The 60,960-nt window shown below is 37.4% G+C and overlaps 2 protein-coding genes and 1 pseudogene across 2 annotated transcripts in view; all 3 read right to left on the reverse strand.

Moving 5' to 3' along the window:
- The window catches only part of LOC113071351 (immunoglobulin superfamily member 8-like), an 11,336-nt gene extending 841 nt beyond the window's left edge, over positions 1-10,495 (reverse strand). The window contains exons 1-6 of the mRNA XM_026244717.1: positions 10,122-10,495; positions 7,054-7,434; positions 6,052-6,504; positions 3,700-4,110; positions 2,106-2,507; positions 1-1,136 (exon numbers count right to left, since the gene is read on the reverse strand). The exon at positions 1-1,136 is cut by the window's left edge and continues 841 nt beyond it. Coding sequence (XP_026100502.1) covers positions 1,003-1,136; positions 2,106-2,507; positions 3,700-4,110; positions 6,052-6,504; positions 7,054-7,434; positions 10,122-10,161 — 1,821 coding nt within the window. The 5' untranslated portion in view covers positions 10,162-10,495 and the 3' untranslated portion in view covers positions 1-1,002. The remainder of the gene's footprint in view (positions 1,137-2,105; positions 2,508-3,699; positions 4,111-6,051; positions 6,505-7,053; positions 7,435-10,121) is intronic.
- A 13,600-nt stretch (positions 10,496-24,095) lies between these two features.
- LOC113071352 (transcription factor Sp7-like) lies at positions 24,096-27,612 on the reverse strand. The gene is made up of 2 exons (XM_026244718.1): positions 27,459-27,612; positions 24,096-25,623 (listed from the first exon to the last, which is right to left on the reverse strand). The coding sequence occupies exons 1-2, from the start codon at positions 27,477-27,479 to the stop codon at positions 24,322-24,324; spliced, it is 1,323 nt and encodes a 440-aa protein (XP_026100503.1). The 5' UTR covers positions 27,480-27,612; the 3' UTR covers positions 24,096-24,321.
- Positions 27,613-40,839: 13,227 nt separating this feature from the next.
- On the reverse strand, positions 40,840-60,699 carry LOC113071353 (helicase with zinc finger domain 2-like; annotated as a pseudogene).
- Between the last annotated feature and the right edge of the window lie 261 nt (positions 60,700-60,960).

The raw sequence follows: 60,960 nt of genomic DNA on the forward strand, positions 1-60,960 counted from the left end.
ATGTTAGGAGGGACATAAAGGCACCTGTTTAGTGGAAGGACCCAGAAAAACCCACAAAACAGTTCAATTGCAAAATAAAATCAGCTTTTAACATCGGGATGATTTTCAATTTCTATTCATATTTATTTCATGTAATTCAGATGAATCTCACAAATCCAGCAAGAAATGTCGGGGCCGTATTAGACCCTAAAATATAAAGAAGGGGCAAGGGGGGTCTTGTGATGACTTTATGCATTTCCCACAATATTCAAAAAAATTTTTTACCTACAATATTCATTACTGTAATAAAAAAAAATCGAATTTTCAATAAAAAAAAATTTCAGTTACAAAAATCCACTTTTTTTAAATTATTTTATGTACATTTAGTACAATGATTTGCTGTACTGAATTCAAGATAATATATACACATCACAATGTCCAGACAGAATTCATTATGGAAATGGAAATTTGGTTTGTAAATTTGCTTAATTTTCATGAAAGTGTTATGAAATAAAAATAAAATAAAAATGTTTTCCTTTAGGTTTTAGGGTAAAATCTTAGCCAGACATTTCAGAGTGAATTTCTCCATTTGCATGAATGAACATAAGAATGAAGTAACTTTATGAACACGTCACTGAAAAACAAGCGTGCACTAGAGACGGATTCGCTCCCATTTCACTGGAACTGAAGGATATTCAATGCATTTCATTCTATTACAAAAAGTGAAAAAAATATGGCATGCCATAAAAGTGCTGTAAAAGTGTTTTATATGACAAAGTATTCAGTTGAATTATGAGCACGCTTCATATCAGTGAGTGATTTCAGTGCTGGACATCTGTGCGATTATTATTAGTGGTTCTCCTAAACATACCTCCTATTCATCTCAAGCAAATGCACAGAGAAATTAATATTCAACAGTGGAGTGAATAGAAACCGTGCAATTCACAACGTCACAGCTTGAAGAGGATCTAGATGCGTTTGTGTATATGCAACTGTTTTTCCATGAGAGTCTCTCTCATCTTCCTACTTGCGTATTCGTGAGCGCTGTCTGGCCAGTCTGCTCATGAAGCAGCACGTCACAGTGGCGATGATCAGGATTCCCACGAACAGCGCCGAAGACACGCCGATCACGAGAGGTAAGAGCAGCAGATCAGTGACTGTGGAGAAAATCAAATCAAATCAATCAAAGCTGGTCAATAACGAGTCTCTCAGCTGCACACCGGGTTACACGAGCATGCTCGGCTAAATGTATGTTCTGTAGTGAACGCAAGAATTTCTGACGCAAAGCAAGAAAGCAAGCAAATTTTTCCAAAATGGGGTTCACAAAAAATTAAGGAAAAAAGAATATATGAAATGCATTTTAGTGCTTTCAAATGTATTGTGCACATATGAAAAAATAAATAAAAATATATAAAATAATTTAATAAATATATTATATTCTAAAATGTATGTGTGTGTAATATATATTATATATATATATATATATATATATATATATATATATATATATATATATATATATATATATATGAATAATGTTAAAAAAGTAAACAAATGGGTTAAAAAAGAATATATAAAACATATTTAGTGCTCTCAAATTTAATGTGTGCACATAGAAACAAATATAAAGTAAATATTTATATTGAAAAAAACTGAAAAATATTAACATTTTATTCTAAAATGTATTAATTTAAATTAAAAAAATATATATTTAAAATTTATTAAATTTATTTAAAATGTATAACTAATATACATATATATTGATTGATTTGAGATATATTCAATACATTTTTTATTGTAATATGAATATGTGTATTATATGGGGAGAGGCTAATTTACATAACTAGGTGCAAACCTTAGGTTAGAAGCTATTATTATTATTATTATTATTTTTTTTTAATTAAATAAAATTATAGATATATTTCCATATAACATTTTAACAAATTGCAAATTTACATAAAACAAATATATGAATTTAAAGGTTAAAAGAACAATATAAACAGTAAGATAATAAAGATGCCTTTATATTTTAGAAAGAGGGACGTTATGTTTGGGAGTCCTTGGCATCTAAATCTTTAAAACCTCTTCCTGTACAGACTCAGCTTCCTGTGGTCTGATGATCTCACCTCGTGCGTACAGGTACAGGTGAACGCTCACAGACTGGGCTTCAGCGCCGGTGCTGTACCATCCTCCTCGTGGATCCTGCGCCCAAACCTGCGCTCGACACTGATAGTGTCCCTGATCCTCCTCAGCGGCCGAGAAGATCCTCATCCTGAAGCAGCCGGCGGACACACGGTCCACGCTCAGCTCGCTGCCGTTGCTGTAGATGCGCGTCAGACCGTCGTAGCTCAGAGTCGCTAGGAGCAGGACTCCGCGGTCCTCAGAGAGAGACGGCGTCTGGAGCCACTGCACCTCGACGCGTGACGCTCCGCTGGAGTCCACAGAGACGTTACAGAGCAGCGTGACGGTGCTGCCGCGCTTCAGGAGCGGACGCCGCGGCAGATCAATGCTAGCAGACACACGCACCTCTGTACGGACACATACACATCAAAAAACTTGGTTAGTGGATAATTTAGCAGCAAGAGCTTCCAGAAGAGATCACATGTGTTAAAACATTAAAATGTCATCGGTTTAGCTACGCGTTACGATCTAAATATTCTTAAGAATTAAAAATGTGTTTGGAAGTGTGTAGGCCTTCTATGCATTATTATGCGATTACATTATGAAGATATATATTCGGTCGTCTTTAAAATTGCAATAATATTTCTTAGAGCCAAATTTTCCTAAGGTAATATATCGCATAACAAAAAGTTGGTAACTTGACAGGTTTAAGTTTGATTCTTGAATGGAGGATGACATACAGCCGCAGCAGAGAGAAGAATAAAACGTAAATATTTATCTGTACCTCACATTAAAGTATGGAACGGCTTTAGTACACTTGGACTTTGACTTTATGAGCTCGTGGGGCTTAACAATAACACAATATTACACGCTATCGGTCTCGTCTAACCGATATCGGAACCGATACCGATATTGAGTATCGGATTAATTCATCCCTACTTATGATTTGAAAAAGAAAAAAGGACTGGGTGTTTTTTTTTATAATTATAGTGGCATGCAAAAGTTTTGGGAACCCTTGCAGAATCTGTGAAAATGTGAATAATTTAAACCAAATAAGAGAGATCGTACTAAATGCATGCTATTTTTAATTTAGTTCTGTCCTGAGTAAGATATTGTACATTCACTGATGCTCCAGAAGCAAACAAGATGCATTAAGAGTAGGATTGCATTAACACGAAGATAGCAAAATGTTTCTTATTTTGTTTCCATCAGAAGATACTTGTATGTTTCCCAGAACACAAAGTCCAATTTACCTTGATCTTCAAATTCCAAAAGTTTTTTTTTTTTTTGCTTTGTAGTCTAAGTGTAAACATCTTTTATGTACAATATCTTACTCAGGACAGTACTGAACAAAAAATAACATGCATTTAATATGATCTCTCTTATTTTGTTAAAATTATTCACATTTTCTGCAAGGGGTTCACAAACTTTTGCATGCCACTGTATAGGGTGGTGGTGTACACTCATTGCCAACACACATTTATGTTCAAACACCATGCAAAGGTGAATTTTGTTTCTGATCTCCCCTTTAATATATCAGCCAGCACTATTTCTATGCACTCATAAACGTAAAGCGTGCATAGACAGTTCCTGACGCACCTTCAGTCTTCAGGCTGACAGTGACCCAGTCTGATCTCTGTGTGATCGTGGCTGGACTGTCCGGCGCTGGAGTCTTCCTCCCGGCGTTGACGCTCACAGCGCAGCGGTAGAGTCCGGCGTCAGACGGGTGAACGGAGAACAGGTGTAGAGAGAAGCTCCCGTCGCCCTCCTTCTCCATGCTGCCTCCTCCAGCCCTGCTGAGATCATCACCCCACACCACCACACCGTCAGGATCCACACGCACCACCTCCAGCTCTCCGCCCCCCGCCGGCCCGCGCCGCATCCACTGCACCAGCAGCGCCGAGCGCTTCCACGAGCCCACGCCGGACACCTGACAGCGGAGATGGAGCGGAGCGCCGGGACGCAGAGAGACATCACCCTCCGGGATGGAGCGAATGCTCAGTGTGTCCGCTGGGAGACACAGCAACAACAGACTGCTTATTACATTCATAATGACTAGAGCAGCACTCTCACACTCTCTGAGCTTTATATAGAGACTATCCCACACTTCTTAATGCTACTGCTCAGGTCAATAGGTCAGTAAACATTGATGATGCACTAGAATTTAGTTTGAGTACAAGTACACAAAACATGCTTGATAAAATTTTTTGGCCAAAATGTTGTGATTATATACCAATAAAATAACAACAACAACAATAATACTAGTATTTGTATTTTAAAGTAAAATATTATATGGCAAATAGGTGGAAAATTTCCAGCAAATTTCAGAAACAATTTGGAAAACTTTTTGCAAAGTTTCTGGAAATATACGCAATATTTTCCATCCCTTTGCAATCTTAAATAATAATAAATATATTCATATATTTCATACTAGTACATTTTATTAGTATTACAATAGAAATACTTTTTTTGTTTGTATTTAGTAATTGTTTATATTTATTAATATAAAACTATAGGGTTTTTTTTTTGGCCAAAATGTTTTATTATATACCAATATGCCAATAAAATAACAACAACAATATTAATAGTAATATTTGTATTTTACAGTAAAATATTATAATACTATTATATTGCAAATCGGTGGAAAATTTCCAGCAAATTTCAAAAACAATCCTAAAATTTTGCAAACTTTCTGAACTTTTTGGAAATGTACTGGATATTTTCCATCCTTTTGCAATCCTAAATAATAATAAATATATTAATATATTTCATTGATGCTGCACCATCATTTAGTTTGAGTACAAACACACAAAACATGTTTGATAAAAATTCAGTTTTTTTTTATTTTTGGCCAAGATTTTGTGATTATATACCAATATGCCAATAAAATAATAACAATAATAATTATAGTAATTTTTGTATTTTACAGTAAAACATTAACTTAATATTATATTGAAAATAGATGGAAAACTTCCAGCAAATTTCAGAAACATTCCAAAAATTTTGCAAACTTTCAGGACTTTTTGGAAAGTTTCTGGAAATATACACAATATTTTCCATCCCTTTGCAATCCTAAATAATAATAAATATATTAATATATTTCATATTAATACATTTTATTAGTATTTTATTTTACAATAGAAATATTATTTGTATTGACTAATTGTTTATATTTATTAATAAAACTATAGCATATATAAATGATATAATCACTGATATCATTATTAATACATATATTTGTATATTAATGATTAATATAACAATTTTGATTAAACTTAAAAAATTTTTTTATAAAATATTAATATCACTAAAACTAATCGAATAGTAATGTTTCACTAAAATAAAAAATAACAAAGTATTAAGGTAAAAAATATTCAACTTTTTCAAATGTAAAATTAAAAATTAAAAAACGTAGAATTACGCACAATTATATCATTTGATAATCGCACTAAGCCACATCGTGAATATTATTAGGAGACAAAAGCACTTGGTAAAACATCAAAATCATGCCTAAAGCACAAATGCAACAAAAATTCATAATATAATAATAGTTTAATTATTAAAAAATAAAAAATAAAGAGAAAAAAAATTCTTAATGTACTGTGATTAATCAACTGGGGAACTGTGGTGATATTTATTATTAATAAACATTTTTTTGCTGTCTTGCCTTTAAGGAACACTCCACTTTTTTTTTTAAAACAGGCCTATTTCCATAATATTTTTCTATTCCTTCGGAAAAAAAAAGAGGCGCTCTAAAACTTTATTTTATCTACTCGTTTTCTTTTTATTTACTTTACGAGATAAAGTTATAATATTACTTATTTATAAAATACAAGTCTGCTAAATGACTAAATGTAACTGTATTGCTCTTTTGTTGGTTTTGATGGCTTCTTTTGTCCTCATTTGGATAAAAAGCGCAGAATAAAATGCCTAAATGTTAATGTTTCTAACCGAGCGGTTGAACGGTGAGATTCCCGAGCTCCATGGTCCTCTGTGCGATGCGTTCCCATTTGCCATCCGGATCTCTGATCCACTGCGCAGCTTCACAGAAATACGACCCAGAATCCTCGGGTGCCAGAGCGCTCATCTTCAGCACGTACTGATCCCGGCCTCCATCTCCTCTCCGCTTCTCCACAGCGATCTCTCCGTCTCCGTATCTCTTCCCGTAGGAGCCGCTGCGGCCCGGCGTCACACGGAGCTCGCGGTCGACAGCAATGATCTCTCTCAGGTTGTGTCCCTGAGACTCCGCCCCCCTGCTGGTGCGCACGCCGAAAGTGACGGACACGTGAGTGTGCTGATCCGATTGGACGGACGCGGCGCACGTCAGCTGAAGCTCCGTGCCTTCGATAACAGGTTGGCCGCTCAGAATGCGAGAATGTGTTATAAGCAGCGTGTCGGGAATCACTGCGGAAATAAAAAACAAATTCATGAGAATCATTTATAAAGAAAATTACCTGAAAATGTTTTATAAGCATTTAATTTTTTTCAAGTCCACAGAAATTAAATTTTTAATAAAAATTTACATTTGATTACTATAATTTATGTAGTATTTCTTACTTGAATAAAAACATACTTAACCTGAAAAACTTAGTTTCATAGCTTTCTTTAGTCTATTGCATTTATTTGTGCTGTTTTTTATGGCTTTTTACTTGTGTTTTTTATGAAAATAAAACTTTGGATTGAAAAAAAGTATTTTTCTTTTTGTATATGCTGCCAATTATAGCTCTTAGAAAATATCTAAAATTATCGGTTCACATCACTAACAAAAATCGGAAAACGTGCAAAAAAATTGCAATTGGTGCATCTCTAGACATGACGGTTTTTAATAACAGAATTATTATTTTTTGGGTGAACTATGCCTTTAAGACCTGCAGAAACCCCAATACTCATTTCCCTCATGCACAATTAATAACGTTCAATGTTTTTGTCGTTTGTTTCTGATTCACCACCTACCTTTGACCACCACTGATGAGCTGTAGTTCCCTAGGAAGCGGGTGTCAGTGCTGGGCGTGTAACACTCGTAGCGGCCCTGATCGTCTGAATGCAGCCTCTGGATGATCAGTCTGGCTTTGTCTCCTGAATCCCTCTCGACTCGAACCTCGCCGACCTCCACGCGACCTTGGAACGGTGCGTATGGAAAGCCTGCATCCCGTGTGGACACCACACCGATCTGTCGACCCCCAGCATCATCCCGGTACAGATACCACTCAAAATCCTGCGTCCGCGGGCCTTCGTATCCCGAAACGGTGCAGGGAAGGGACAGCGAGAAACCTGCGACCCGATACAGCGGCCCGGCGGGAAGAGTGACCTCACGGCAAACACAGAACTGGAACTCTTAACACACAAACAGTACAAATGTTAATCAGTCTGAAAGTTAACCAACGGGATCAATATACATGCAAAGTGGTTTTCCAAATGAGGTTGATCAATTAGCTCACACTGCACAATATTTCCAACTCAAATCATCTCATTTAAAAGGGAATATTGCACGAGAAATTCACACCTACTGAAGCACATGTGATGCTTGTGGTGTTTTCAAGCATCTCAATATATGAGGACAAAAAATTATCCACACACACACACACACACACACAATGATTGTTCATAACGTACATGTACGGGTGTTTCTTCACCTATGCCGCTTTTAGAAACTAAACTGCATATCTTCAACTTAGTATGTGGTGCATTCAAAATATAATCTTACAAAAATATTTTAACATTTTCTGCATACTTACACCAAATTACAGCTTGATTGGAAACAGTACACAATAAAAATACTGATATTTCTCTTCATATCTCCTCTCGGGAACTTGTTTTAGAAAATTAAATCATTAATAAGCCAGAATGGTTGGTTGTTATAAAAATGATGAGATTTGCAATTTTTATAATTAATATAAAGATGTATTTTCTACAATTCAATCTGAACTGATATATATTTAGTGGTATGTGGCGTGTCATGTTGGTTGTGGTTTTATTTCTGGTATATGTGTAAAGCACTTCAAATTTGGTTGTTTTATTGGTACTTTATACATAAAGTTTTTTATACTGAAGGAATCAACACATGCAAAGTAGCTGTCTGAATGAGATCAATAATTAGCACACTGTACAATATTCCCACTTAAATGAGGGCACCGTCACGTCCCGCCCCATATTCCCAGGACAGGGCTTAAGTATTGTTTATTCATGCCCACTCTTTGTTTGAGCATGCTGTAATGCGTCTCTGAATGAAAGGGTCAGAGTAATGAACACTAATCCCATTCTGCCAGTCTACGCCCATGTGTTACAACCTGTGAGCTCACAGCTGAACCTATCGTTTTCATAAGGTGTGTCATTTCGCAGACCTTTCTGAGGGTTATTTGCATACATCCTCGTTCTGCTTTAGGAACCAGAAATAAACCAGACAGTCAAAACCATATTAAGCTATTGCATTACATCTGATACATGGACATCTAAGACCTTGAAATGATTGACATGATCTAACTTTGCTGGGTTTTTTGGATCAAGTTAAAGCTCTTTGGGTTTGTCATACACTAGGAATCGAGTAGTAAACTTCTGAATCCAATGCAAATCCTTCCTACAGTTATTGAGCAGACTCAGACTGGTGTTTGTGAACGCAGATATGTAAATAACATCTGATAAACTAAACCATTGTAAAGCGGTTGAGTGTTTACATGTTGACATGACTTCACTTCTCCTGCCACAAACCAAACCACAACATTTATCATAACCTGAAAAACAAGACAGGTGTTGACAGGTTTCCAAACACAAATATTTACCAGTCTAAACTGTTTAGACCCAAAATACCATAGTACTCAATGTAGCCCCAAATCCAATTGCTATTGAAAGGAGATCAGATTTACAAATAACGACTGTATTTTGGTGGAAACTACGGTCATTTCTGTACGTGTTCTCTGGCTGGCAGGACAGTCTAGTCTCCGTGACTCATGGGAAGCGACCACACACACATCATGACCAGAGAACAGAAGCTGTAAGCGGATCAGATGCGTAATTAAAGCGCAACCGGAGCAGCAGGCCAGTGGAAATCCAGCACGGATTATGCGTACATTATGATGTCAGTATAACACTGTGTGGAAATGAAAAGATTGCTGTACTGTATAACGGTACTGTGCTTTCCTGTTGCTCAAACACTAGCAAAGCCAAAGGTCATGGGTTTGATTCCTAGGAAAAGCAAAGCGAGAACTGGTCAAACGTTAATGTGTATCTTAAATGCGATATAAGTGGCTTTGGATAGAAGCATCTACCAAGTGCATAACATAATACATGATTGTATAAAGCTCCTGTGACAATGCCAACATGAAACATCAAAATAAGGAGCATAACATAGTTTTAATCTTTCAAATATTGGTTGTAAAAATAAACTAGACTCAGGATTGATGAATTGTACACACAAAGTACATTGATATATATACGGCACCAAACGGGCAAAGCACAATGTATTTACATGATACACCAAGGTACTTCCTTAAAATATAATCTAGTAGAGTATGGCGCTTGCAACAATAAGGTTGCGGGTTCGATTCCCAATTAATGCATGAACCGATTAAAATAAATATTGTATGAAATACATGTCACTTTGGATAAAAGCCTCCGCTAAACGTGTATATATATATATATATATATATATATATATATATATATATATATATATATATATATAAACACACATATATACATACATTCATAAACACACACACACACACACACACAAACATGGTATTTTATTACATATTTAAAAACATTGCAATATAACTTTGAATGACTATCATATCGCTATCCAATTGTATTTACATACTACTTCAAGAAATACTACTATAAATACGTACTACAGCTTAATATTAACCTAAAACTTTAATATAAGCGGTATAGCTTTAGAATTTTGTATTATTGTACCATCTCCAAAAAAACATGCTAGCATAATATTAGTTAGCTGGGTGTTATCGGAGGTTTGACGGGGATTATACGGAGCCGATGGACAATAAACATGAGACTGTTGAACTCACCCCACAGTAAAGCGATGAACGCGATCCACCGCGACGCCATTCCGCGCTGATCTCCGCGACACACTGGCGTTTACACCGTTTTACTATAGTAAAAACACATGCTAGCGCGCGCTGTCCTCGGGACGGTGCTGAAATCTAACATTCATGTACTCACGACGGACTAGACAAACAAACACGCGAGAGCTGCTGCTTTTTTCCCGCGTATAATGTCCCAAAGAGCGCGTGTCATAAACCAGCACTGCAATTGCGCAAACGGTTCGGTGTTCCGTTCGTTATCGATAATTTACGCCTCCTTTTCCCCTGGCGAGTACACAGATCAGGCGGTCGACAGACGGACGCTCAGCGGTCAATAGTATGTTCCTGCACAACCGGAGGCTGCAGATTCAGGACCGCAGTTCTAGGACCCTAGTTTTTCCTGACAACGCCACCTACCGTACTGACCAATATAGCGATGGCTGCAGTTTCAGGAACGCAGTTCTAGTTTCCAGTTGGTTTAGTTTGCAGTCACGTTACTTTGTATATAGCATCAATATATTAATCTCAGTAGCATGTTTTTAAATGTTATTTTTGATTCAAAATGCAGCAGAGTTAAATTACTAAGTGTGCTTTGAGTCACAATTTTAAATTTAAACATGAATTTACACAAAATATAAATGAAGTATCAATTTTGTAAAATTGATGTATATCAATGTTAAAATAATTGTAAAAAATGAAAAACCTTAAAAGTCTTGAAAAAAGTCTCTTGAATTATACAGTATATTGATTCACTTCCTTAAGGTGAATTAGCTCATTATCAGGTAAGTTAAAGTTGGAATCAGTGTATGGAGTCACTAAATTACTGCCAATATTTTAAAAGTTGTTGAGAGGCAAGACAAGACACAAGAATGATTCAAGAATGTTTATTTATATACATACATACATACATACATACATATATATATATATTATAGTTCAGACCAAAAGTTTGGGCACACCTTCTCATTCAAAGAGTTTTCTTTATTTTCATGACTATGAAAATTGTAGAGTCACACTGAAGGCATCAAGGGCTATTTGAGCAAGAAGGAGAGTGATGGGGTGCTGCTCCAGATAACCTGGCCTCCACAGTCACCGGACCTGAACCCAATCGAGATGGTTTAGGGGTGAGCTGGACCGCAGACAGAAGGCAAAAGGGCCAACAAGTGCTAAGCATCTCTCGGGGAACACCTTCAAGACTGTTGAAGACCATTTCAGGTGACTACCTGTTGAAGCTCATCAAGAGAATGCCAAGAGTGTGCAAAGCAGTAATCAAAGCAAAAGGTGGCTATTTTGAAGAACCTACAATATTACAGATTTTCAGTTGTTTCACACTTTTTTGTTATGTATATAATTCCATATATAATTCCACATGTGTTAATTCACAGTTTTGATGCCTTCAGTGTGACTCTACAATTTTCATAGTCATGAAAATAAAGAAAACTCTTTGAATGAGAAGGTGTGTCCAAACTCTTGACAACTCTGACAACATCACAACAGCACCAAAGTGAACCCCTTTTCCATCAGTTGCTGCATGGATAGAACAGCTGTAGGCTTCAACTCTAGAGAAAGAGAGAGCGAGAGACAGAGAGAGATAAATAAGAAACATTTGTTTAACATATTCAACTGGAATATATATATATATATATATTATATATATATGAAAAGTGAAAGTCCTTGCAGCATGTGGTGCATCTCTTCAATTCGGGCAGGGATCTCCCTTTTTGATTGTTATATGTATCTTGGAAAAGTGAGAGTGTACTTGTTAGAATATTTTGAGATCATGAAAATATCCCTAGTGCCTTTTTTAATCATCTGTCCTACAATGAGCCTAATTGAATACATAAAATCACTTCATATTGGCCATGCAAAACATGACAGAAACTAACACATGATATAACTGTAACAATGTATAACTGTATGTGGAGTAGACTGCAGATTAGGCCAAATTGTAACAAACTATTAAATTGCCAAATGCCTCATTTATCATTGCAAAATAATGCCAAAACAACAGGCTAACACATACTGCAACTAGGCAGTCAGTGCAGTTTAATTATAAAATATATTTTATACATAAATATGGTAAAACAACGACTATTAAGCCAGTATTCACTCTAATACATTAAGCTGCAGGTAAATCTTACAAACCTTACATCAACCACGCTCTTGTCATCTGATAAGTTTAATTAATGTGCAGGCTAGATTCACTTATAATACTTCGTCATTAAAACACAATTAGGATTTATGAAATCATAGCCACGAATTAACGTCGTAGTAATTAATAAAACTAGCTCACAAATTCTTAATTTGGTGGGAATTAATTAATTCATAGTTAGCAGTTCTCACTATGTAAACTTTGCACCGTTTAAACGTTATAAAATAAAACTTAATTAAATATCGGTACTCACCGTCTGGTTGCTGTCCATGTCGTCCATCTTTAATTAGTGTTGATCCAGTACAGTAGGTGGCGCTGTCACAAAAATACTAGGATCCTAAAGCTGCGGTCCAAGAACTGCGGTCCTGAAACTTTATAAATATTAAATAATTATGTCAATGCAGTTTTGTTGACCCTTAAAATCAAATCAATAATTTACACATAAATAATAAGACTGAGAAACTTTTTTACATTTTACACGTATTTGTTCAGTCACTTTTGATAAACGCATCTTTCGCTCCATCTATTGGAGAAACAGTAATTTGCTGACAAAAAGTTAACAGAAAAAAGTTTGCTTTAGTAACTGCTTAGTCTTATTAAATTAGCGGGTTATGTTTAGTTGAGGAAACGTTTTGACTAAAAACTAATGTGTGAATAGCCTAATGAACGCACATAAAGCTGATAAATTATTAATAATTAGTGTTAATTATTTTAACAAATATTAAACTAAAAGATGAGTTTGTTCAGACTTACAATTTTCACTTTGCACCGATGGAAAAGGCGTAATAATCATATATATGTACTGTTTATATATCTATATACTAACAACAACCATCCTAGCCACATCATAGAAACTTATGTTGGGTAAGCATCAACCAATCAGAACACGTAAGCAACCGTATAGCAACGCCCGTAAACCAATCAAAATACCTCAACAACCGTATATCACGCACGAAAACCAATCAGAACAGGTCAACAACCGTATAGCAACGCGCATAAACCAATCAGAACAGCTCAACAACTGCATAGCAACGCGCTAAAAGCCCTCAGCAAAACCATTTGCAAAATCGTATCCAATCACAACAACTCCCAAGATGTATAAACCAGATTTTTTTCAGGATATGCACATTATATATTTCAATTGTTTATTTTAGATATGCATTTTTTGTTTAAAGTAGTTTCTTTCATTCTTTATGTGCAGCTCTCATATGTCTCCTCAATGGGGCAGCATTGTATTTAATCTCAACCTGCTCTTATTTCAAATGACTGCTAAACTATATTTTTATCATTGGCCATTATTTTAATCTCACAGCAACTTGGTACACACATAGAAATAAACATATTCTCTGCCTAATCAAATATTTACAGGGTAAAACATTTAATTAAACACAATCCCTACAATGAATCCCAAATCAGCAAGAAGTCATAAAATGTGCAGAAAAATGTCCCAATATTTCTATGTATAATCTTTGGCTGTTGCAGTGCCATACCGTCTCATTTATCAAGCTTTAATCTGAGCATTTGATGAGCTATTCACTGCCGTCTGAATTATTAATGTAATTGGCATTGCTGAATGACTTTACTATGAACCACCACTGCAGGCAATTTATTTCATCAAATCTCCATTGAGTTCACAACACAACACACACACACACATACACAGCAGCCTTGGCCCCGTCTGTAGATTCGATTTTGTGGCTTTGCCAGGAGCCAAAATCATCAGCAGATTCTGTGCATCTTATAAGAAGTCGAGTAAAGTTATATGAACAATTTTTTCCTTCCCCCAATATGCTGTGTTTCCTTTTTTGTGTGTGTTTTGATCCGGGCTCTTGCGGCGGGCCGTTCTGTGGTGAAGCGCGGGTTGGAGTGGCGCTGCTGTGTTATTTTTGGCATCAGCGGCGGTTGGTGGCTCTAGAGATGGAGTGGAGCGTTCCGGATCCAAACCCAAGCTGTTGAAGGGAATTCTCATCTGTAATGATCAGCGTCATTATGGGCTCACACTAACTGCAGGACGAGCCGCACGTTAATTTCAGTTCGTCCCTCAACAACACGTCACCCCTTCATACATGCATCTGGACGTGCATCATGCTACATGAACTCAAGAGACCAAACTTATTCTTAAAGAAGAAATGAAACATTATTTTAGACTGGATTGAACTCGACTATTTCACCGGCCTATAGTGTTATTTTAGTACCTCTGATATACTATGTACAGTTTTATGATCAGTGTTTGGGGATAACACATTAAAAGTTACGCGAGTTACGTAATCAGAGTATTTTTTCAAGTAACTAGTAAAGTAAAGCATTACTTTTTAATTTACAAGAAAATATCGGAAGTATTTTTTCCAAAAAGTAATGCCAGTTACTTTTGTTTCCCATTTATTGACTGACAAGCCTCCTGTTGCCATATTGAGAGAAATCGGAAGTAATGTGTGCTGTGTGAACATGATTTAGTTCTAGACTAAATGTGAATGTGCATTAACAAAAAACAGATTTAGTATTCATCCAAATTAATTAAAACAGTGAAATGCATACTCAGAATAGGACGCAAACCTGCAATAATTAAATATGTTAAATAACACAAATGTATCTAATCCCGTTTTATTAACAAACATCCTTGCTTGTGACTTTTGATGATCCAGTTCAACCATAATAATAAAAAATGACTTTAGATAATCTAACAATTGTGCTTCATAGTTTTTTTTTTTTTTTATTGTTGAAGAGCGTTGAACTTTCTTCTACAGACGTGAATTTACTTTTCCTTCAGCCTGAGGTTTATTCATTACACTTTTTGGTGGGAAATAACTTTTTTTTTTTTTTAAACAAGCCCGCTTCATATTTAAAAAGTAACACAAAAGTAACTCAAAAGTAATGTAATCCATTACTTTCCATAAAAAGTAACTAAGTAACGTATTTAGTTACTTTTTTAAGGAGTGATGCAATATTGTAATACATAAATACATTTTAAAAGTAACTTTCCACAGCACTGTGTATGATTATATTTAAACTAGTTTTCGTTTGAATTTTAGTTTGAGTAATTTTGTTGTTTTTGTCTTTTAATTGTCTTTTCCAACGTTTTTTATTTTATAAATTTTAATATGTTATGTTACTATTTCACGTTAAACTGAGCAAAAACGTTGGATTGATAACTTGCTGTGAAATAAGTTATATTTTAATTACATTTTATTTCAGTTAATGTTTATTTATTTAACAATGTAAAAGTAACAAAGTAAAATGTTTTTAATAGTTCTACACTGTAAAAAAAAAGTATATATTTTTTTCCAAAGTTGAAAAATAAAAAAAAGATACTATACCATTTCAATGTGTTACGTGTCGTTTCTTTGCAATTGTGAAATTGTCTTGTGATTTCTGATAAAAAATTGCTTCTAAACCAAGTTTTTTCAGCGTTGTTTGAGTTTAAGTTCACAAACTAAATTAGTATAAAAGACAAAGCATATCTCTCAGCCAACTTCAGTTTTAATAAATAGTGGTTTTCATTAAGACTTCATAATACTAAACATTAAAACGTTCTTTATGTTTCACGTATCTTCCTGTATGTACAAGACTCAATGGATCCATGGTTAAAAAAACCCTACGCTTTTCAGTTACATTAATCAGTCGTTCAAGCTATTTATAAATAATTTAAAACAAAACTACAGTATTTTTTATTTTTTAATAAATGTAAAAGCAATGGCATTTTCTGTAGTTTTTTGTATTATACTCATCACTTTAATTTAACCATTTGCATAATTTAAATGCTTTATATATATTAAAACACAAAAAATAAGTTCTCCAAAAGTCTGTCCAGGCCGGTCAAGGGTTACGCCTGAGGTTTTGATTGCTGTACTAGAAGCGTTTAACAGACTGAATGAAGAACGTCTCCACTGCTATCCTTGTATATTTTTGCAGTAAAAGTTTGCTTTAAGTTACCGGCGCTCAAATAAACACACTTCCGCCCGGCGTAACGCAGCTCTAGGTCAAGCGTTGCAGTTGTTTAAAGTCAGTCTTGCTATTAGAAACCAAACCGGTTTGTGCAGCGTCAAGCATTTTTCATCCTCCCATTATGTGCTGTAACATCATGTTAAAATGTGTCTCTAACCACTCTTGGCATTAAATGAGAGAATGAGATGATTTGAGTTTATGTATTTATTTTGGGTGGTGAGTGCGTGCAAATGCATGCAAAGTTCGCATGCTTGTGTGTGCGTGCAACAGCGTGCATGATGCCAAATAGTTGTGTTTTAGTGTGCATGCATGTGTGTATTGGGTTATGCATCAGCGTGCATGATGGCGAACACTTGAGTGTGAGTGTGTGTGTGTGTGCGAACCCACAAGGATATTTAAATTTCTGCTGGATATTAAAGAAGCATGCGGTGGCAGCGGCCCTCGGGTGAGTTGAGGGGAGTGTTGTGGCCGTGACTCTGGTGGGAGACGAGGGAGAAGTGGCTCATGGTCAGGGCTTCTGCTGGACACACTGGCGCCTCTTTCTGGAGGACTTCAGAACCACCACACTCCTCCACCAGAACCCTGCCAACCCAAATCACTCACTTCAACATCCTTCCACTTCTCTCGCTCTCTCTCTTGCTCTCTCGCCCACTCTAAAGCTATTTTCCTATCAAATTTTAATTTCTCTGAACATTTGTTTATGCGGTTTTCAAAAGTTTTCTTCTAATACTTTGGGGCTGCATTCGAAAAGCAACCCAATGCTGCGTTTAAAAACTGTTTGTACAATTATAATGTTGCCAAACTGTTTTATAAATGATGTTGAGATTAAAAGCTGAGACTGCAAGGGTACATAACTGACCATGTGTTATTTTAGGGCTTTAGAACATGACAGTTATACTGGATATACTGTAGCAAACAACAATATAATTAATGCTGTGCCTAATGTATTAAATGGCTCACAGTAGTGGGACACATTTTTTCTAGTTTTCATTATTATTTATAGTAGTAATTCAAATCCTATAACTGTTTTAGTTTATATTTGCCTGCATGAATGTTTGCAAGTTTGCAGTCCATACAATAATAATTTATCTTGTATGCATTTGTTCCGAAGCCTATTTCCTCCATGGAATAAAAAATGAAAAAGATAAAAACAACTTTATATATTTCATATTTCTTTATATATTTTTCTCATGATTTAGAATTTCATTTCTTAGAATTGTGAGATTTTTTTTTTAATTCTCAGATATTAACTCTATAAAATATATATAATATGTAAACTTTTCTGAGTACTGACTTTTTCTTGCAATTCTGTTTTTTTTTGTTTCTGCCATGTAATAAAAAATAAAAGTAACTGAGATATAAACTTAAAACTGTAAGAAGAAGTCTGAACTGTGAGTCAAAAAGTAGCAATTAAAGTTATGTTTTTTGTTTGTTTGTCACAAATAATGTATGATGTATGATTTTATTTAGTGATTTTTTTCTCATTTAGGATCATCAACATGCATGCATATTAAAGACACTCAACTTTTATACAATGTGTCAATGGTCGCATTTTGGTCAAAGTCACAACCTTTTTTTATTTTTTATTCTGTGACAGAAACAAGCTTCTGTAGCCCCTCAAAGTTTTTTTTTTTTTTTTTTATGTTTTATTTATCACAGTAGTTCTTCGTTTTGCATATATTTGCTCTTTGAAAAAGCAAAAGCTTCAAAATAAATGTTGAAAAAACGACTTTCGCAGCGTTACACAGTGAAATAGATGAGAGTAAAAACATCTAGAATCATAAACTCAAGGAATGTCTATTTTAAAATGTCACAGCTCATTTCCCTAACTTCCATTTCTTTTCTTTTTTCTGGAAGCAATTTGTCATCCAAAGGACATTTAATAGGGAACATATTATCTTTTTACAGGGGCATGGAGTCTGCCACAGCCTGCCCACAGTTCCTATAAACAGAATTGGTTCAGTTAGTGGTGCGTTTGATACATTTGAGGGCAGCAGTGAGTTCAGTCACAGACTGGAGCCTGTAAAGTGCTTCTGTTCACCAGGACCTTGCCAACGCAGTTAATTTAAATGAGCTAATGATGATCAATCTTCATTTGTGTTGCCAAACTCAATGCTCTCTTTCCTTGTTTTTAATCGGTTTTCCATCTGACCTTCCCCGACCTCGGATTCTTGTTTTCGGTTCCCCGGTTTCTCTCTTCTTCTCCTTCATGATTTGTTTTGCTGCCATTGTTGGACGCAGCAGAGTCCGAGGCGTCTCGAGAGCCCTAAAACAATGAGGCGCTCACCTGTGCACTGTCCCGCTCCCGAGGGCATCCTGAGGGAAATACTCACTGTAGATGAGTGAGGACCACTGTTACTGCATTCATCCACTACCAAACAATCAGAAAGACAGCACAACGAATCATTCAATCTTTCAGCTGCACATGCATGCAAACACAGTTCTGTTTTTTTTTGTGCTGTCAAATGATTAATTGCATGCAAAATAAAAGTTTTTGTTTACATAATATATGTATGCGTACTGTTTATTTATTATGCATACATAAAAACACACACATAAAGCATATATATATATATATATTAACATATAAACATAGCAGTTTTGTTTTTAAAACATGCAATCGTGTGTTTTTATATATGCATAATAAATAAACACAGTTTACACACATATATTATGTAAAAACAAAAACAGTTATTTTGGATGCAATTATTTTTTTTGACAGCACTAGTTTTAACCCTTTTGGGTCTGTTTGCCTGGTTTTTTGAGTTGTTGAAAATACTGGTTAACCTATGATTTTATTTTTGATGTTTTGTGTATTATGTGTATTTTGTGGATTATGGGCAGGCATGCAAAGTTTTGACACTCATGGCATGTGCATAAAATAATTCTGATGTTATTATTAATTTCATGCTTAATGGCAGCTGCATAGAAACTACCAAAAAAATATATTTATGATGCATTTTATGTCAGTTATCTTATATATTATATATGTATATATATGTATATATTTCTTATATATTATATATCTTATATATGCATTTTGTCAGTTATCTTATATATAATTTTTTTTATATATATTGAAATGATCACATATTTAAAGTGTGATTTTTGGGGAGTTATACTGAATCCATTTAAGGTTATGTTTTTTGTTTGTTTGTCAGAAATGGATGATGTATGAATTTATTCTTGATATTTTGTGATTTTTTTCTCATTAAGGATCATCAACATGCATGCACATTTTTGACAACAATTCTATTACAAAAAATGGTTGCACAGAAAAATATGTATATTTTTTGATGTACAGTATTTTGTGAAGTTTTTTCAACTACATTTAAGGCAGATGCTTTTATACAGTGTGTGTCAATGTTTGTTAAAATGTTTTCAAAAATACTGTTTCTAAAGTTTAAAATTAATGAAAAAGTAAAAACTATTTTACGAACATTTTAAAAAATAAATTCTCTTTTTTAATGTTTGTGACTTTTTTTTTTTTTACATTTAATTGTATTTATTTTTTATTTTTTGATGAATTATCATCAGGTTGGGGTCAAATGGACTTGTACCATGATTATTAACATAATCCTTCCGTATATTTAAATGATCTTACACTGTTTGTGCTTGAGCACCTAAAGAAAGACTAAAATCCCTCTTAAAACTGTATTGCAACCCTCATGCACGAGAAACAGTAAAACTCAAGCTTGTATTTATCCACTGACCATCTGTGAAGGGGGCGATCTTTTCCTGTCATCTTCTCTTTCTCTCTCTCTCTCATGGCTCTGAGTATATTTATCTTTTTATGGCTTCACTCGAGGCAGATCCTCGTCTTTCCTTTTTTTCCCCCTCCAACATAAAGATACAAAAATAACACAAGGTTACCGCCACCACAGGGGAGTATAAAAATTCAAAAATAATAGTCAGAAGCCACGGACCCTCCTGTACCCCCCATATAAAGCTCCTGCACCCCCACCCATGGACGCACACCCAACCCCACCCAACCCTCCACCGCCAGCCCACTTCAGACCACTATAAACATGTCATGCCCTGATGATAGAGCCGGCCCGGGATGCTTTATACCAGCTGACCTCAACTCCAGCTCATTAGAGCCAGTAAATGAGAACCATACACACGAGTCAAAGAGCAGTCGATGAGGAGAGAGCGCTGTGTGAGGGGTGATGCATGCATTTGATCATTAAAATAAAGTCTGCGATGTGTGCAATGCTTTCGGGGCTCACAGCTTTTGCATTTTTCAGTAGCTCAGTTTTTATACTTCACACAGACTCGATCTCGTGCAGGAAAAGCCCATTGTTGTGTATCAAAATATTTACTACAGTATATAAAATATAAAAGAAAAAGTGTAATTACAATTCTGTATATGCAAACTGGTTGATTCCAAAATTCACTGAAAAAAAGAAGAAGAAAAAAAGAGGAAAATTGGTGTACTTTCCACTCAGACATTGCTAGATTTCACAAAGAATTACAAAGAAAAGGAAAGTAAAACTTTTGGGGTAGAAAAACTGAAAGAGAAATTAATGTGCACCAAAATGTGCACCAATAATCTGTTTTATTTGCAATGTTAAAATTTTCAGTGAATATAAGTGTGACATTTTTAAACTTAACAAAAATGATGCTTAAATTTCATAGCAATATAATGCATAAGGCATGAATTTTTTTAAACAATAATAATTATAAAAAAAGTTTTTCTAATTCCTCACAAGCGCTGTTATAAAATAAAATAAATAAATAAAACCCTCAAAAAAAAAAAAAAACACTCACTGTATAAGGAGTCTCTTTTTTCATAAAATAGCATAAAAAAGAAATGTAACAGTCACAATATACAGTATATGAGGTACATTTTTAACCTTCAAAGTTAAATAATAAATAATAAAAACCTAAAGGTTTATAAAAAACTAAATTATCAAAAAAAAAAAAAATAATGCACACATAAGCTGAATTAATTGCATAAAGAGTAAAAAGAGAAATTTCAAGTGCTTCCAAATAAAATAAATCAAACATAAATAAGTTCTGTAATAAAGAGTCTGTTCTCCCATAAATATAAAAACATAATTTCAATGGAAATTCCATATTCAAACATCTTGGCACCTTTTTGTCACTTAATATTATGAATATAGAAGATGTAAGTGTGGGATTTTTAAAAAATTATAAAACTAAATTTCTTAAAAAAAAAAAAAAAAAAAATAACTCTAAATAAAATGGAAAACCCTGACTGTATGAAGACCTGGTGATTTCCTCTCTTTAGTGGTCAGTCGTCTCCTGCCCCGCGCTGGTCGTCCTGCAGCGGTACGGGGGGTAATTGTCCAGCGGTGGGGCGGGTGGGGGGTAATTGGTCCTCACAGACAGCGGGGGAGGCTTTCTGAGAGACTCTTTGTGTGACTGAGAGCTCTGCTTAGTTTGTGCTGCAAAAACTAATTAAAGCATTTGTTGAGCTGTGAGACTGAACCAATATACGGCATGAGGAACACTTACTGTATCTGGCTTTATATTCTTTCCCTTCACGAAACATTCAAAGCAATGAGAAAAGGTTTTACTCACACTTTGTGGTCAACTTATTCTGAGCATCAAACGGTTGATTTATGACGTCTCTGGATTCAATACGCCGCTGTGATACTGAAACACAAGCGTTTTCAGACCAAACCTCACATCTGGCTGAACATAAAGATGTTTTTTTAAGATTAGTATTGTTTTTACACAAACTGTGAATATTTCAGTATGTTCTGTATCCGCAGCGTGCAGGTTTTTGGTCATTTTGATGGTTGCAGATATGTTTTTTCATATATTGAAAACAGATGCATCATGAATAAATGTGAAAGAGCATCATGAAAACATCTGTAGGTTATTTCAACCTGAAATGACGAGAAACACAAACATATATATTTTAACACAGAGTATTAAGATAATTTAAACTAATAAGGTTTATTGAGATTTTGCATCTTGATCCCCTTCAGTTCTTCATAACTGTAACACTTCTGAAAATTGTTATTTTTAATTTTATATTTATTTTTGATTATTCTTAGTAAAAAAAAAAAAAAAAAAAAAAAAAAATATATATATATATATATATATATATATATATAAATAAAACATGTTTAATTTAAAATAAATGATACCATCATGATGTATACATTCTGACTTTATTTTATTATTTTATTTCTATTTTTTCTATAACAGTAATGGCAATTTGAAGGGAAATGTGTTAAAAATTAAAATTATGGTCCTAATACTATTAGGTTAAGTTTTGGTTAGGTGTAATTTTTTTCTTTAGATTTTAGCATGATATAGGACTAAACATAATAAAATTAAAATAAACAAACAAAAAAAATAAAAAATAAAACTCTACTGCTTTTGCATGAATGGTTGTTTCACTGCTTAACTAAATTACTGTTTATGCTTTAAGTTTGACCTTTACTGTAATCAGTTTATAGAAATCTGCCTTTCCACAATTATTTAGGATTTTACTTCAAAAAAATTATATTTCATACATGTCTTTGTTGAAATTTAAATGCTGTTGTAAAAATCTGCTTATAATATTCAGAGTTGAAATAACTTTACATAAAAACCATCCCATGAATGAGAAGACTTAATTTATTCATAAATGACACGCTTCATGGTCTACCTCCATTTCTGAAAAACCAGTGAAACACAACATTGTCTCATAATTTAAAACATAAATTAGGTTTGATGTAAATAGGGAATTAAATTAAACAATGACAAGCGACAGGACCAATAAAGAAACAAAAGAAAACAATTCACTGTACACCAGATCAGTTCTATCAAAGTCATGAGTCCTCAAGAAAGTGTTCAGGATTAAACAAAATAAAAGAAATCAATTTGAATTAAATAAAAACAGGACAAAATATGCATCGATCGGAAGCCCAAATATGAGAAGCTCTGCTGACAGAAACATAACGCTGGGCTTCAAAAACACCGTCCCTAAAAGTTGTCAAAAAGAAGAAATCTAACACAAAGAAGAGGAAATAATTCAATAATAATTTGTAGACATAAAAACATTTTAAAATACTCCCGAAAATGTAGGCCTCTCCAGACAAACGTGTCTAAAGTTCTTTGTACACAGTATGATTTTTCATGTTTTTTAAAATAAGTCTCTTCTGCTCACCAAGCCTGTATTTATTTGATCTAAAGTACAGTAAAAAGAATAAAATTCTGAAATAGTTTTACTATTTAAAATAACTGTGTTCTGTGTGAATCTGTGTTAAAGTGTAATTTATTTCTGTGATGCTCCGCTGTATTTTCAGCATCATTCCTCCAGTCTTCAGTGTCACATGATCTTCAGAAATCAGAATAATATGATGATTTACTGCTCAAGAAACATTTCTGATTATTATGTTGAAAACAGATGCGTAAAAGTTCAGAAGAACAGCATTTTTCTGAAATAGAGATATTTTGTAACATTTTAAATGTCTTTATCAACTGATCAATTTAAGCATCCTAAATATATACATATATATATACTGACTCAAAGCGTTAGAATGGAACAGTGTATAATGTTACAAAAGCTTTTTATTTCAGATAAATACTGATCTTTGGATCTTTCTATTTATTTAAAGATTCATGTTCTCAACTGTTTTAAATAGTGATAATTATAAATGTTTCTTGAACAGCAAATAAGTATATTAGAATGATTTCTGAAGATCATGTGACACTGAAAACTGCAGTAAATGATGCTGAAAATACAGCTTTTATCACAGGCATAAATCACATTTTAACAGATATTTACATAGAAAACCGCTGTTTGAAATACTAAAAATATGTTCAAATTTTATTGTTTTTACTGTACTTTGGATGAAATAAATGCAGGATTGCTGAGCAGAAGAGGCTTCTTTAAAAACATTAAATATCTTACTGTTCAAAAGCCCACTACTTTTGACTAGCAGTGTAATTAATTTCTCCCAGTCTAGAAAATGTTCATGATACGCTGCCCTCTGTGGAACATATTCGACTAGTTCCTAAAAACAGATTGCATAATAAAACACAGGAATCTTTTCATACGCAGCTTAGCACCAATGCAACAGTAGCTCCACTTATCAGAGTCTTCATCTGATTCCTCACACATCGCTTTTATATCTCCAGCAGCCCACTGCTGCCGTCCACACCGTTCCCTGTGCTGCTCTTTTCATCTCCACCAACTGTTGGGTCCTGCATGCCACCCGCGGGCCCCTGTGGAGCCACTTTACCGGAATCCGCTGATTCCTCGGTTCCTCTGGGATCTGTCTCCTCTTCCGGACCCTTCCCTTGAAGACTGGCTTCCGTGTGGGTTTTCTGATGTTTGCTGAGGTGGTCGCTCCTCGTGAAGCGCTTGTTGCACAGGAGACACGTGAACTTCTTTTCTCGCGTGTGCGTGCGGACGTGGCGCTCCAGCTCGTCGGAGCGAGTGAACCGCTTCCCACAGAAGAGCCAGTTGCAGACGAACGGTCGTTCGCCCGTGTGCCAACGCAGGTGGGCTTTGAGGTGCGAAGCCTTGCCATAAACCTTCCCACAGCCGGGAATGTGGCAGCTGTGGACGGGTTTCTTGCGCAGGGATGCGGCCGAGGCACCAAGCCTCTCCAACTCTTGGCAATTTGGGCAATCGCAAGAAGACCTTCCGGTGGTAGATCCGCCGGTGTATCCGGGAGATCCCCGAGCCGGTTTGAGCCCCATGGAATTGTCCAGGATTCCAGAAGATGGGATGGGTTTGGGCTTGTACATGTCCTGAGGGAGCATGTGCTGTGAGGACTGGAGCGAGCTCAAGCCTACGGACGGATATGGCGCAGGATTTAAAGATGTAAAATCAGGAGCATAACTAGGCATCTGGGAATTGAGGGATGCTTGAGGGGCGACCGGTTGGAGGCTCTCGGATTGAGGTTGTCCTGCGCTTAGCCAGTTTGAGTTGGTGTGGACGTCCCACCAAGAAGATGTTGCGTTCGCAGGAGCAGCCGTGATTCCGGGATGGATGCCCTTGTACCAGGAGCCGTAGGGATGCGTCATGTCCAAGTAGGTGTTGACGCTGGTCAGGCAGTCCGCGGTGGCTTTGGTCCCCAGGAGCGAAGGGTCTTGAGAGGCACTAGAGGTTTGGAAACTGGAGAACGGGTTGTATTCGGAGCCGTACGCTCCTGTGGGAGCAGGAGGAGGGCTGCCGGTTGGGGTGAGCAAACCCCCGGCGGAGCTGAAGGAGCCGCTGTAAGAGTCCGCGATGCCCTCATTGCCTCGCACGTTATTCTTAGGGCTCTGGAGTTCAGAGGTCATGCTGTAGGCTTTCTTAACTGGTACCGTGCTTCCCGTTTTACCAGGTGTGGCGGAATCTCGGACTGGACTGGTGTTTCCAAACTTGTTGCAGGTTGCGGTTAGCATAGCCAAGGGACTGGATCCATAACGTGTTTCCTCCTGGGAAATCAATAAGAGATCAGAACGCAATCCATGTTGCTTCAAGTACAGCCAAGCCAAATATTATTCAGACAACAGTGGGTGCGGGACACTACAGTTCATTAATTTAAGTGAGGATAGAGAAATAAAGTGAGTTATAATATACCCGAAAATACTTCATACAGTGGACTACCAGTACAAATTGGGAATAAAAATATTCATATACTTTGAGCTGACTATGTTTTGCTCAAGTGTTTTTCTTTAATTGCTAATGTGACCTTGGTAATTGGTTGAGCTGAATTGGTATTATCTACCAATTGTGTACTTAGATTTAACAGCAAAATCATTTCTGGTTGATTGTAATCCATTGCATACCTTTCTATCAAAGTGATCTGACATTATCAAGATTAATTTGTTCTGACACAGTTTAACTATGAGTTTCTGTTATAATTTATTACCATTTTCTAAACTATAGCCAATAAACTGTGAGAAATGTTGGCTTCTGACTGTACCCATCATAATGTTTTCGTGCATAAAAGAGGTTGTGCAAAGATCCTTCCTGCGCTATTAGTCTAGACAAAAATATGTGCCAGCGTTGACAACACAATAATTAATGTCACCACACATGGAGTTCCTGTTTGACATGTTTGCATCTCTATAGAGACCATCTGTCTGTGAAAAACAGGCAACAATATGATATTGTTTGTAAGAACAAACATTGTTTGGTTTCGAATACTCTAATTGTGCTGTCAGTCTAAGTGTCAACTGAGCATTGGAACAAATGCACAAGAATAAAAAATGTAGAAATCAAAGATGGTCAATTATTTTCCATATACTCACACTCACATTGACCCAAGTAGGTATTTATCATGCTTCATGCCAGTGCATGAACACATCCACAGAAAAACACGTGGTAAACATGTTTACAGTCAACAATGAGAAATTCAAGATTGAAGGACAAAAAGTTCTCAGTTTAGATGTTAAATTAAAAGGCAGATTGGCATTTTAGGATTCCTATAACCCTAACTTAAGATGCTGAGTTCAATCATCACTTTACAGTCACAGACTATGGTTGGATCTCGCTTCATTTGGAATAGCAGTGGTCTACCCTATTTTCCGTTGGGAAGTGATGATGAATGAATGAGTAAGGCGCAGTGTGTGTCATGATATTTCCTGCTGAGTGTGTGCGGTTCATCTTGGCAAAGGTTTTGCCCCCGTTTCCAGGTTAATTGCTCTCTTTTACTGCGTGGAGCTTAAATTTGATGCCTACATCCAAAACCATTGGCGCAAAAGTTTTATGTCTCCTAGTTTGGACTCCTAGTTTTATTTATTTATTACATTTCAGTGTCTAGGCTGAACTATCTGGTCATACATTTGAAAGCATTTTGATTGTGTTGCAACAAACCCAAAACCCTTAACAATAAGGATTCCTCAGTGGTTTTTAGGTTTAGTCAAAAACTTTTTTTTTCCTCTACAATGTTATTCACATAAATATATTGGTGTCTAGATTCTTACACACCATTAAGGTTTCTAAAGAACTACAGAATAAAAAAGCTTTTTCAATGAATGAAAAACCCCTAGCTTCAACTGTGAATTTAAGTGCATGGTCTTTCCTGACAACATTGAATTGCAGTGTTTTTCTTTGGTTTTAATCACATTGTTCATGCAATTACTTCTAAAATGAGTTATTTTAATTCCACTTTAAATTTCATACACAAGCAATCTAATAACTTTTACTGAGTGACAAGAATCGGAAGAAATCCCCTGTAAACCAATAAGGCACAAATTCAAACCACCTCGTTTGATACTGAAAGCTGAAAACATACATCTCTGAGATCAGACTGTGTTCTCCATACCTCCAGAATCGACGCGGCCATCCCGGAGGAAGCAGTCCTGTGAAGATCAGTCCAAAGGCAGCAGGAGAAGCTCTCGGTCCAGAGTCTGACTGAAATAAACTCCGCCGGAGCTCAGCGACTCTTCTTTGAGGAGAACCGGATACCGGGAGACCCGCCTCCTACTGACCGGAGACCGGAGAGAGAGAGAGAGAGAGAGAGAGAGAGAGGGCGCCAAATGGATATCTTAAATCAGATTACGAATTATGGGGGGATTAGACCCTCCCAATTTAAATTTGACCCACAAAAATAAGTAAAATCAAGGGGTTGGGGGTCACAAATGGACGCTGTGTTTTAACATATAAATGTAGCTTATATAGGCCTACTTTTCAACAGTGTTTTCAAACAACCGCGAAAGGTTATTTCGAGCGCTAAATATATTCGCGCGCGAACAGAAATCGCTTTATCGCTAGTAGTTGTAACCAGAGCCGTTGAAAAACATATTTAACGGCTCTGGTTGTAACCATAGAAACAGCTGCGCGATCGCGAACTACTAATCACATTATTATAGGCTATATTTACACCTCGTATATGCTATAAAAAATCACGTTTTAATTAAAATGTAGAGTATTTACCATATTGATGATTTTAGCAGTCAACGGCGCTATAAAAACACAAGGTTTACATAATGCGCAAATGCTCGTTTTCTCTTATATTGACAACTAGAATAATTCTTTGGTTGCATAAAATGCATTTATTACACATTGGCTAAAACTATCTATCTATCTATCTATCTATCTATCTATCTATCTATCTATCTATCTATCTATCTATCTATCTATCGCAAAAAAAAAAAAAACAACCTCATGTCAATATGCTATTTTTACTTCACATTTAAATGCTGTAGCTATTATTGTGTGCATCCAAAGCCAGTGCATTCCTTCGGTTCCTTATTGTCACATTGTAGAAAAAACAGGCTTGACTGGTGCTTATGATCAAATATTTTAATGATTTTCTTACGTGAATATATGGAAGGGTGAAATGCATTTAAAACTTTAAATTAAAACCAATTGCTTAAATCAGTAAACGAGTTGATTCCCATCTTATATTAGACATGCAAATAAAGATTTCCCCCAAAAGCAGTTTTGAGAAACTAAATGTTTTCACACAATAGATAAAACAAGTTTGTAAAGTGATGCAAAAATGCCATTCCTGATCATATTTTATCACAAGAGTGGAAGAATACGTTTCAATGTCAATCAAATCAAGTGAATCATACAGAGTCCTGTTATTAAAGTGGTGTTGGTGGTTTCAGAGACTGTAATGAAGAGTCTATGGCTGCAGAGCAGAAAGAATAAATACTGTTATCCTGCCAATTTAAAGGCTAAAACTAAATCGCAGCTAATCAGACTAAGAGAAACAACACAATCTGACTTTATGCAGTTTCTTATGAGAAATAACGGCAAAATGATTGTAAACTAAAAAGCATGCACATCCCTGGGAAAACTCCCCAACAGGATGCTCGACAAAAAAATTGATCATGAAAATAGAAAAAAGTTTCTTATGTGATAGTCTGTTCTGTTATACATTTTTTTTTAATCTTTTTGAGCCCAGGTGTGCCAAATTTTTTCGATGTTCATAATCAACCCTTAAAAACAAATGCAAAATGATGTCTTCTGTGTTACGAAACTTCAAAACAACATTTTTTACCCAAGTGCATGAAACATACCTTTATCTTGCCTATAAACTTCATTAGCAATTTGTTTATTTTCTTGGTTTTGACTACATTTTCACTCAGAAATAACCCTTTCTTTCCTAGTATTTTCATATTTCAGTTCAGTGTTCATGCACCGCACAGAAGTTGTCAGCTGTTAAGAGCCTCGTTCTGTCTTACAGACATCCATCAAGTGAATAAACAGTTGGAACGGCCTTCCGACAGCCCATCTTGGTTTTGAGTGTCCTTGTGGGTGTTGCTTTTTTTTTCCAAAATGAGGGGAGAGAAGATTAAAATTGTTTTCAAAAATAAACATGTAATTTCATTCTTTATTTTCTCCCTCAATTACAAGGCATGGTCAGAGCAAGCTTGTAGTTTGTGAGAGTTTGGCCCTTACAGTAACACACAGACTATATTTAGCAGTCTGCTCTTCAACTGACCCTGCGTCTCTACCTTGCAGAGCACAAAATGAAACACACACATACACAATCATGCAACACATTAATTTCTGCAATCATAGTATTGAACTGCACTGGCTAATTAGATCGGTGCCACAGGGGGCACTATTATTTCTAACGACATGAATCAAATTGCTGTCAGAAACATTGCTGTAAAGACCACACAGTGATTTATTGGCAGATTTTAATGTTAGATTAGGTCATCTTTACAGCTCTTAGCAGTCGTAATCCAGAATCCTTCTTTGGTGGGAGTAAATAAGGCAGTAAACTCTCACATGCTGGTACAGGAATACCATTTAAAGGCCCTATGAAATCAGTTTTGTGGCTTTTATACAAGACAGCTAAGTAAACAATAACATAATAAACATTTAGCAGGAATACACATTCAAAATGCACAGTTTCTCCCAGTAAATCATTTAAAAACACAGACAAACTTGATGAAATACTTCAACATAGCAAAGAAAATATACTCATCATGCGATTTTGGAGTCATTTTATCAATATACCACACATTATAGTTGGAGGAGGTCAAGTGAGTGTTGAAAGGTGAACAATCACTTTCCAAATATTAATGCACATGCAATTGCAAATTGCTGCGATGGCCTAATACATTTTCGCTCATGCATTTATCTCGAGTCTCGTCTGCTCATCTGATCTCTTGACTTTCCTTCTCAAATGAATGGAAACATATGCAAAGACATGAGTTACTAAAACTGTGATGCAACTGAAGGATAGAATGATTCATCAAAGAAGAAATGTTGAATTGTAATGCATCTGCATGGCTGGTCAAATTATTATAATTTTTTGCTTGATTTGTGTTTTATCATACTGCACTATAAATAAAGATATAATGAAAAGCTACAAGGAGAATGACAATATTACAAACTATGATTTTAAGGGAAAAGTATATGAAAACTGGATAAAAAGACATTGCAAAAGACATAATCAGATTAAAAATGTTAGAGAAATATTTATTCAAAGTTGTTTATTGTATCTCTTTAAATAATATAAAGTATAAGCACACATGCACACAAATTTGAACTATTTTGAAAGTGTAAGGAGACTTACGCATTTATGGTGGGCGGAGCTTTGCTCGCTGCAACTCTGTGATTGGTGGAATCCTCTCTCCAGCATCATGGGTAATGTAGTTTTTCACTCACTTATTTTAAAAATAAGCTGAATTAAAGTGAACAGATGGGTAAAAAAAATGGTTTCAATGGGTGTGCCTTTACAAAATTTACTGAACACACAAAGATATAAACTGAGGAGCGCAGTGCCACATGTGGAGGCTTCAGCACAGTTTGAGGGAACTGCCTTCCCAATGATTTGCATGTGGTTTCCCCATTTGGCCTAATAGCTTTCCTATTTCCCTTTGAGGATCAGAAATCCCACACCCTGAACAGCCTGAAATTAAAAGGAGAGGTGCAGCAGTGGCGTATAAAGAGTAGTTTTTATTGGGATATCCTTTATCACTCCGAGGAGCTGTAAATGCTTGATCCCCACTAACAGCTTCTTTCAAAGTGGAGCGAAAGCAATCTATAATTAGAGATTTAGAGAGAAACTGAAGGAAAACGTTTAGCATTTTTTTATCTTTTCTATTTTTGCATTTTTACATTGAAATGTCTTCCTCTGGCCGAGGTAGCGGCTTGTTTAAAGCACTGTTGATTCTTGTGTTAATGAAGAGCTATAAAGTGTTTTTTCCCAAATATTGACATCATACATTGATGTAAATCAGTGGTTCTCTGCCAGTTTAGATTCAAGATCCATATTTTACTTTGGGCATCACATAGTTGGTTGGTTAGTTGGTGTTTTAACACCATGCCAGCTTTCATAACAAGTAATAAATTGAAATAATATAAAAGAGCATCAGTACAGTTTGCTTTGGATAAAAACTCTAAATCTAAAAAAAATTAATTAATTCAGAGGTGATTGTTAAAAAAGTGTGGACACCAAATGACAAGCAAACACAGTTGTTTTATGGCCTTAAATTTATTATATTTTTGCATTTAATATTTTGTTTCTTTTCACCTGTTGACCATGATTCAATAGTTAAATGGCTTCAAATTTATTAGTATTTTTTTGCATTTAACATTTTGTTTAATTTTACCTGTTAACCCATGATCCAATAGCAATATGGCCCCAAATGTATAAGTATTTGTGGCTTTTACCCTTGTTTCTTTTTACCTATTGACTGTGAACAAACTGTAAAATGGTCTTAAATATATTAATATTTTTTCATTCAACATTTTCCATTTTTAATTGTTTCTGTTCACCATTTGACCATGATCCAATATATTTAAACTATTTTTTGCATTTAATATTTTTTCTTTTTACCTGTTGATGGTGATCCAATCATAACAAACTTGTCATCAAATTTTGGGTCATAAAGCAGCATTTGAGAATCCCTTACGAATGTTTCAGCGTATGTACCATTCACCAAGCAGTAATTCACAAATTCCAAGGATTTGAATGCTTTCCAAATAAGTACCCTTATAAATCAAATTTACGTTCCTTTTTTCATCCATTAAGAGTCATTGCAACCCAAGACGGCACCATTAGCTGAAAGAAATATCAGCATTTTTGGCCAGTTTATAGATATTAAATATACAAACTATAAGGGTCTTTTAGCATAACTCACTTTGGACCAGTTTTACAGTTTGGGGTTTTTAAGGGCTATATGCTTCCATCATTAGTCTCCATATCAGAGTACCGAGGATTTCACTGTGGTTAGATGGGAATCAATGGAATAATTCTCTCTGAATTCCTCCCGGAGCCCGGACCCTCAGCGAATTAAACTTCTTAATAATACTGCCGCGCAAGGAAAAAGTGAAATGATTAGACGTGTGTGAGTGGCTTTGGAGATGGAAATGTGGTAAGAGGGAGATACAGGGTCAGGGACAAACTGGCCTCACAGCGAGATGGCTTTTTCCAGACCGTGTGGTCACAAAAACAGGAATCTCTCTGGAAAAATAAGTGAGAAAAACCGTCAGATGGGACTTAAAGCTTAAGATCATCTACGATAGACTTTTCTGCAATAAAAAAACAGCTTTGGTTGTGCTTTACGCAGGTCATTAACTGAAGACAGTCAAATACTCATGAATTGGATGTCGAACTGTGTGGGGCCTGAAGGAGCCAGCATGATCATAACAGAGAGGCCAATTTTATGAATTACTGGTTACTCAGCACTCCAGACTATACTAAACATGGCACCGAGTTACCACGAGTGCTGCGTCCGCCCCCGTGAGCTCCACCACAAGTGTCCTCCACAAATCATCAGTTTAACAGAGTTTAACATCACTCATGAACACAGGAGCAATGGAGACACTTTAAAACAAGAATCCAGAAAGTATACATCGCATGGAAGGAGAGCGGAAGGGAGATAAAGACGAGAACACATGTTATGTTTCACCTCAAAATCAAAAATAATATTAGACATTATATTTTGCATGAAGAAAAGAACATGCATTATGACTTTTCTTTACAATTAAGCACATTTTACCCCCAAGATTATTCAAATTAAGCACATTTTACCTCAAAATTTAAATGAAATAAATGCTGTATTATTTATATTGTAAAATATTTATAAACCAGTTTAATGTATAAAAGTCACACAGTTATTTGAAGTAATTAGAATTAAAAGGATGCATTAAAGAAATTGGAATTTGGAAGGAAATTGTTAAAAGTGCTTAACCCATCATGTTAAGAAATGGAAAATAAAATATTTAATGAAATTCAGTCATATAGAAATGGTGTGAGCAAGAAGTCCAGGTAAAAGCAAGCACATTATTCCCTAAATTCATCACACTTTTTATCACTATTAAGCACATTTTACCCCTAACATGTATGGATGCATTTTCCTGCCATGGAATAAAAGAATTAAAAAGGTAACTGTGACTTTTTGTTTCAATATTCTGACTTTGTTCCATGCAATTCTGAGAAAGAAAAAAACATACTTGAGCATGAGATATAAGAAAAATATACTCGCAATTGCAATAATAAAAAAAAACAAGTCAGAATGTTGAGATATGAAGTTAAAGAGCATTTTTATAGAAAAAAATAAAATAAAAACTCAGAATTTTTTAATAAAAATTGCTTTATGAATAAATTTTTTATTCCATTTTGGAATCTAAAAATATTTATATCCACAATACAAAAATATATCCTTCTTAGTACTGTGATATGAAAGAAATGCTGCGTTATTTATATTATAAATTAATTTCAAACCATTTTATAGTATTTACTGAATCAACATAATGAGAATTTAAACGTCTGGATGCATTTCATCAACGAGAATTTGGAAGGAAATCATTAAACGTGTTTAACTTTCATGAAAGAAATATCATGAAAATCTCACTAGCCCCTCATTTTATGGAAAATAAAATTTCTGCATGTTTTCATGAGTTTCAGCCATATAGAAAAAGCGTGAGCGAGCGGCCCGTGTTTAAATAAGCACATTTTACCTAAAGAGAGCCCTTCCTTTAAAAACCAAAACAAAACACGGCAGGTCAGAAACCCACAGGAGACGCTGAAGGAGAGCTTGGACCACCCAAAGCTGCACCCACACCCTGCAGACGATGGTGGTGAAATAACAAAACACTGAACTCTGGGTCTGAAGCTCTTTCCACCTCCTCACCGTATGGCCTCTCCATCTCACTCATGTGCTATAAATGTCAAGACCACCATCAGAAACTGACACTGGATGTTATGGTCAAGGACGGTTTGGGTTTGTCGTCCCAGACTCTAGCGGAGGAAGTGATTGTGAACAGACTTTCCCAGATGTGCATGTGAACTGCATGCATGCGGATGCTCAGAGCGAGCGAATGCCACGCAGTCTGGGCTCCAAAATAAAGCCGAATGCTTTGACTTCCACCGGCTGGGGCGAGCGGTCTCAGGGCTTCTCTAAATCCGGAGGCCTGGCTTGAAGGAACGCGCCGTCCCCCCACAGAGAGCGAGCGCGGTGGGTGTGGCCCCTGAGGACATGGTTTTTGAGGGGGCCCCTCCCGAACACTGAGCTGCATGCCAGCGCCCAAGGGCTCCAGTCTGCCTGACCAAAACCACCGCGAGCTACCCACGCCACGTTACACGGGCCAGCTGGTGAACGACGCCCCCTACTGGAGCTGCAGGACGGACAGATGCACCTCTTCACATCCCTTCACCCGCAAGGTGCAAAACACACGCATGCAGGCTGAATTTTCACTGTGCTGTCTGATTCTCAAATGTTTTATGCATATTTCCAACCAAAATAATCGTAACTACAAAGCCACATGTTAATAAAAAAAGTGATACAGAATCAATTACAGGTAAAATGTGTGGATGCATTACAGCAGCTTGGGAATAAAGGGTTAAATGTGTCACCACCAGTTGTCTGTGTTGTAAACAAACACCATGCAGTGAGCCTCAAGTAAACACTTGCGACTTTACAGTCGAATTAAGTGCATTTGACCTCAAAATCATCTACATTTTTATTACAATTAAGAAAAATGTACAAAATTACTAACATTTTTATTGCACATTTTACTTCATTTTTCATAACCGCAATGCAAAAACATGTATTTTTGTTAATGTTATATGATTATTTATATTGTGAAGCATTTACAAAAAAGTTGCATTTACATTTTAACTGAAATAAAGAGTGATACAGTACTTTGATGTTTATTTTCTGCACGTTTTCATTAGATTCAGCCATATAGGAGCGTGAGCTGTTTGTGTAAAAACATGCACATTTTACGCCAATATCATTAAACAAATGTGCTTTTTCCATGGAAAAGAGAAAGAACAATGTATTATTTGCTCTACATGTAGAAAGAGCATGAGTAACGTCCGCGTAAAACTATCATTACCACAAAGTCACCTCATCATTACTGCACTATAAAATAAATACTGTATTATTTTATTTAAATTGTTAAGTATTTACAGGCAGTTCCACATAAATGTGCTCCAGTGATTTTAAGAATAATGAGAATTACGTGTACAATGTCTGGATGCATTTGGAAGGAAATTGTTCAGTGTACCACCAGCTGTCTGCATCCCAACACAACACAACTTCTAAATCTGAACAGACTTGGTGTCATACATTTGGACTTTGTAAATGGTTGCAGAGAACACTACGACCAAGGATCACACACACTACCAGACTTTTAAGTTGTTATGAACACAACAATATAACAAAGAAATGTGTTGTATTGCTACAGCAGAAGATGCATAAAACATGAAAACGATATGTGTTCTAAAATCGTTCCAGAATAATATCCTCAATCTGGATGGAATCATAGTATGAAGCGAAGAGATCAGAGTTTGTGACCATTATAAACCACACAAAAGTGGGTGATGTAGAAAAAGCATTCTGGGTTCCCCAAATAACCTTTATGTGCAAAGAAACAATTATCTTATTGATAACAACATTTCAATAATCAGAAGAACCTTTTGTGCACTAAAAAGATTTCATGGATGAACTTTCTTTTTAAAAGTGTACTTGATTTTCTGTGAATCAGACCACCTTTAATTGGCAGACAGGCTCTGATTTTCATCAGCTAGCATTGATTTGTTCAGAGAGCTCGAAATGGGACAAAAGCAATGTAGTGTATCCCAGTTTGTTCACAGTGAAAATTACATGATACAGCCAATCAGAATGTGCCTGATATTTAAATACGCCATTAAATGCATCAAACCCATCGATTGCAAAAAGTATAGAAAACGTGTAGTCTTTCTTTTCCAGCAAAACATATCAAAATACTGATGACGTGATCTTGCATACAGGGCTTTACACAGTACACGACTCTTGTCTAAATCTAAAATTTAACCAGAGATTGGTTATCATGTGCTTTATTGCATGTAGTTACTGTAAATGTTTAAACTCGATCAGACTGTGTTTCACCAATAGTTTTTAAACTCCCAAGGCCACAATGCCTTCCAAATGGTTTTGTCATGAACTTTCTGTATTTTCTTTATAAAAAAAAAGTGGACTACACACAGTATTTTACACACAAGCAGGGAAACCCTTGCAGTATTTTTCTAGTCTCCTCTAACGTCTGCGTGGAGTTTAACGTCTCTAGCGATACCACGCTAACCACTCAAGCCAAACTCAGGGCTGGATTTCTGTTATAGGGTTTCCATCAGGGATCTCAGCATTGCTTTAGCCTTCAGAAGAACTACACAACAAACTCTCACTTACTGGCTTACAACCACACAGCATGAGACAGACGACCACATTTCTGACTTAAAATTGGGAGCATTTCTTGTCCAGCAGTCAATACATCATTATTATTTACGAAATTAAAATATACCATGAGTTCAGGTTTATTACAATCAGCTACGGTATATCATACTCCACCATACTTTAAACCATGTTGTGCTCCTAAGATACAACTTTAAAGGCTCAGAACAAAGTTTCTATACAACAGATAAACGAGCAATTACGAATTCAGAAAAGTGAGACAAACAACATAGAGATTTTTCTGATAAACTTCATAGCTCTTATAAGCCATAAACAGAAATTGTTTAGCACAGTTTAGCAATGCTTTTATGTTTATGAACATTAAAATATGGCTATGAAATATTAGTTACATTCATAACCCTCTTAACTAATATTCTTATATAAATTATAGCCTATAAATGTCCGTAATTGTTAAGTGTTATTAAAATTACTAAACGAGTAGCTAATTCACATTCATAACTGAGGTCTTCAAGGGCTTTGCTCATGAATATTAAATATGGTACGTGGAATACGTCCAGCCTTGTGGTATTATGACACATTTCATAAATGTTATTCACAAATATGATGCTGTACCACGCATGCATGACTCAATTAATTGTCACACATTTGATATAGTTTCGCCAAAAACGGTCCACGGCGCAAGACGCTAAATACAGCGATATCGCCGAACGTGCAAGAATTGCGCGCGCTTTTTAATGACCGATCGAAAAGAATACCGATGTAAAATGCCATCAGCGTACACAGTTTATTGTGATGCAATAGTGAGTTTTCATGTCTGTATGTGCCTTACTTGAGGACGATAATAATACGATGTTGTTGATACTCTTGCGCTCGATCATTTTAGTCAAATGTTCAATGACAAACTAGCGTGAGCTACACCATTGAAGTCACAAAACAAACAACTGAGGGGCGGGATGTTTGAAATTAACGTAAAAACTGGGTTATTTGCGGGAACGGCCATCAAAAACTTTTGTCCTAGTCACATTAGCCGCCATATTGAATTTAATGCGGGTGAAAACAATGACACTGTATAAAAGTTCTAGATCAAAACTATAAAAATTGCTTTATATTGATTGATGATTTTTTGCTAGCCTACATATTTTTTTTGTAATTACTTCATGAGCTGAGCAATCCCCTTCTGAAAATAAACCATGTATTATTAATAAAGTGAACTGTGATTTATTATTATTATTATTATTATTTTTGCATACTGATTACATTTGTATAAGCACAGGTTTACTACAAACAATGTAGTCAAACTATAGTTAGTGTAGCAAAATTATGTTAATTTGTGCCATTGTTTAACCATTTTTTTGTTTGTTTAGTTTTTGTCTTATTTATAGTAATACCATGGTTAATGTGATCAAACCAGACCTTAGTCTACAGTACCTTGACATACCAATGCCATACCAATTACCCGAAACACACGAGTAAATGCATAGTATGGTGCTAAAAACACAGAAATGCCCTTAGTGGACTGTACTATTAAATATACTGAAATACTGTATAAGTGGTATTCTTTTTATTTTTCCTTTAGATTTATTTAAATGAATGCATCATGGAAGCAACATTTGAATAAACTGGATTCTAAAAAAAGAAAGAAATACAGCCCCGATTATTAAAGTCACACACATTATATTTATTCATCCGTGTAAACACCTTCGTTTCCCTCTCTTAGAGAGCCGTTCACTCACAGCAGGCCGAAACAGTATTCTTCCAGTGACCTGTAATTATTTGATAGATTTTTAGAGCTAACTGCCATTTAGTAAGTTTGTAAGTGCTTCCTAAACAATCAGACATAATATGGGACTAATTTAAAGAGTAAGGCAGGCAGTTTTGGCAGCAGTGGAGGGGCTGGTTTGAATCAGCAGAGGCCCCTCGCTCCAGCTCTGGTTTTAAACTGTTCTTCGTGTTTGTGGAAGTGCGGCTGGCGGTCGACTGCGAGGCCTGCGAGGCTGCGCTGTTTAATTGGGCTTTGTTGTGGAAAGAAATGGGGGAGCACGGTTCACTGTGGTCACATCTGTACAACGGTGGCGACCGGAGACTCACACATGTATGTATGCACGCAAAAACACGCACGACACAGTACGTGCAGTCATAAATTGTCACTAATGAAGCTATGCAGTCAGGTGAATTTATTTCATATTTATTGAATACACACACAGAGCGTGACTCAGTGTTATAACGGGATGATGCGTTTGCTTTGTGTGAACGGATTTAGAAGCATATAATTATCACATTTACAAAACAGAGCTTCTGAGTAATAATAACATGTGACTGTTTGGCCTGAAACTCTTGTGATGACTCGCTGTACTCTATCTGAAACAGGCATTTTATTATATTATTGTAAAATCATTATGCAGGCATTTTTTGGAGCTCATTCTAATTGAGCTTACATGGACCTTTTGATACTATACATCTTGTTACTGTTGCCTTTGGTTTGCTTTGGGTTTAAAAAAGACACTTGTTTTGGCACTGAAACCTTTGGATGAGATTAAAACTTGAGCTTAATTAAAATTTAGTTTGAGCTTAGAATTGGTCTAATATCGGATGAAGTTTGCATTGTTGATTCTGTTATTTTTTTTGTAAAATACTGTGAAGCTGCTTTGAAAGAATCTGTATTAAAGCACTATATATAAATGTGAGTTGACTTTACTATAGACCTCTGTGATTCTAACAAAGACACAAAGAAAACTGGTGGGAAACAACCAATACATGGCACAAAAAAAAAAAAAAAAAAAAAATAATATTTAAATTTATTTGTCTACCAAGTAAGAAAAAACCCAAAGGGAATTATTATATTTTCCCTGTACCATCGACAAATATTTATTTCTTGTTTAAAAAAAAATAATTAAAATCAATAATTTTTGATAAAAACTAAATATAATAAGTCATGCTTATTAAGTATGCTTCTCAAGAAAAATTATCTTGGAAAACAAGACAAAGCACAAGACAAATGCTATTAAAATCATTTTTGTGGTGTATCAATAATATCATGAACTATTCTAATAACTTTGCTAAGAAAACATCTGCCAAAACCTAAACATAAATTATATAATAACTCTACTTATCAAGAAATGGACCATAAAAAGTGTGAACAGACCAAGCAAGAGTTTCATCATCATGGATTAGAGAGAGAGATCCACCCCCTTCCCAATATATATCGCTCCTACTTTTCAACCCACATCTTTTCCTTCCATTCTTCACTTCATCTCTCTCCGTCTCATCTGGCGCTGATTGAACCCCATCAAAGGCTGCGGTGAGAGTAGACGGCCTGCTGCAGCCTAATGAGACACACACACACACACACACACATATGCATGCAATTCCAGAGAAGACATGCATCACACTCATGCAGCACACAAGCACACACTCACAGCTTCTTGATGCATATCTTTTATACAATCCACTACAAGAAAAATCTTTCTCATAAACACTTTGGTCTTGTTTTATAGTAAATTATCATTAGAAAAAGATGCATTTACATTTGAATCAATAATTCCAATATATTAAAACTTGTTTTTAGAGAACGCTTGTTCTTTTAAATTTATTTTTCTCACATATATGCAATGCACATGCAATACTGAGATGTTCTCTCAAAACTAATTTTCATATTTTATAAAATTGTAGTCTTTTCTTCATCTATCCACTCTCATCAGTGGTTTCTCTCTCTCTTCTTGCCATGTCTTGTCACACTCCCGCAAAACCACAGCTCTCTTCAGAGTCTTTTCCAAACCAGCCTGGCGTCTGTCTCCCCTTACTAACACCCCTCTTGTGTGTGTGTTCTTACATATCAAAAAATAGCCCCAAAAAGCATTTAGAAACTAATTTCATACACAAAAATAGTTTTCATGTCTTTACATGAGATACAAAGTATCAAAGCAAAAAGAAGCTCAAACACAAGCGAAACATTCAGTGGAAGTGTGTTGGGTTTGAAATGGTAGGCCTAGATGTAGTGTTGAAGATGAAGACTGTCAGTATTGTGTTAGTTTATGTGATTCTTTAAGCCTTTATTACTTCAAAACCAACTGATTCACACACATTGAGTCGAACAGCGACATTAGTTTTTATTTGTGACTTCAAAGTCCAAATACATTCTGCAGCTCCTGTATCAACTGTTGTGAAAAATATGTGCTGCAGAGTAAACAAAAATTATAAAATATATTACATTAACAGACACATCTTTATACATGCAAACAAACAAATACAGAACATTCAGGTTCTTGCAAAACAATTATATACACAACAGAATACAACCGAATACAGATAATTCAACAACATCTAAAAATATGTCTTATACACAGTTACAAATTGCAATTTGTTTTAGAATTTGCATTGTGTGCTATCACAGCACCTCTAAGTGGTCAAACATTTACATTGCAAGAGTCACAGTCTAGTGGGGCTGTTGTGGTAAAACTGATTTGAAGATTGAGGATACAAAATTAAAATTTGTTTTAATAAATGTAATGCAAAAAAAATTTTCTTGAAACTTGCGAACTTGAAATTTCACAAAATGCTGAAATTAAAGCAGATAAATACAATCTAATTTCCAAGACTAAAACAGACTCAAAAATGAAAATGGTAAAAGTTAATGTACACTAAATTGCCATTCAAGAGTAATTATTTTATGATTATATTAATGTATAAAACGATGCAATGATGCAATATTCCCTGGTGTCAATTTAAAAAATATATAAAAATATATAAGTGCAAATTTAACACAGCTACAAAAATAAAACTGCATGAAGCCCATCATCTTCTAGCAGTTTTCTTCATTGCCAGACTTCTGTTGAGTTTTTGAACCTGGATGTGCCGGGCCGGATTCACTACACATCCTTTCTCCTTATAATGATCCAGAAGTCTTCTCCACAACACACTGCAGCGCAGCAAGTTCTCATTTCCTGTCAAAATAGTAGAATTACAGCACTGCAATCCAAGCATCACATATAAAACAGTTGATAATGATAAAATGCATATAAAAGGAGGTTTATTGTTATTAAAATAATAATAAACCTGTTAATTTACAGTTAATTTGTAAAAAACAGATTAACTGTTAAAAATTGTTTAATTAACATAAACTGTACACACACAGAAAAGGTGAAGATAAATGATATCCATATCATTTAAAATGTTTATACCCTTATAAAACTAAATAATATTCATGCTTAAGAGACAAAAATTATTTTGCATTTTAAATATATATATATATATTATTTAAAAAAAAGTCACAGATGATAACTAACCAATGATGCACAGGCCTTCTTGTGCCCTGGTAATGCCCACGTTCACTTGGTGTGGGTCCGTTATGAATCCAAGTTGTTTCATAATCCAGGACTTGGTTGGTCGTTTTTGTATTTCAGATTCGGGACAAGAGCGCACAGTTGACATGATGACATATTTCCATTCACTTCCTGTGGTCAACAAATTAGAAAAGATCATAAATAATAAGTTTTATTGATGTCAATGCAGTCGAAACAATCAACTAAGTACAAATCCCTTGAATGTCTTTAGTTGCGTCTCATAAAAACATTGAACCATGGAATTCCTTTATATGTTAATAGATTCATTTTTCTCATTTCTAAAAGAGAGCAAAATAATGTTTAGTTTTAATGTACTGTCATGTGTTCTGATAAACAGGTTAATGCTTGGGTTAACTCTGCCATTAGTAGACTCATTGATGTGAAAGGGCATTTGTGACAATGTTTTTACCTTGACTCCTCATGATGGTGTTGACTGTGATATCACGTATACGCTTAACAAACAGGAACTCATTAATATTTGCCACTTGAGCATTATATGGTGTGAGAATGGCAATGTCCTTTGTGTTTATCCCAGCCTCAGTCAAAAGAATGGCGATCCGCACCTGTTGAAAGTTTATTATAATTATCACATATGATAATAATAATATAATAATAATAATAATCATAATAGGCTACACAAATAATTTTTTTGTGACGGCGCGTTCACGTGATACCTCTTTTTTTTTTTTTTTTTTTTTATTTATTATGCATTCAAACATTAATTTAATATACATTTCGTAGATTAAACGGTACTTCATATTATATAAATATCTCCAATAATTTCCATTCGTGACAAAAACGTATTGAAATTTGAATGTTACGAGCGAGAGCGCGCCGCTGGGAGGAGTCTTCGGCGTGACGTCTCCTAGGAAACTTTTAACATCTCGGTTACGTATGTAACCTTGGTTCCCTGAATAGGGAACGAGATGCTGCGGTGACGTCACCACGTATGGGAACACCTCCGGTGTGACGAATGTCTGAAACCCTATACCATCCCGCCAATCCTATTGGCCAAATGGCGCATAGCACCACCCTACGCATGCGCACGCATGATATACCTGGGTGCAGCGCGCCATTTCGCTCAGATTTCATGACTGAAGATGAAGAAGTTATCAAGGTACGGAACGGCCAGAACCGCAGCATCTCGTTCCCTATTCAGGGAACCAAGGTTACATACGTAACCGAGATGTTCCCTATCATAGGTCACTTCGATGCTGCGGTGACGTCACCACGTATGGGAACGATATACCAAAACGCCTGACGTACCTGATAACTGAGATCCGAGGAAGCATCTGCTCAAGCGGAGAGAACCCGGGAGCCAGGGGCCATCCTCACATCCAGACTGTAGGACTTGATAAAAGTGCTCGGTGAGGACCATCCTGCCGCAGCACAGATATCATCCATAGAAGATCCACTGAGAAAAGCTTGAGAAGAAGCCACAGCTCAAGTGGAATGAGCCTTAATCCCTAAGGGCGAAGCGAGTCCGCGCGCCTCATAGGCCAAAGAAATTGCCTCCACCAGCCAATGGGACATGTGCTGTTTTGGAACCGCATGGCCCTTACTTTTATGTCCAAGACAGACAAACAGCTGGTCAGATTCACGCCAAGGGGCTGTACGATCCACATAAGTCTTTAAAGCTCTCACAGGGCAAAGACTTAGATCTTCTGATCCAGCCTCAGCAGGTGAAAAAGCTTCCAGGAACACTTGCTGAAAGCGAAAGAGGTTAGATGCGACCTTAGGAACATAGTTAGGCCTGGGCCGCAGCAGCACCTTCACAGAGCCCGGTGCAAATTCCATGCATGAGGGTGAAACAGAAAGAGCCTGTAAATCCCCAACTCTCTTGAGGGAGGATAAAGCCATGAGAAGAAGTGTCTTCAGTGTCAAGAATTTATCCAATACGGTCTCCAAGGGCTCAAACGGATGCCCTGATAAACCTAGCAACACAATGGATAAACCCCATGAAGGAACTCGCACAGGGCGGAAAGGCCTCAGCCGTCGCGCACGCTGTACGAAACGAGAAACTAGTGGATGACGCCTCATAGAGGCACCGCCTATGTATTCGTGGTAAGCTGAAATGGCTGCCACGTAAACCTAAAAGTGGCTGGTGTTACGCCATCCGAAAAACAATCCTGGAGGAACTCCAGCACTGAAGCCACTGGGCAGTAAACTGGATCCACATTACGATTGCCAGACCAGGCTGTAATCAGTCTCCACTTGAAAGCATATAAGCGTCTCGTAGAAGCTGCTCTAGAATTCAATATAGTCTCAGTGGTTTCAACAGAAAGACTGGGACATCCTAATGCACTCCGCTCAGTGGCCACGCCCACAGTTTCCACAGATCCGGCCTCGGGTGCCAAATCAGCCCCTGTGCTTGTGATAATAAATCCTGTCTGAGGGGAATCTCCAAGGAGAGCCCGCTAGCAGACTGATCAGATCCGCAAACCACGGCTGCGTGTGCCATCGCGGAGCCACCAGCAGCAGCTGATCCACTCTATCCCACCGTATTCTGCATAATACCGCTGGGATCAAACGAATCGGAGGAAAAGCATACAGACTGGTCGTGGGCCAGCTGTGAGCTAATGCATCCACGCCCAGGGGCGATGGGGGGCATAGGGAGAACCATAGCGGGCAATGCGTAGTCATGTTTGACGCGAATAAATCCACTTTCGCTTGCCGAATATCCGCCATAAAAGATTCACCGTCTGGAGGTGTAATCTCCATTCTCCCTGTTCCAGAGCCCGTCTGGATAGCATATCTGCTCCGAAGTTCAAACGTCCGGGGACATGAACAACTCGGATCGACAGAAATTTTCTCTGAGACCAGAGAAGAACATGTCTCGCCAGCCTGCACAGGGGGCGGGAGCGTAATCCTTCCTAATGATTCAGGTATGAGACAAACGCTGTGTTGTCTGATCTGAGCAGCACAAGACGGCCGATCAGCAGATTCGCGAATTACTGGAGAGCCAGAAAACTGCCAGTAATTCCAACCGGTTTATATACCAACTGCGTTGTGCAGCGGACCACACTCCATGGGCTGGTAGCCCTTGACAAACAGCTCCACAACCGGTCAAAGACGCATCCGTCGTGACGGTCTCTGGGAAAGCTCAAATCCCCAGCCGAACACCGGTAGGAGAAACTCGGTTGGCATCCATAGCTTTAATGACATCACACAACTCCGTGTCACCGAAATCGTCGGATGCGGAAGACAACGGGGTGAAATATTTCGTCTTTCCGCCCACTTTTCCACTGAAAAGGGCGCATGTGAAGTAACCCCAGACAAATTACGGGGAATGCCGCTGCCAATCGTCCAAGTGGTTAACAGACGGACGCCCTGGAGCCGCAACGGGGCCAGAGCTACATCCATGCATTGAGAAGTACGGGGTCTACGACTTCTATAGCCCATTTGCTCAGCAGAGTTGACATCTCCTGTCACAACACTGCTATTACCATAAGTCTACCACCGTGAAAAGAATTCAGCGGAAAGAGGCGGGCCTCTAAAAAACGAATTGGTGTATCCGTGACAATTGTGCGTAACACCCATTGAGAAATGCCGGGCAAGCGTTCCACGCGACCCAAAACGATACTAGCAGTCTCAAATTTCCGCTTTCTGCAACGCTGTCATACACATAATGTCCGTGCACGGAAAAGCCTGCGGCATTCGTGCACAGGGGAAGTGTATGCATAAGAGCTATTGCGTCCCGTTGTGTATATTCCTGAACGTGTCCACGGCAGGAATTAGACCAACGAATTGAACATCAGGCTCTGCCGCTAACTAAAACGGCGGCTGTGCGAGCCGTCATAAACGGGTCGTCTGTGTAAGACCCTTGAATCGCCCCTCAAGATCTGAAAGCTGGATTGCGCAGTGTCTGAGGGATTATTATTTATTATTTACGCCTGGCGTTACAGCCCGATCCAATGCTGCTCGAAGCGCTGTTTGCTGCGAGACAGTCAATGTTAGAGCGTAGGGACTGCAGTGAGAGTGTTGGATGCGCATTAGCGGTCCAACAGCACTCTCTAGTGGAGGGCACAGTCCCTGGCGAACATGAAGTAAACCACATGCGTAAACTTGCTGCGTTTCGTTGTGTATAATCCTGAAGCGTATCCACGGCAGGATTAAATTCACCAAGATAAAAATCGGGCCACGTCGCCATTGCGAGAACGTGGCGGCTGTATGAGCAGTCATAAACTGGCCATCTCTGCCAGCCTTTTGTGCCGTCCCTCAAACTCTGAAGGCTGGATTGTGCAGAGTGTCTGAGGGGGCGCTCAAATGATAGCTCAATCCAATGATGCTCGAGGTGGCTTTGCTGCGAGACAGTCAATGTTAGAGCGTGTGGACTGCAGTGAGAGGGTTGGATGTGCATTAGCAGTCCAACAGCACTCTCTAGTGGAGGGCACAGACCCTGGCAAACATAGAAGGAAAGCGCAAGCGTCAAACTCGCCGCGTTTCGTTGTGTATAATCCTGAAACGTGTTCACGGCAGGATTTAATCCAACAAGATAACATTAGGCCACGCCGCTAGCGAGAACGCGGCAGCTGTGTGAGCCGTCATAACTGGCCATATTCGCCAGTCTCTCGTGGCGTCCCTCAGACTCTGAAGGCTGGATTGTGCAGAGTGTCTGAGGGGCGCTCAAATGATAGCTCAATCCAATGATGCTCGAGGTGCCTTTGCTGCGAGACAGTCAATGTTAGAGCGTGGGGACTGCAGTGAAAGGGTTGGATGTGCATTAGCAGTCCAACAGCACTCTCTAGTGGAGGGCACAGACCCTGGCAAACATGAAGTAAAGCGCATGCGTCAAACTCGCTGCGTTTCGTTGTATATAATCCTGAAGCGTGTTCACGGCAGGATTTAATCCAACAAGAAAACATAGGCCACGCCGCTAGCGAGAACGCGGCAGCTGTGTGAGCCGTCATAACTGGCCATATTTGCCAGCCTCTTGTGGCGTCCCTCAGACTCTGAAGGCTGAATAGTGCAGAGTGTCTGAGGGGGCGCTCAAATAACAGCTCAGTTCAGTGACGCTCGAAGTGCTTGTGCTGCGAGACAGTCAATGTTAGAGCGTGGGGACTGCAGTGAGAGGGTTGGATGTGCATTAGCAGTCCAACAGCACTCTTCAGTGGAGGGCACAGACCCCGGCAAACATAGAAGGAAATGCATGCGTCAAACTCGCTGTGTTTCGTTGTGTATAATCCTGAAGCGTGTCCACGGCAGGATTTAATCCAACGAGATAAACATAGGGCCACGCCGCTAGCGAGAACGCGGCAGCTGTGTGAGCCGTCATAAACTGGCCAAATTCGCCAGTCTCTTGTGCCGTCCCTCAAACTCTGAAGACTGAATTGTGCAGTGTCTGAGGGGCGCTCAAATAACAGCTCAGTTCAGTGACGCTCGAAGTGCTTGTGCTGCGAGACGGTCAATGTTAGAGTGTGGGGAAAGAACGAGAGGCTTCTCGTAAAGAACCGTAATAAGAGAATAAAATTTGCCGAAATAGACACGACTCGATACGTCTAGACGAGACTAGGTCGCGGCGGAGTTTGGCGCGATCCGTTCGGCTAGAGAGGTAGTCAAACGGCATCGCTATATAATAGCAGTCCGCCATGTAGCACACTGAGGAAGGGGAAGCGCGTTTCTCCTGTCCGCTCGGAGGGAGAGAACCGCTTATGCAGGTCAGAGCCTACTCTGAGTAGAAGCTGCGGTTAGACAACATAGTATAAAGCAAAACTGCTCTGATCAACGCGCTCGAGTAGGGGAGAGCGAGCAAGTGGAAAACTCCAGTGCATCACTGTACTCATAGTCAAGCCGCACATATCGCCCCTAACCAACACCTCGTGCGGGGCCTCGGCGACCGCAGAAGCGAACGGTGGGGGTTAGACGCGAGGCGACTGAAGAAATAGACTCCAGAGCGCGGATACTTTTCTTATTTTACCATAGCCGTAGGCTATCACAGAGAGAACATGAGAGAGGCTGCAAACGAATCTCTCATGAGTGCCTCCCTGTGATAAACCCATATACGGCTCTTACCTTTCGTTGACTCATCGCGTCCGCGAAAGAGGAGTTAACACTGCTCGAAGAAAATCGCTGGAGAACGTGAGATGATAGGGCACAGAAGATTCGCTATTCCTGAAGGAATGAAATCTGAGCGAAATGGCGCGCTGCACCCAGGTATATCATGCGTGCGCATGCGTAGGGTGGTGCTATGCGCCATTTGGCCAATAGGATTGGCGGGATGGTATAGGGTTTCAGACATTCGTCACACCGGAGGTGTTCCCATACGTGGTGACGTCACCGCAGCATCGAAGTGACCTATGATAGGGAACCGCCAACATTTGCCGCCCAGCGCCATTGACCAATGAAAAGCTGGGAGAAGAACGTAAATCTAACACTATGTGCATCAGATGGGGTTATTTGGTAAGTAAGTTTATTAATATCAATGTTTTGTGAAAATAACAGAATTTACTCGGTATTTGTTCCATTATTTGGCGTATATGTTAAAGATGAATAACCCGTGGTGTCAGGTTAAAATGACTGTAGACCGTTTTGTAGTCATTGAGCGTTCTGAAACGCAAGATGGCGCCAACTAGCTTTTTTAGCTCGTTTTGTTATGAAAATTGTTAAGAAACCGTGGAGTGAGAGACAAAAGTAATAGCAGCATGTGAAATATCTACATGGGTGATCATCAGGAGCGCATATTGTGCATATTTGGGGCATAGCAGACCTCTGTGGATGTATATGGATAATAGAGGCATCCTTCAATTAATTATCAGAATAATATGCTAAGAGTGTGTGTGCAACATAAGAGGCTATACATTTTAATTTTAACTATAGCCCAAAATCCACTTTAATTAATCTACTAAAGTGCTCTTACCACTTCTTCTGCCTCTTCCACATTTGCCTTTGAGTTTTCATTCCCCCGTTCAGTCGATACCACCAGACCTTTCTCCTTTCCTTCAACATGACCAAAGACAATGCACGTTTGCCTTGATTTACTAAGGAACAGACTTGGTTTGGGTGATATTCCAGTTTTTAACTTTCCTTCATAGAACTCTTCAGATGGAAATGCACAAATGTCTTCTTGCTGTAAGAGACAATATATTTAACTGAAACATTTGAATTTTAATTAATGTGCACTGTAAAAATATAGTTAATATAGTTATAATTATATAGTTATAATAAATACTACTGCTGATTATACATTTACATAAAAAACAGAGCAGTCATCTAAAGAACAGTAACTGACATAAATGTTTAGAAACAAATACAGTAAAGCTATAATGTGATAATTTATTACCATTCTGTACTGAGTGTCAAGCAAGAATGCTTTCTCCATGTAACGTTCAAAAAGAGATTTGCTCATTCCCAATCGCTCCACCACATCACAGTGGACTACAGGTTGCAGCTGCATATGATCTCCCAGAAGAACAATCTACAACATCAAATTAGTTGGATAAGAAACTACAAGTAGATTCAGAAGTAATGCAAGTTGTGGTCAATGCAATTATAATTTAAACAGAACACTTTTTGTTTTACCTATAATGATGTGAATGGTAAGCTAAAGCCTCCAGTAACCTTTATTATGCGTTAAACAACCAATCCATGCTGCTACTGTCCAGGTTTAAGTATTTGTCTGATAAAAAAATTGTTTTGGAATCGTACAGTACCTGCTCAGGCTTATGTGCCACTAGTGGAATAAAGGCTTCGGGTTCAGTTGCCATGGCACATTCATCAATGATGATCTGTTTGAAGTCGAGGGCATCAGCTAAGGCAGGGTGCGAGGCTGCTGTGCAAGTGCACAAGATGACATCATGCCACAGTAATTCATGTTTTCGAGCCTTTTTGAGGGTTTCACTGAAGCTTTAAAACAACAGTTTTTTTTTGTTGCAACTTTTGTCACCTTTAAATTAATTTTCATTTCTATGAAGTTGTGTCCAAACAAAACTTACAGTTTCTTTTCTTCATTAGTGAGTTCATCTCCTCTTGCAATTTTCATATCAAAAGCTAGTATTTGTGTGGAGAATGGGTTGCCATCTTTTCGAATCAGGTGGTGAAGTGCAATGGAGCTAATAAAATGAAAGCAATACGTGTCATGCATACACAATACATTCTTAGTTATAGCATCTACACTCAAATAAGTGATACATTGACAGTATTTGGGAAATACCTGAGCTCTGTGTTGGGTTTTTCACCTCTTTTTGAATTGCGTGACAGCTTCAGATTGCAGCCTGGGTAAGGAAATTCCAACATCTCCATCTGATTACTGTAGACTCTGAGAGGTCTAAGTTGATTTCGAAGTTTTAGGAGATGACCTGTAACAAATTTGTTAAAGTGTAGTAATGTTGATGATGTGATGTTATTTAAATCTGAATTGTGTTACTGCTGCTTTAATAGTGGCACATACTAGCATACTAGATACTATGACATTCTTACTAATTCTGCAATATTTACTATGCATACTAAATGTAAAATTCAAGTATAATAACTGGATAATCTACTACTTTTGCCAAAAAAAATGTATGGACTATATAATATAGATAAAACACAAAATTACCTGCTACAACATCCACAGATTTATTTGAAGGCCCACAGTAAAGAACAGCTCTCTTCTTCTGTGAATTGTGGACAGGATGTTTTTGAATATCCTTGAGCATCCAGTACACAATATGGACACCAACAACAGTTTTTCCTGTGCCTGTGAAAATGCATAACAGTAATTTAAAAAGAAAGGACTGAAAATCAAGAACAAGCCTTATGATACCAAAAAAAGTCTGAAAATATCTCTCACCTGGTGGGCCTTGGATAAGAGTGAACTTGTTGGCCAGTGCCTCTTTTATAGCTTTACATTGACTGTTGTTTAGATTGGAAAATCCAGAAGAGAGATAATTATCAATCTCAAACCTGGCTGGCATCTGCTTCAAAATTGTAGGTCCTTTGAGGAGATTTAGTGTAGAATTAGTTAAACTACATTTGAAGAGATCGTTTAAAAATCATGGCTAGAAAATCACTAGATCTGAAAATAGAGTGTGAAATACAGATGTACAAGATGTTATAAGGAGGCAGCCAATCTTTAATACCTCCTTCAGAGTTGATTCTTCCACCAATGGCTATAGTTCTTACAAGCTGGTTAGCTTTGGTGAGACTAATAATTGCATTTTCTTTGCGGCTGCAAAAGAAATTAAACAAAGTTAAAATTAATAAAGGATACATATTTACACATTTGGTATGCTATAGTATCTATAATCTATAGTCTTACACATCTGGCAGAAGCTTTGGAATCAGCTCCAGAGTAAATTTCGTCTTCTCGCCAAATATTTCCTCTGGAATTTTTGTCATGGGCATTTGGTTAATCTGAAAATCAATTTGCAAATTCTTCAGTTCTTTGGATTCTGTTTCTTCAACTTTTGTAATTATGCCATGAGCCATCCAAGTGATAGAGAAAATATCCATGAGAGCTGTGGACTGAGACGGACTACTCTGACTTGGACGAATCTTAGTTCGAATGCAGAGGAAACTGTTCTTGAGGTCACATTCAATGGACCACTGAGATTTTTTGTCAAGTGGGAGGAGAAAAAAACCGTGAAGCTTCTTTTCATGAGAATTTTTCCATATCAAAGCTGCATCTTCAATAAGAATGCTCTCATTTTCAGCAACAGCATTGGAGGCCGACTCCATTTCACACATGGGTTTCCATATTCCCTGATAGTCCATGTATGTCTTGTATGAGTTCCGTGATGAGTGGGAAGCATATTTTGAAAAACACTTGATTGGATCTTTCACATGCTCCAAACAAATCTCAAATTTTGGATGTACAACAAACAGCTGAATTGCTGGTGTCATTAGTCCTCTTGTCGTGGCTGTACCTAGCTGTACCTCGACTGCATCACCTTGCTTTATTCTTAGTGACAGTTCGGCGTAATGCTCAGTGTGCATGGGATCAGATTTTTCTGAACTCTTAGCATCTCTCAGTCTTTCATTGAATTGTCTTGCATGGATTCTTGAGCTAAGGTCAAGCTCCTCGATCAGGGGAAACAATCTTTCCCAATTTTCCTCTCTAAGAGCAGCTAATAGGCCTTTCCAGGTCTTTGTAGAGACATAGGCCATGTTTGAGTTTGGATTTTGCTGTTTCACTTCAGCAATGATGTGAGGATTGGAGAATGAATATATCCTTCGCACCCATTTCAAGATCATGCAGTTGTTGGTTTCATCAAACTGTGGTTGATCTGCCAACTGAAGATCCCTGTACATAATGTCTAAGTTTTCTGATATAGAGGTTCTGTTAAGTGGGAAGGATAATCTGAAGTTTGCCCCTGATGCATTGAGTTCCACAATGTATGCCACCTTCCTTTTGCTTTGGGTCGACAGTTGTAATGCAAAATGTAGAGCATTAGATTTCCTCTCATATGCTGACTGTTGGTCATTTTTCCTGGAAAATTCCATACAAGACAGGTCAATGTCACGAGCTGTGTACATAACATTGATTTTGTCATTTACAGAATGAAGAAGACGCTGGACAATGACATCTATATATCGGCGGATTGGAGATGAGGCCCATGTATAGCTGTCAAGATCCAAATCATAGTGGCCAATTCTTGAGACATGTGTTGAGTTTGAGCGCAGAATACATGATTTGTGAAACAGTCTCCTAAATGCAACAGCAAAAGGGAGAAGTTGGGGATGAATCTCATCAGATGCAATAAAGTCAATTACTTTGTAGATATTTTTCTGCTCTGCTGCTGTCTTCAACCATCTCAAAACAGATTTTAATATGGGGAAGGTTTCAGAACCAGAAATGCCAGCCTGAGGGTTTGGCATGGCTCTACGGTGGATCAAACCTTGGTTATTCAGTTCATGAGACACACGTTCATATTCATTAACTTTACTTGAGAAGTGGACAGAAAGTGGAATCAAGGAGGAATTTTTGTCAAAAAGGTCAGCAAGCTTTTCACTGTTTGGCCTGTCCTGGCACCTCAGTGGAGTTATGCTCCTTGTTGTTTCATCAAACAGAAGACGTTCTGCAACCATGTGGTTAAACATGATCATCATCTCTTCTACCATTAGGTGAGATTGCCTTCTTCCCAAAGTCGTGTCTTCATCTGGCTGTTTGTAGCACCAGTCATCCTGTTTCCTCAATCTCCTGTGGACCTCAGCAAAGGTCCATGCTTTCACAAGGCAGATTTCAAGCGGGTCAAAATTCTGATGATTTTCAATGATGTCCTCAGCTTCATCATAGGAAAAATTTTTCTTGGAGCGAATGACAGACTTCCAAAATGATCTTTCCTTAATGCAGTGTGTCTTAGTATCTACTTGAATTATCAAGGAGATTGCTCGTCTGTCTTGGTTAGGGATTAAACTAAAGAAATTGGTACTTAGTTCTTTAGGGAACATATGTACTGGTTCTTTCCCACTGGGATAGAATGTAGTACACTGCTGTCTTGCATATTTGTCCAGTTTACTGTCTTTAGCCACAAAACTTGCAACATCAGAAATGTGAACTCCTAATTCATAGCACTCACCTAAATCCCGTACACTGATTGCATCATCAAGGTCTTGTGAATCAGCAGGATCAATGGTGAATGTTGGGAGCATGCGGAAATCTCTTCGTCCCTTATCAAATAAATTGAGACTTTGAATGTCTTTCATCTGACTGCTCAAAGATGATGAAAGTGTTCTCCTCAACTGATACTCTATGTCGAGTATATTCAGTCCATTATCTAAAGTTGTGATTTCAGGAAGCACTTCCACAACTGTCCCCAAGGGGAAACTGCCATTCTTTCTCCACATAAGGACTCTGACAACGAAGAGATATTTTCTACGTACTTCTTCATTTATTTTGATGAAACACTTTACTCTGCGGTTCTCTGGATTTCTTACAGCAACATGGTCTAGTTTTCCCTTTGAAAATGGTGTGAAAATTTTGGTGATGCATTTGTTTATAGGCGTCATCACCTGATTGTCATATCTGTCAATGGTGCAGACAAATTCTTTGACAGTATCTGCACTTTCAAGGATGTTGATCACTCTTCCCATGGGAGGATTCGATCTCTGACTCAGAATCTCCACTGTTACCTTGTCTCCAGGAAATGCCTGTCCGATATTCCTTCTACCCTTGATATCAATTCTCTGAGTGGGCTCGTCAAGTGGTATTGCATAGCCATGGTCATGAAACTTTTTGACCAGCTCACATTGTTTGCGAAGGTTAGAGTTAGTGAACGACTGCTCTTCATCCATTTCTGCAATTTGGTTGTTCATACTACTGACAACTTGTTCATTTTGAAAAACTGGAAACAAGCCTTCCTCTGTCAATGCAACATTGATGTCTTTGCTCTCATCAAGAAGCTCTTGAAGTATTGGATCTTCTGTGTCTGGTATTTCAGATGTAGTTGATTCACTATCACTGCTCTCTTCATCCTCACTTCTGCAGAGCTCAGATATCTCAAGGAGATCTTGTTTTAAGGAATCCAAGGTAAAGTTATGGGCACTTCCCTTTTTGACACAGTCTTCTATGTATGATCTCCATAGTCTCCAGCATGTACCCAATTGTTGGCAAGAAAGTGCAGCTGCATCTCCAACAACAAATATTTGAGACTGGGCTCTTGTCATAACTGTGTTCAGCACTCGTGTGTCATTAAAAAACTCAAGACAGGTCCGGTCCGTCTCCAATAAGCTGTCCTTGGTGTGCACAGTGGAAATCACTATTACTCTGAACTGTTTTCCTGAAATATATGGAAAAAGGAGTATGCTCTGTAAATTACATGCATTAAAAGTGTGTATGAACATAATAATGGCATAGTATTACATTTGAGTAATGCATCATCTTTACCTTGCACATTTTCAGCATTTTCCACAGTGAAACGAGGCAGTTTCAGCTGACGCAGTCTTTGCCTAATTTCCAACACCTGAACCACAAAAGAGGCACAAACATCTGGTATAAACACAATTAGATGAATATTGATACAATAGCAGGATGCCATTAATACAAGTATTATATAAAATAGTAACTAGCAATGGGTATGATACCTGTCTGCCTTGAGAAAGGACACAGACTGATTCTGGATCTTTATCACCCCACTCTTTAGGCCAGTCCTTCATTATTCCTTGCACAATGTCAACAACACTTAGAATTTGTTCCACATTGAACCAGGACATACTTGTTGGGTCCAAAAAGCATTCTCCTCTTACATGATGGAACTGCAAGGCATGTTGTTGTGGATGAGGAGGCACACTTCCTCTAGCTTTGATCACATCACTCTTTCCTACATAAAAATGTGTTGATACAAAATCCACAATGTCCTTTGTGGAACGGAAGTTTTCATTGAAAATGATTCGGCTTTGTTTGGCGCCATCACTGTTTTCAGCTTGGTAGTAATAGAAGAGGCGATTGAGCAGAGTATGTTCTGAGCATTTGTCTTGTCTCACAGAGAAGAGCTTGGGTCCCATCTGCATGTGATCTCCTGCTAAAACAACACGTGTATTTTTACCTGCTAAGCCCAGGGCCATAAGAGCCTCACACTCCAACATCTGAGAAGCTTCATCAATCAGAATGTGGCTGAAGTAGTTTTCAGGGAGGTTCATGTCATGGAAGAAACGAGCCACGGCAGTTGTTGTTATGATGATTCTTGCAGAATCTAAAACAGCTTTATCAGGAAACTCAAACTGATTGCTATCTCTGGATAAATGGCAGTACTGTAGAGTGATGGTATCAGTAGCTCTTGGATTGCTTTCCTTTGCCTTTATTCTCAAAGGTTTGGCCTCACGATGAACGGTTGCATATTCATGAAAATGACCTTTTACATAAAGATCAGCAGAACTGTATCAAGAAAAAAAGAGACATAACTGTAGCTTACAATGACTGCAATAAACAAATAAATTTGCAGACACTCTTGTTCCAAAATGATGGTGCCTTCAGGGTATGCATTTGATTTGTTAATGCATTCCTTGGGAATCAATTCCATGACCTGGCCATTGCTTGCACCTTGCTCTACTGTTTGAGCTTGAAAAATGCAATTTAAAAAAATGTATATAAAAAGGTTGAAAAGACTGATGTTGGTGTGTCAGTGTTGCCACAATAATTTTAACTGTGCTAGGCCAGAAACAAACAAGCACGAACCAGCAAAGAAATTTACATTATTCTTAGCTGAAGGATGACCTACTCCTGTGGAGTAATACTCTGAAGTGCCACTGAATTCACTCTTTGTTAGGAGTTTGATTGACAAGCGATTGACAAGCAATCCTAATGCCAAATCCACCATTATGAGTGTTACTAAATGTAAGTAGGTGGACGTTTTTTTTTTGAAGGGCAAATTGTGATTCCTTACCTGTTTGTGTGTGTGCAAATCAGGATTTTGTTCTGTGGTTGCTGCACAAGAGCTTGGGTCATCTTTGCAAGGGTTCGAGTTTTCCCTGTTCCAAAAGGTCCATAAATCAACAAAGGTGGGATGCTGCAACTGTTGTCTGTTACACCAAGAACAAAGTTCATTGCTGCTTGCTGCTTCTCATTTAACTCTCCTGAATCTGACTGGGAAGAAATACAGAACTTGCTGTTTTTCAGATTAGGCAAAACTTTGTCTAAGTTGGGGAGATCATCAACGGCCTTGTGCATCTCACAGAACCCGAGGCGATTTAGCTGGAACTGGACTTCCATCTCACACTGCTGTCCATTCTGCAGCTTCAAATCAGTGCAGCACTGTCTGGAAAGCTGCAATATTATTTGTGTCTCACTGGCAGCATCCTTCAAAAATTGAGCCTCATAAATAGGCCCAATATAATCATTGTTTTTCACGACACGAACAAGAGATCTGATAGCATGTCTTTTCACTAAGAAACCTTGAGGAGCATCAGGGGTGAGTGTGTGAGACAGAGGCACAGCAGCAAGAAGTGTCCCGGGATAAGCACATTTCAAACCAAACCTTTCATCTGACAGGCAATTTTGCAAATGCGCAGTCCCTCGTAGATTTAGTCTGGAAGTATATTGGGATAGGGAGAGAACTTTAGAATTGTTATCAATTGTAAAGTATTGGATTTACACCTATGAAATATATTTATGTATATACCTGGTAAGCAGTTCACCGTCGACCTTTTCCTCCTGATATAAAAAATTGTGCATCCTGTGTTTGTAGTTGTCACGGTTAATCACACTGTTCATCTCATCTATCATGATGAGCTTGTATCTGTTTATCAGCTCTCTCTCTGTCTCTTCTCTTTCAACAAAAGGAATGATTTCCATGCTTTCCTCATTCCAGGGCTCAAGATTCCTGGCAGACTCTTGTTTTTCTTTGGGAACGTCAGGTGTTGGACATGTGACTGGTGTTCTCTTGCACTCATCCTCTCCAACTCTGACCTTGATTTTTTGTCGTAGTACAGGTCTCGTGTTGAAGTCAAACACTACCCACTGCTCATACAAGCCTGGATGGTCAGTTTTGAAGGAAACTGTGACTTCATAATCTGCAGAAACAAATCATAATTTAGGTGAAAGTAATTTGTGAGCTTGGGAGTTTAACCGTTAATAAGTACTAGTAAAAGCTTCTTTACGAGTTTTGTAAGAAATAGTCAATCTTTACCTGTTTGGCTCTTTTTAAAACAAGAACCAGTGGAATATGTCCGTTCCTCATGGGGTCTTTGCCGAGGCTGAATTTTGTTCCCAGAACCCTTCTGAGTAAAGCAATAACTTCTAAAGGTTCCTGGAGGGATTTAAGTGAGTATGAACATGCAGATCAATGTAATTTGCAGAGGCTATCCGACAACACTGACACACACTTTCAGCTGTCTAAAAATGTTACATAGGTGCTTGGCCAATTACAGACCTTAAAAATCTGGATTCTGCATTATACATTTCAGGGTTTCCCATACATTGATTTATTTGAGGCGGCACGCCAAAATATCAACACTGACCACCACAAATTTATTTTTCAAAATGCTTTGACTTCACTGAATAAACATGAGCTCATAAATATCCCTTTTGAAAGGAACTTATTGTCTTCAGAAAAGTTTTTGATGTCATTTTCAATTAAAATTTAAAAGTCCAATACTTTGTGCTAAGATTTTACACCGGACTCGACTGCCTGACAAACTAGGGTCAGTTCAGCACTGGAGTTGTGCAAAGATTGCTTCTGAAAGAGGGATCAATACCAACAATTTGTGCGTATAACACTGGAATGCCACAATCATGAGCTCTAGAAGCTCCACACTCTTCTGAGAATGGAGCAGAGTTGCCAGGTTTTTGCACCAAAACCCCGGCCGTGAACACGTAGAAGCAACCCGTGGCAAAAGTGTTAAAGTTACCAAATTTCAACGGGAAACCATTGGACTTGGCAATGCTGGAAGGGAGGCGGGAGCACCAGCTCATTTTCATTTAAAGGGGACATACACATAAACAGTGTTTGGCTCAATTCCCTAAAAGTGGCAAATTTCAAGAAGCTATAAAAAATTATTTGTGGGGTATTTTTAGAAAAAACTTTGGATACACACTCATCAGACATCAGAAAACAATTTAAAATATTGTATCAATGCATTATGTGGCACCTTTAAGACAAACTTTGTAAATGTGTTAAATACAAACCTTAGAAGTTATGGTAAAATTCCATGTACACTCTATTCCCTTTTTCCTTACATACACACTGTCTATATCTTGGTCACAGCTGATAGAAACATCAGGAAGGGTGTCGCTACCTGCAGGAATATTGATTCAATCAATGTTTATGACATTGTGAAAAGCAATTGTAAAAATCCACAATTATACTCAATATTTGGTTGTAAATATATAATAAAAAAATTGCATGAGTTAATAAAATGTATTTGTTAGCATGTATTAAAACGAGGTCCTAATTAACTACAAGTAGCAATGCAAAGTGTCAGAGGTACATCTGTCAACATTTGGGAAACTGTCCAAGAGCGTTACTCACTAATGACATTATACTGTTTACTACTGAATAGCCCACTTACAATCATTTCTTGTCATTGCTGTATCTGTATTCCTCCAAAGCTTGTCCTGATAGGACAGTAGACCCTTCTCGGCTGCATCCCTGACCCTTTTTCGCGTAGCCTTGATTCGTTTTTCCCATTCACGAAGTTCCTCTCGACTGTGTGCCATTGTTGCAATTATCACCATACTCGCATATCAGGGATCTATAGGAGAACATGCTGCTTTATCTTACTCCGACTCAATCAAACATGTCACACTTAATATAAATACCTTTCACACAATTTCAGGTCTTTGTATGTTGATGGCGGATCACGGTGCTTCCAAGACTGAGAGGTATCTTCAAAGATCAGTCTCCTGTGCTTCACAGTGAAACAATGGTTCATCAGTTTCTCAGCTGTGGGGAAGTGAACTTGACATAATGTGCAGGCAAACTGTCCTCCTTTCCTTCCAGACTTTGACTGTGGTGTCCATTGGTTTTGTTTTGTCATATTCACAATCTGAGGAATTGTCAAGTTTTCTTTTTTCATGACGTTCCATAGTGCTGCTTCCTCTGAACATCTAGCAAAGGTGCATCTACTTCCATGCTGCTTGCATCCAGTTTCTTTAGTGGTAGTACCGACAAACAACATATTTGTTAGGTCTGGGACGGCCTGGCCGGGGGGCAACAGGCCTCCACACTGAATTTTTTACGTTTCCGCTTGATCAGCAAGATGTCTTCGCGCAGTTATGGATGACCTGGTTAAGTGAGTATGAAATATCATCGTGTTTTTTACAGCATTTATCACATCTGACACACAGACTGAACCTTTGTTTTAACGTTTGAAGAAAATGATGATTTCCTGGAAGAGCCATGCTTTAGAAAACATGAAAGCCCTGTGAAAAGAAATAATTTCCAATAAGAACAAAATTTCATAATTCCCATTTTGTTATTGTAATTATGCATTCTAATTTTGAGCAGTTAACATTTACAGCTTTGAGACTTAATGAACATTAGCTTTAAAAACATCTTTACATACAGTAATTCATTGTTTTTAATAAAACGGATGGTAATTAAAAATGATTAGCCTGCCAACACAACTTTTAAATTTAGATGAATATAAATGAAAGACAAATACTTTGCAAGTCGTGTTATGACACAATTAGCAAATCACACAATTATGTGTATTTGACATAAACTGCTGATTAAAGTAAAAACCTTATAACAATAACTTCATGACACTGTCTCTTTAGGACTCTTAGTAAAACTTTAGTCACTCAGTCATGCTGGGTATGGCTTTCTTTCAGCTGTGTAACACAAAAAGTGAATGTTGATTAGAAATAAGACTTTTAGTTTATGGAAAAAGAATCAATTAGAGTAAACGGTGACTGAAAATAGATAAGAATTAAATACTATACTTACACAAATTAATCTGGCAACATGAAATAGGCAATAGAATCATCTTACCTTTATATTGTCCTTGCCGACCCAATGGTTTTCTCGTATGTCATGATCTTCCTGTAATACTGGATAGTTCAGCCACTCCCAGTGTCATATCCTCGAGGTGTTTAAACAATATATAGAGAAGCTGCTGATGTTTTGTGGCTGGATAAGTCACTCCCTTCCTAATTAAAGATTAATTTTCCTTATCAGCACAGTGCGCTTGAACTGAACAGTGCAAACACAGTTTTAGTTTTCAGTTTCATTACTGATGAAATACACAGGAAGCGAAACAGACAGAGCTTAAGCCCGCCCTTTTATCTACAAACTGACCGAGTTGTTTCCTATTAGACTTTTTACTCAGAGAAACAAAACTTGGACATTACCACATTTTACTATTATACTTATGATTAATCCTTGCAACAACATTTAAAATTAGATTTTGTTTTTCCATTCAAAAAAGTCCCATGCACAGTGCTATTCGTAAGACTTTAGGTTTATTGCACATGATGTTATCTGTG

Source organism: Carassius auratus, unplaced genomic scaffold (genome assembly GCF_003368295.1).
Source record: "Carassius auratus strain Wakin unplaced genomic scaffold, ASM336829v1 scaf_tig00007212, whole genome shotgun sequence".
Lineage (NCBI taxonomy): Eukaryota > Metazoa > Chordata > Actinopteri > Cypriniformes > Cyprinidae > Carassius > Carassius auratus.

What these genes read in the sequence shown, in the direction of transcription:
- LOC113071352 (XM_026244718.1), bottom strand. Translation starts at nt 27,479, where the DNA reads ATGGCCGCGTCGATTCTGGAG. An exon ending in TGGCCGCGTCGATTCTGGAG is followed by an intron (nt 25,624 to 27,458) that starts GTATGGAGAACA and finishes TTGATTTCCCAG; the next exon opens with GAGGAAACACGTTATGGATC.